This window comes from Silene latifolia, chromosome Y (genome assembly GCF_048544455.1).
Source record: "Silene latifolia isolate original U9 population chromosome Y, ASM4854445v1, whole genome shotgun sequence".
Classification (NCBI taxonomy): domain Eukaryota; kingdom Viridiplantae; phylum Streptophyta; class Magnoliopsida; order Caryophyllales; family Caryophyllaceae; genus Silene; species Silene latifolia.
In genome coordinates this window covers 411,572,829-411,644,917 of record NC_133538.1, presented here as the reverse complement: position 1 = coordinate 411,644,917, position 72,089 = coordinate 411,572,829, and the positions used below count along the sequence as shown (strand labels likewise).

At 38.7% G+C, this 72,089-nt stretch overlaps 1 protein-coding gene across 1 annotated transcript; it reads left to right on the top strand.

Moving 5' to 3' along the window:
* Positions 1-40,978: 40,978 nt before the first annotated feature.
* LOC141632326 (uncharacterized) lies at positions 40,979-42,983 on the top strand. Its single transcript, XM_074444882.1, has 5 exons — positions 40,979-41,372; positions 41,425-41,697; positions 41,755-41,847; positions 42,181-42,627; positions 42,769-42,983. Exons 1-5 carry the CDS (start codon positions 40,979-40,981, stop codon positions 42,981-42,983), a joined length of 1,422 nt encoding a protein of 473 aa, XP_074300983.1.
* The last annotated feature ends 29,106 nt before the right edge of the window (positions 42,984-72,089 follow it).

The window sequence follows — 72,089 nt, the reverse complement described above, 5'->3', positions numbered from 1 at the left end:
ATTTAAATACTAGTTAGTATAATTCACAACATCTTGTAATTATAACTAACTTATAATTCTCATCTCGCGTGTTTCGTAAACACCGATTAATTTTAGTAATATAACTTCTTAAATTACTAAATAAAATCTTATTTAATCACATTATAATAAGATGTCATTTTCTCTCTTATGATAATAATTTGTTCAATTTTAAGGAATTAATTAATCAGACGACATACAATTAATTAACCTTTTTCAATTAAGGGAATCGTCCTTTAGGTGTGACCTCAAGGGATCAACTGATCACCACCGTCGCACGACAGTAATGTCAAACTCTAGCCAGCCAATCATTACCGATATATGTGGACCAGTTGACTATATATGTAATGTATCACCCCTTTCGTATTCTTGTTATGAGATTTAAATATTTGATCAATATGATCGACAATTGTTATCGCATTATTGTCGGAGGACACTTATTCCAACAATCTCCCACTTGTCCTCGAAAAGTGTGCGTCACCAATTCTCTTGTCCTTTTACTATCTCCCACTCAATGCAAGGTGTCTTTCGGGTCGTACTTGCAAGTGATCATATCGAGAGTGGTTTCCTCGATCTGGAGAATAACTAATTGACCAAAATTTTCTACCATAGAAACCTTCCGAGCGTGGCCACGCATTTCCAGTTCATTACTCCTCGAGTGGCCCTGAGATATTGTTTTAACCCTGACAAGGGGGTGGACAATTCCTATCGTACTATTCCCTTCGACTAGCCACAGCCATCATAACCCAAAATATGCCCATTTGACCCCATTTACGAAGGTCGTAGTACCATAAATCAAAGCTAATCTGAAACTGTGCCATCTTCGGCGGATAGTCTTTAGTCAAAATAATCGACTCATTAGAATATTATAGTAGCTCTCGCCACGACCAGGCTATATAAATTTGCCAGAACTCTATAAGCGGTCACTGCCCAACAAAGTGTTCCTAACTGTCTGCCTATGTGATCGACTAGTCATCTCACATAACTGTATGGCAGTGAACTTGCCATCAATCGCATCACACTCTAGTCACTTCGAGACGTCACCTCATACAAGTGACTATGGGCGAATAATATGTTAATTCGGGTTCACTTTAACGGGGTTCAATATCGTGATACAACCCATTTGGATGTAACGAAGTATAATAAAAGAGTTTTAAAGTAAAACTCAAACGACAAATGCGATGATCACATATGAATAGTAAATGCCTGATTACTACTTCATATTCTATAATCCAGTTTGATCTTGAATGTAGTTGTTCATCTCAATTTAATTGAAATGACATGACTCATCATGTTAAGCCTATGAGATGGTTTGGTTAGTAGGTTTTATCAACTTCTTATACCTTACTCAACCTTACTACATACTCGTTTTCCTTTGTAATGTATACACTTGCATTACAAAACTTTCCGAGTACGTGTCGAGATCCAATCAAGACATAGGCCTTCTAGCCTTAGAATAGCTCCCACTGTTTTCACAGTGTGCGGGACTCATCCTTCTTGCACATCTCATGATTGCAAGTGTACTCAATTTCCGTTGTAAATATTTCTCATTGTTCTTTATTGCCTAGAACGATTCTAGAAAATCTATTTCTTAAATAACATAGCCACAATGGTATCTTAACCATCCTAATGTGTTTTGATTATGGTTTTGTCGGAAACCATGCGCAATCTCAATTGTCAATTGTCATTTGTGTAACATCCTTACACAAAATTGTATCAAAAACACCTTGCTTTACATCCTTAATGCTTCTGCAAGCACTTAAGGGTAATTTTTATGGCTTACTAGGTAAATATTACTTAAATTCGATTTGAAACAATTCAACATACTCAAAGTATATGAAGTGTTATACATCATTTCCTATTTAATTGATTCGGCAGCGGAAGCAAATGGAATCAATCAAATATGTTCAACTTGATTGAACTAGTCATGAATCTTATCAACATAAGATTTGACGCTAATATCATGTGGATTTATCTCTATATATCTGGATAGTAAAGATGTATTATATATATATCTCCAAGTCTTAAATCATTCTCAATGATCAATATGTCATCCACATATTAGACTAATTAAAATTACCGTAACTCCCACTAAACTCTATGTATAAACACAACTTCTCGACCTATCGAGAAAAGTTTTATAACATGATCAAAACATTGATTCCAACTCATTGATGTCCTACTTAAGACAATCTCTTAAGTTGTACATTATCTTAGGATTGTAAGAATCTATAAAACTCATGACATGTATTGAATACATTCCTTCTAATTGAAGAAGTGGGTTTTAGATTCACTCGCTATATGTATATCATCATAATGAAACACAATCCCTAAGAAGATCCAAATAGACTTAAGCATTTCAACTAGTGCAAAACCCTTTGCCACCAATCAAACTTTGATATCTAACAATTCACTTGGAATTCATTTCGGATTTTCATGGCTCTAAGCCTTGTATTGAGTTGTGACTTAAACACTCTCATGTAAGTCATATGTTCATTACTTTCCACAAGTAATTAACTTGAATCAAACAATTTGTTTGTAAGTTGCAAGCTCTTTACTTTCTAAAAGTAACACTAATTCATCATCTTCAACAAGTGATGACTTTAACCTCCTAGGTTTTGAAGAAACAATGTCTTACACAAAACGTCTCATGTAGCCAAGAAAGACCAGTTTCTTGCGACATAACATTCTTTGTGGCTCTTGAAAAATTTATCCCACTCTATCTTCTAGAAATAAACTTGTATTTTAGAAAGACAGCTTCACGAGCCACAAACCCGTTGTACTCGTGATTATAATAAGGAAAAATGAGCATTTGTTTCTTTTGAAAACTTACAAACATGGTACCTTACCATTTCATATCTTATATGATTCGTTTTAGATTTAGTGTAAAAATAATTTAGACAAAATGATAAAATCCCCAAAAGGATCAAGTAACTCAAAGTAACTTGATTAAAGTACAAACCATATCGAATAGCGTTTGATTTCTTATCCAACCACACATTATCCCATAATGCGTGCTAAGAGAGATTAATTTGTGATACTATATCACATTTCCTTTGGCTTATATCAAAGTCTTCACTTTGATAATCCCATTACGACTAAATCGTGATTCCTGCAACTCTTTGAACTTCTTCAAAGATTTCTATATTTACCTTATTAAGTGAACACATTAGTGTCAACCTAAATCGTTGGTAAAAGAAAATGATCAACCTATTTTGGGTCAATGATTTACAACCTCGATCTCCTTTTCAACCAAAAAGCACGAGACATCTTGCTTTGAATACAAGATACGCATATACCATAAGATTAACAACCTAATGGTTTCAAGAGTACTCGATAACTCTTTGCGTTCATCATTCCAGAATTTAAGGTTTAATCTTGGGATACCAATTTGAGTCTTGCATCTTCTACATGATGTATCATTCTAGTTTGGTTTAGAATATATTCACCTTGATAATGGGCTAGCCATACATCAAATCGTGGTGTATAGGGTCACAAAAGTGAAACCTCTTTTGTATCTTAACAAGTTTATATTCTTATTTAGAGTTTATGCACTTAATAGTCACAATTAAGTACAACTCTAAACCCAAAAACTAGATTGAGTACACAATGACTCTATCTCTCAACACCGTTGTTGCTAGTCATCATATTCTAATCATCTTATTTATCGAATACAATGATGAAAACCTCCACTGGTTTCTAATATTGACGAAGTAGTACTAGCAAAATTTATGTTAATCAAATAAACATTTAAAGAAGAAGGTCCCATTAGATGTCCCACAACTAAGTTGTTGATTCTTCAATAATTTTGGGTAGTTTCCTTTCTAGCGTCCAACAATTAAGACAATGGAAACTTTATCGGTCGGGATTGATATGTTGACTATCGTTATTCTCAATAACTTTACTTTTAACATTACCTTGTATCAATTCCATTCTAATTTTACTTCTTTAAAACCTTATCCTTTTCTTAACGGTTTAAGAGAGTGCTCCCAGTCATTTCAACGAGTCTTTGCTAAGAGAAGCAAAATTGAAATTCATGAAGACTACTCTTCATTCGTTTGTTTAGTCTTAAAACTTTCATTGAAGTGGTTGCGGTATTTTGGTCAATTTTGATTTCCAACAAATCTAGTAACCAAAATGATATAACGTTTCACAGTACTTAACTCAATTAAGCATATGAGAAATAATTCATTGTAAGTAGATATCTTAGTCAAGAATCAAAAACCCTTTTGATCACGAATAACTTTTATCTATACTCTTCACAAGAGATCCTTAGCAATGGTTCATATGAGGTTTTAGAAGAAAATACATATTTGTCTTTAGTTATGATGTTTTAATGGAGATTTGAATCAAAAATCGAAATGATATCGTATATGAATTGTGGTAAAGAAATAGAACAATATGATAACGGAATAATGAAAACAAAACATTCATCGTTATAATAATACTTGTAAATAACAAGTAAAACATTTACATAGTGACCTCTACCCAACTATGATAAATGATTCCAAGATCCAAATTCATATTAACTTGGGGCACGGTGTGCCGAAATACCCTTTATTAATATAACTCGGTGGATTAACTCTTTAATCGATTCTACTTTTAGAACTCTTGAATTGGTCGATAAAATTACATTAATATTTATCTCTAGCCCGAAACACATCCGGAAATCGTCGTGAATACTTTTATTGAGTTCAACCCAAATTTCGAATAAATGTGTCCATGATCCAAATTCATATTAACTTAGGGCACGGTGTGCCGAAATACCCTTTATTAACATAAATTCGGTGGATAGACATTTATCACCCACTTCCCCTAAGTAATAAGGTTTGTACCCCGGTGTGGCCGAGTGCACTCCCTCACGAAATAGGTTTTCATGGTTTCTACTTTTTGGTAAGGCTAAGTCTCAATTATTTATTTTAGCGACATGTCATGTCAATTTATTATCTATCACGTTTTAAGTGAACTAAAGCGGTGAACTACGATAATTGTAATTGACACGGTCGATATACACGATTTAATGATAATGCATATTTTAGTTATGGCGATTTAGCGATGCATGCAACATATAAATAAAATGCAAAGCATAAATAAAATCCTAGTATGGCCTTCCTAGAATAGTAAATCTAATAAACTATTACAAATTCGGAAACCAACTCCTTTGGTCCCTTAAACTTCGGTCTTGGAACGTATTTCAAGGCAACACTTTCTTTAATGGATCGCCTTCTCGAGTGGCACCGTCTTCAAGGAACTCCGGAATAATTAAATTACAAAATGAATTACATAATTTCCTATTATACATTTGTAATTAAAATAAAAATAAATCTATTAAACTACAAAACGGTGATACGAGATCACAATAATTACAACCGAATCGATATTCCCATACATTTCGGGTAATACCAATTAAAACTAAGACCATACTAAGTAAAATTACATAATTTAAAAATTACATAAAAAATAAAATATGACAATCATAAATAAAATGCAGCATTATAATATGTATAAACATGCCCAATTTTATGCTAAATCGCCTTTTAGGAGCCAATATCGTATATTAATCGGTTTTTACGGATTTGCGTGATTTAACCTTTTAAAATCACAATAATTACATAAATTCATATTTATGTACAAGTTAATTACCCTAACCATCTTAGGACTCAAAATTAGTCTCCACTAACATTTGACAATAATTAACTTATATTTCTTAATATTGTTCATAAATGGACTCAAAATACAAAATTTTGCCATAAACATCAAATTAAATCATAAAAATTTCAAATAATTTCAAAACTTGAAATTTAAACTCATGAACATTCTGAAAAAATATCATGACACTCATAATATTCAAAACATAGGTAAAAAATTTCAAAAATTTATCGAGAAAAACAATGTTGCGGTTTATCGGATTTATCAATTATTACCATAAAAATATGAGAAAAATTATTTTTATAAACTTTGCACTTTTAGATCTGAAACATATGATAAAATTCAACATTTGACGTTTTTCCTTAGTCATGAAGTATGTTTTAGCATTTTTTTTACTAATTAAAGTCACTATTTATGTGATTTTTCATCAAAACTTCATAAATCATGCATAACGACTCATTATATCCAAATATTTTACACACATCTTGTACATTCGCATGTAACAACATACTAAATTTCCATGACCAGATTCGAAATATAACTCATATTAACCTATTTACCCATTTAAATACGATTTTAACTTGAAAAATCCATATTTCGAGCAAAACAACCCATTTTATCATGAACATTTACAGGCCATCAGTAGATAATATATGTGAAAACATATCCAAAAACCACTGAAAAAATCAAAGTTTAGCTAATTTTCGTCCAAAAATGACATTTTTATCATAAAAATCACATTTTAATGTCAATATTATATAAAATGAACAATAAAATCCATAAATAAACCAAAATATCCTAAAAATAAATTAGGATCAGAAACTTTAAACATGCAAATTTATTTTAAGGTTTATCTTCATAAAACCAATTTAATTAGTTTTGTATGTTAATCATATATCTCGGAAAAACTATAAACCGATTTGCATGCAAACAACCTAAGGCTCTTGATACCGCTTGTTCGTATTCATTAATATCATTAATTTACATATTCATATATGAATTAATTTATTTAGTCATAAAATAAATTGTTGATCTTATGCATGCAAACAAAATAAGAAGAGATAAGAAAATCGTTTTCTCACCATCAAAAATTCGGCCAAATGGGCACAAATAAAGGTCTCCTACCTTTATTTGTTCTTGAGCTAGAAAATACATTAGGATGATCATCCATGACTTCAAAGTAGAAGCCCTCAAATAAGTATCACCCAAGACTATCCCAAAATCCCACAAAATAATGTTTACTAGATATTTGTAATGTGGTTTACCTTAAAATCGATTACTAATACTCATATACTACTACTAGTATTATTAGTGATTGATTTTTACAAATTAGATTCATAAAAATCATTTTTATGAAGAACAAGAGAGAGAGAGTGTGTGTGTTGTTTTTCATAAAACATGAGAGAATAATGAAAATTGAGAAAAAACTCTCAATTATTATGGTCAAAAACCGGTGGGTAGGGTGGTATTAGGACCCTAATTCTTTTTCCTTTTTGTCTTCATAAGACAAATTAGTGTAAGGCTTTGTCATGGTCAAGTCACTATCAAGTGTCATAGACAAATGAATAAGACCAAACTTCTAAAATTTGCCCACCAATTTCGGTTATCATATGTAATATGGAGTCCATTTTATTTTTCTCAATTGTACAATTGTATGTCATGTGACATGTGACATGTCTTATGTCATGTTTTAATTTAAAATGCATATTTAATAAATTAAATATCATTTACAAATTAAATAAATCACATTTAACAAATTGACTAGTAATTCAAAATTACTTTCACATAAAATGGTCTTTTGAATACTAGTTAGTATAATTCACAACATCTTGTAATTATAACTAACTTATCATTCTCATCTCGCGTGTTTCGTAAACACCAATTAATTTTAGTAATATAACTTCTTAAATTACTAAATAAAATCTTATTTAATCACATTATAATAAGATGTCATTTTCTCTCTTATGATAATAATTTGTTCAATTTTAAGGAATTAATTAATCTGTATCGACATACAATTAATTAACCTTTTTCAATTAAGGGAATCGTCCTTTAGGTGTGACCTCAAGGGATCAACTGATCACCACCGTCGCATGACAGTAATGTCAAACTCTAGCCAGCCAATCATTACCGATATGTGTGGTCCAGTTGACTATATATGTAATGTATCATCCCTTTGGTATTCTTGTTATGAGATTTAAATATGTGATCAATATGATCAACAATTGTGATCGCATTATTGTCAGAGGACACATATTCAAACATGGGGATGTCTTGACATCGTGGGTGAGGGATTAATTTTGGACAAAATAGACTTGATCTTGACATTGGTAAGCTACATATATGGTAAGGTAGAGCCTCCAAAAAGGCCGGTGCATCTTTACCCGGTCTCATTTAGGTGTGTGTAGTTTCTCCTCTTGGTGTGCCTTACATCAAAACGCACAAGTATGGCATTTGTTCCTTATTCTTAGACATGCTACGATTGTTTGCACATGAAGCCTTGTTGATATAATTTCTCACATGCATCACCTATTATTGGGCCTTTTCTCATTATATGGTACGAATATTTGTTTCTAGCTACATACCAAAATGCCTACCTTGTTGAGCTAGTAACCATCTTGGTGAGTTTAAGGTGCTTTTATGAGGTTGATAATGTTGACGGGATCACTAATTCCCGTTTTGTTGTGAAAGAAAAGTGAGAAAGGAAGAAGAAAAAAAAAAAGCCGAATTGGAAAAAATTGAAACAAAGAAAGAAAGATGAAAAGAAATGAAATGAAAAAAAAGGGGTTTGATAATAAAAGAGAAAGAGATGAGATTGATCTTCCATAGTTTATGAAGAAATTAAGTTAGGAAGTTCATTTTGTGTTTTAAAAGTTTTAATTTGGGCCAAATACTGCTTTGGTTCAATGGGTTATTGCTGTAAGATCGGTCTTGGGTTATTTAAGCACTCTTTGCTCGTTTGGATAGTTGGTTAGCTTGACCTTTAACTCCATATATCCAAACTCGTTTGTCCACTTTTTACCCATTACCCCTAGCCTCTTTTATCCCTTCTCTTGGCTTCTACTTGTGCATTCTTGTTAGCATTGTCTTGTTGATTTAGAATATTTACCATACTAGATTGCGGGCACATTCTCTTGAATCGTAGATATGAGAGTTTCATTTATATATATATATATATATATACATATATATATATATATATATTGCCATGTCCATGTGAAGTCCTTTATGCCACGCCGTCATGTAAATCTCATCCATGTTGCATTTTCCCTAAGCCCATGTTATTTCGGGATTTGATTCATTATGTTTTAAAGTTACTTGACGGGAAATGCATTTGGAAAGGATGATTGTTGCTTGTACCCTTGTCCTTATCGTACATTATTTTATGTGCTTGCTTGAAGACATGCAAGGGTTTAGCTTGAGGGAGTTTGATAGGTCCATTTTATATACATTTTAACCCCCTATTTTAGCTCTATTTTACATGTCATTTGTACTAATGTTAGTGATTTAATGAGCTAATTCCGTGTTCTAGTTGTGTTTGCTTGTTTTCATTGTGTTTTGTAGGAAATTAAGCTTTTAGTAGCTTTTCCCATCAAAGTATTAAGCACATGAGTTCACGAGGCTAAAAAGACTAAGCATGACCTCGGAAGGGTATTTTTGTAATTTCCAAGTTCGAGTAAGAAGTGTGAAGCTTGGGTTGACATGAAAAATGATCATACAAAATAAAGCCCAAAAGAGCAAGTCTTGATCATGCAAAAGTGTTTCGGGAAGCATGGGGGCGTTTTGGGATGAATTGAAAAATCCCGAGCACGAAAATAACTTGGGTTGATACACAAGTAAAGAAATGAAATATAAGCCCAAGTAAAGTCCAAATGATCAAGTGTCCATGAAAGCTTAGGATTCCATTTGAAGCATTCAATCGGAGGAATTATGAAGCATTAACACACAACATTGGATTCCCTTTGCAATTTAAGACAGAATTAAGAGAAACGGCCTAAAATGCCATGACCCCAATCGGGGTGCCCCTATTCTACCCCTATTTACGCTACTCCCTTTGTTCCTATATAAAGGGTGTTGTATCCACACAATTCCATACACTTTTTTCCATGCGCTTTAGTCTTAGTTTTCTTAATAAAATGTAGTTTAGATTAGATTTCCTTTAAGCATTATTTTAGTTGTTACAAACATTTCTTTAAGCATTTTAATTTATATTACAAGTTCATTTACAAGTCATTTCCATTTGTTCGATCTTGTTCTTCATTTCCAAGTTCATTTCCTTTGTTGAGGTAATTCTATTTCTTGTATTGTTTTGTTATTTCCTTTGTCATTTCCATTATTAGTTAGTTATCATGTTTACTTTATCATTTGTCATTAGTTTAGTTTACATTATGCAAGAGTAGTTTACTTGGTCTAGGGAATAAGGGAAGCCATGCACAAATAGTTTTTGCATATGATAAATTAGGATGTTATAGTAATCGATTAAAAATTTCTATTACATGTTTGCTTTGTTTTGTTAATCTTTGATAAATGATCGCTATCTTAAATTAAATTTGTTAATTCACGTTTATAAGTCGAGAGGCACAAAATTAAATTAAACTAATCACGTTTTAGTAGACGACCTAGTGATAATGAGAGTTCGCTAGGACCCGATCTATGGTTGACAATAAGGCCGAGAGGTGGTTGTCTTTAAGCCTAAACAATTAACGATTTTATCAACTCCTATGTTTAACTTGAGCACTTACATAATTTGCATGTGTGAACCGACCTCCCTAGATTCTTCCTTTATTGTTATTGTTTACAACCCCAATCATATAATCAATCGAGAACCGACCTAGATAGAATTCACCCCATAACAACTTATATAGAAACTCCCATCTCCTTGTGTTCGACCCCTATTACTACATTCATTTATGTTTAGGGTATTTATATTTGATTAGGTACACGACAATCCTATCAGTACGTTAGTTACTCGATAGAGTAAATCGCGTTTTTCGGTTTTTCGGTCGGGTTTGTAGTAAAACGAGAGGAGGTATTTAAAGTTCTATCGACAGTTCCTTTCACTTTTACTTTTACTTTCTAAACCTTTTACAAAAGAAAAACAAAGCGACTCTTTGCTTTCAAATCAAGGCTAGGATTGTCGGATTTCTGAGATCGTCATACCTTTGTGATTGTCATCGTTTTGGCAACATTTCTATATTGTTTTTATGTCAAATATTTAATAATGGTTAAACCCTAATTAGGTGATCTCGGGGTTTTGAGAGTAATTATGTGGTAGATTTGTAATTATATGATTATTGTTTATAGGAGGTGATTTCATAGAGGAAGCTTTTTGATCCGCTGCATTGATTGATTGTTGGTTATTCCGTCTCAGGTTGGGTTTCCCTACTCAGTTGACTGCGTAAATAATTATACGATGGCATGATTGTTTTGTTGGCACGATTACTGTTATCGTTAATTGAAATTGGCATGTTTATATTGGTATTGTGGTTCTGGTTGTAATTGTCTGTGGTTCGCGAGGTGCGCCCTCGGCTGAGTGGAGTGACTTGCGGGAGTGGCTTCACGCCCTTGATTCGCCCCTTGGGTTTCCCTTCACATGGGGTATGTGCACAGTAATGGATATGGGTTATTTGCTCTATGGTGTTGAGCGGGGCTTAAGTGGTACGACAGCGGTCCCCACTGGCGGCGAGGAATATCTGTTGCGATGGGTATTCTGGCAGGGCTTCACACTTTAGTGTGTAGTCAAGTGATTGGTGATGAGATGGAGTTGGGAAAATGTGTTTGCATAATTGGATGTTGTTGTTTACTTATCTTCTTTATTTAGTAACTGACCTCGTTTAAATGTTTTGAAAACTGTGGTGATCCATTCGGGGGTGGTGAGGAGTTGATTAGCAGGTATTTCTTTGGAGTACGCACGGGATCTAGCTAGGGATGGAGTCATCACTTATCAGAGTCTTTAGTCTTCCGCTGTGTTGTCATGACAGTTTTTATTTCAGTTGGATTTTAGTTTGAGACAGTTGTATTTTATATTTCAGTTTTGGCTTATGATGTAGGCACATTAAACTTTATAGTTTGAGACAGTTGTTTTTTATATCTCTATGTGCTAGGGGGGTCTTGGTAAGGAACCTTGGTGTATGGGGGTGTTACAATTTTGTTGCTAGATTTAGTTTGTCCATTGGATTGAGGGTTTCTGGGTGCTGATTTTTTCAGCGTAATGTTCTATCTAACACAGAATCGTTCAAAGTTGTCTGATACGAACTGTGATCCGTTGTGACATATAATTTTTGATGGGATTCCAAACTTGCAGAGTATGTTACGTTTGATAAAGGAAATCACTTGCTTATCTTTTACCTCAGTGAATGCCTCAGCCTCTATCCGCTTGTAAAAGTAGTATGTCATTACCTGCATGTACAGCTTGTTTCCCGACACCCTGGGTAATGGACTAACAATATCCATTCCCTATGTCATGAATGGCCATGGTGAGATTATTGGATGTAGAGGTTTTGCTGGCTGATGCATCATCGGTGCTGATCTTTGACAATCATCATATTTTTTCACGTATTCCATTTCATCGGCACGCATCATGGACCAGAAGTACCCTTGTCTTAGAGCTTTGTTTGACAGACTCCCGCCCCCTACATGGTTTCCACATTAGCCACTATGGATGGCATGCAATACAGTCTGCGCCTCTGTCATATCCAGGCACCTCAAGTATGGTCCAGCTAGCGATTTCCTGAAAAGCACATTATCCACCAACACAAATCTAGAGGCTTTCATTTTGAAACCTCTTACCTCTCTCTTATCCATTGGCAGCTTCCCTACCATTAGCCACTCTAGGTAAGGTTTGCGCCAATCAGGGTCAGCCTCCTACTCATCTGTGTTTACCAGTATTCCTACCCCATTTACCTGCTTTGTATCTTGTTGCTCTTCCAGCTCCCCTATGTCTTCCTCTGCGAATTTTTGTATGGCCGGTTGTAACACATGCACGATTGGCATGTTGGACAGTTCTGTTGGTTTGAACGTTTCCCCCAGGGTTGTTAGTGCATCAACCTCCACGTTCTAAACCCTGGGAACTTGAACAATTTTGAAGTCTTTGAACTTCTGCTTCAAACCCTTGGCTATCATGAGACAGGCTATCATCTTAGCGTCCCTAGCTGTATAAGAGTCATTTACATGGTTTACTTTGAGCAGAGAGTCGATGTATACTTCTAGGCGCCTGACTTTTAAATCCCAAGCCAGCTGTACCTCTAGTATGAGGGTTTCGTATTCTGCCTCTTTGTTTGTTGCTTTGAATTCGCATCGGACTGCCTACACTATCAGGTCCCCTTTTGGGGATCGTAGCACCAGGCCTACTCCCGCCCCTCTTTGGTTTGAGGCTCCATCTGTGTGGAGTGCCCAGGCTTCGTTCTCCTTGTTTTCTTCTAAGTTTAATACCTTTTGCTCAGCCAAACTCTTGATAGCTGGGCTGAAGTCTGACAGGAAGTCAACCAATGCCTGTGATTTTATCACAGTTTGTGGCTCGTACTGGATGTCATATCCACTGAGGCGTACAACCCACTTTGACATACGTCCTGATAATTAAGGCTTCCTCATTAATGATTTCAGGAGATAGTTAGTCATAACGTGTATAATATGGGACTCAAAATAAGGCCGCAGTTTATAAGATGCAGTTACAAGTGCTAGCACTAGCTTTTCAAGTGATGTGTACCTGGTCTTTGTAGGTAGCAGAGACTTGCTTACGTAGTAAATGGGCTGTTGCACCTTGTCCTGCTCCCTGACTAGAACCGCGCTGACTTCTACCTTTGCGATGGATAGGTTTAGGAATAGAGGCTCTCCCTGTTCTGGTTTTGATAACAACGGCGGAGAACTTAAGTAGTTTTTCAGATCCCTGAATGCTTTCTCGTGCTCTTCAGTTCATTCAAATTTCTGGCTCTTTATTAGGATATCATAGAACAGTCGACACCTATCTGAAGATCTGGAAATGAATCTACTTAAAGCTGTTACCTTCCCTGCCAACCGGTGGACGTCTTTGGGTATCTCTAGTGATTTCAGCTGGAGTACTACTTTTATCTAATCTATGCTGGCTTCTATTCCTCTTTGGGTCACTATATAGCCTAAGAACTTTCCTGATGATACTCCTGGGCAGATTTTAGTTCACCTTTGATTGTTGTTATTCCCCATTCTGTTGGAATTTAGACACACTTGTGGTAGGTTGAGGGAATGGCTCTGACGTTATGGATCCAAGGTCTGCGCAGGATAGCATTGTAGGATGTGAGGCAACCTACGACTACAAATCTTTCATATGATGAGACTCCTTCAACGTAGGTTGGTAGGTAGATTTCTCCTAGAGTAATCTTGGTTTCACAACTGAATCCTACCAGGACATTTGACTTTTTTATGATATGATCCTCGTCAATCTTCATGGCTTTCAGGACATCAAGCACGATCGGATTAACTGAGCTGCCACCATCTACTATAATCCTCATGACACGAGCAGTACCAATTTGCATAGTGATAACCAGGCCATCATGTTGTAAGTCTGAAAGTCCCTGCATGTCAGTATCGTCAAAAGTAATTTGAGGTAAATTTCTAGGTTTAAATGGAGATTTCATTTTGGACTCCCTGGTTATTTTCTTTGCAGTTGAGCTAGTTAGGCCACAAATTTCTGAATCTCCATTGATGAATTTGACTTCTTAGATTGGTTATGCTGGAGTCTGATCACGTTTTGGTCATTCCTGATCCTTTCTTGATCCACTGTCGTCCCTGATCTTTGATGGCATTAAATCTTTCAAGTATCCTTTCTTTAGGAGGTAAGCCACTTATCTACGTAGGCCCAGACATTCCTCTGGTGTGTGTCCTATGTCCATGTGGAATTCACACCATCTGGTTGTATCTTTTCTGGAGTTGAGGTTGTCCGTCTGTTTAGGTGATGACCTAGTTGTTGTTCACTCAATCAAACACATTTATATTTTCAGCAAACAACTAGTAAGTGGTTATGTCGAGGTCGATCCACGGGATGGTGTGCTTTGGGTTCTAAGTCTATCTATCTCAATTTATGCTAGTGTCACAATTTATTTGGGTTGAAATTGTGTTCTAAGGTACAACAAGGAAATGTAAAATAGACAAGTAAATAGAAACAGGGGTGTAAACAAATGATAAACAATACTAGGGAATCATGGGTTTATAGGGGAATCATGGTGGAGATCATACAAATATGTTTACATATTTGCAAGCAAATTATTGTTGTAGTGGAATCGAGTTTGTTTATGTCTTACAATTCCTAGGAAGATTTGGGTCCCGGAGCCGAGTCGGTCAAGACTGTACAACACCTACAAGTAGATTTAGTTTCTTCCTATTCAACTATATGCATGGTCTAACAAGCCTTGAGTTAGTTTATATCTTACAAGTCTTGTTGAATGGATAAGAGATTCATGCAAGGTTGTCAATCAAGCAATTTATCAAGCATAACATGTGCATAAGTTGAAACTACAACAAGAAAGCAATCTTCTGAAAGCATATTAGATTAATTATGGATCTACCCCCATGTTTTAACTCCCCTAATCCCCCACTTATCCCTAGTTTGGAAACTATTTACTCATGATCATGGAAAATGTTTGGGCTAAAAATAGCACAATAAAGGAAGCCCACTTGGTAAAATAAAGATTATAAAGAAGGGGTGAGGAGGAAGGGAGCCCGCGGTCAGGAGAAGGGGGAACGGGCTTGAGAAGGATCAAGAGCCCGTCATGAAAGGTGCCCGCGTTAAGGAAAAGAGTGTCAGGGAGAAGTTAGGGAGATCGGGGAGAATTGGTAAGGGAATTCGGATTTGGAAAGAAGTCCTTATGGAAATAATATTCCCTTTCCATATTCGAGGTAGGACATATCTAGGGTTCTTACCCTATAAATAGCCAAGGAAGGAAATCAAGAAAGGGATTCACTCATCCATACATTCATTCAAGATTATATTCAAGACAACCACATCACGGCATATCACTCACAAATATACACCGTCCGGGATCTTGCAGGCCTGACTCCTAACGTCAGAAAGATTAGCATAAACGTTATCATTGTAATCATCCTCCTATTCATATAGTGCAATACTTGGCAGGGTACCGTCCCTCCCGCGGTTGTTCCCACATTTGGTTTTTCGCGTCACCAAAATCTTACGTGTCAATTTACATTACGCACTTTATTTCCCGTTTACTTATTGACATACAAATCATCATACAATCGACCAACGAATATAGACTAAATTGACCCTAAATCGACTTAGGTAAAAAAGACCAAAATAGTTTGGCGCCCACCGTGGGGCATTGTGGTCGTCAATCGTTGATATTCTGAATATACAATGGAAAAGCAAGCATCTGAAGCCATGTCAGGGAGCAGGCAGCCATCGCCACCACCATCGTCTACCCAAAGTCCAACATCGACAGTGGCCACGCAGGCTCCCGGACATACCCCAAGAATCATACCGACAACAAAAGCCTCTCTACCTCCCAGGACCCCTGTTGTCTCAGCCTAGACCAGATCAAACAAAGGAACATCAAGCTCAGGCGTCACTCCGCCGCCCAGTCCCACGCAAATCCTGCTCACCGGCGTGGAAAATCTTCAGAAAGCCATGGAAAACATGAGAGAAGACCAATGGAGAGCAGATGCCGAGGTAAGAAGGAGAGACAGAGAGCTCTGGGCACAAATTGATCTCCTGAAGCAGCAGTCCAACACTCCAGTGAACAAGACAGGTGAAGGAAGATTTCCTTTGGTAGATCTGACACAAGGCAAGAGCAGTGACAGATACCAAAGTGAAATAATTACAAGATTGGATTTGGCTACGACACCGTCAGATGGAAGGATAACTCCACGAGGGTTAGGATACCTCACACCAGATAGCTGGCAGCCAGCCAGTTGCGTAGGGATTCAAACAGGTGGCCTCCCCATTAGCAGTCCTGCAGCAATCGATCAGACACCTGTAGCAGGATCCGAGTCAAACCAGCAAGTGAACTGGCATCAGGGGTCAATCGTTGCCACAACCCCCCTAGCAGCCGGAATTTATCAAAATCTTCAAGAGCCTGGATCAGGAGGAACTATGCAGACAGCTGACAGGCGGACCCCAGATTTAGCCAATATAACTAATCAGCAGTACTTGGAACTAAAGGAGATGCTGAGCAGGGTTCCAGGGTTACCACCCCCACTCGAGAAAGCAGCTCTAGACAGTTATGCCGACTCGCCATTCGTGGACACCATATCCGTCACAGCCATGCCAAAGGTATTCACAAACCCAAATATGCCTCTCTTCGATGGCACAGCAGACCCCTTTGATCATATCAGCTAGTATAAACAGAAAATGATGACGGTAACAGCCATATGACAAGTTAAGGAAGCCTGCATGTGCAAAGGATTCGGGTCCACCCTAACAGGACCAGCACTTCGATGGTTTGTAAGCCTGCCAAACAGGTCGATATCTACATTTGCTGAATTGGTAAACGCATTTACTCAACAGTTCGCAAGCAGCAGAAAGCCACAGAAGCATGCAAGAGACCTGTACACAATCGTCCAGGGGGCAGGAGAGAGCATTGGAGAATACAATACCAGATTTAACAATGAGAAGGTAGCAGTACGAGAATGTGATATCTCAACAGCAGTAGAAGCCTTCAGAAGAGGCCTCCACCACGACTCTGACCTATATAAGCAGTTAACCATCCATCCATGCCATAGTTTCGAAGCAGTACAGGAGAAGGCAGCTGCCGCAATCAGGTTGGAAGAGGATATCCTAGCCAGAGCCAGCATACAGAGCACGCCAAGTATTTCTAGTACTTCAGCCATGGAGAAATCAGGATGAAAGCAAACCACCAACAAGAAGGACGAGAGATACAGACCATATGGGAGGGGAGTCAACAGAATCGAGGAAAACCAGCTACTCCCCACCTTGGCAGAATATGGATTCACTACAGGTATCGGAGGAATCTTGAAGGCACTTAGAGAGATGGGAGATGGAGTCAGGTGGCCTAACCCACCAGTAGGAGAGCAAGCTTGGAGAAAGGATAGCAAGAAGAAGTGCGAATTTCACCGTGATATTGGGCACAATACTGAGGACTGCTATACATTGAGAAGAGAGATCAAGCGCCTGTACGAACAAGGAAAGCTGAGCCACCTGTTACCACGTGGGGGCAAGCAGCAGGATAAGGTAGATTCCGCCAAGCCGGCAGATCCACCCACATGCACTAAAATTATAAGCTGTTGGGAAATGTGTCCTCAACAATAGTGCGATCACATGATTTAAATATCATTATTAAATCTCATGCCAAGAATACGAAAGGGATGATACATTACATATATATAGTCAACTGGTCCACACATATCGGTAATGATTGGCTGGCTAGAGTTTGACATTACTGTCGTGCGACGGTGGTGATCAGTTGATCCCTTGAGGTCACACCTAAAGGACGATTCCCTTAATTGAAAAGGTTAATTAGTTGTATACCGTCTGAGACTAATTAATTCCTTAAAATTGAACAATTCGATTTGTGAGAGAGAATATTGATATCTTATTGTAATGGGATTAAATAAGATTTATTTTAGTAATAAAATGCTTTGTTGCTAAAATTATTTATTGTTTGAGAAACAATAAAGATAAGAATGAATGGTTAATTATAATTACAAGAAGTTGTGAATTATAACTATATGACCCATTTTATTTATGTGATCAAGTATCACTAGTCAATTTGTTGTATGAAATTTAATTAATTCATGAAATGATATTTATGTGATAAATATGCATCAAATTAATTAATAACATGTAACATTCTACATGTGACATGTTGTGTGACAAATGACAAATTGACAAAATAAAATGTTAGTCCATTTTAAGTATATGGACCGAAAATGGAGGGTGTGTTAGTGGGTTTTGGTTGTTTTATTTTATTTGATAAAATAAACTTAATGATGCCTACCTACTACTAGTCTTACACATCTTACACACCTACTATTTTTGAGAAGAGTAAAAGAAAAAGAAATGATGCCATTTTAGGCTCCTAAAACCGTGACACTCCCTCAACAAGGAGGAGAGTTGGTTCTTTTCTTTTTCTTACACTACCATTCAATTAACATGCAAAATGTTCATGAATATTCTCTCTTCTCTCTCCTTAATATTCATTAAAAAGATGAGTATTTGATTCAAATTGTTCATATAAATTACTAAGATTACTAGAAGTAGTATATGAGTATTAGTAATAGATTTTAAGGTAAACTACAATACAAACATCTAGTACATGTTTATTTGTGGGATTAAGGGATTGTCTTGGGTGCTACTAATTGGAGAATCTCTACTTTGGGATTTTTGTATGTTCATCCATTATTGGAAAGCTCAAGAACTAACAAGAAGGAGATCTTGTTGGTGCCCAATATGACCGAATTTCATATGGTGAGAAAATGTTTTCTTATCTTCTTTTGTTTTAGTTTGCATGCATAAAATCCAACTTTAATTTTATGACAAATTAAATTAAAACATATATGAATATGTTAGTATATAGATCTACATTTCCTTCAATCGGTATCAAGAGCCACGGTTGTTTGCATGCAAATCGGTTAAAAGTTTTTCCGAGTTATAAGAATAACAAATAAAACTTGTAAAATTTGTGTTATTATGATATATCACGAAATTACTCCATGCATGTTAATATTTATGGTCCTAAAATGTTTTAGGATATTTTGGTTAATTTTTCGGATTTTTATTGTTCGTATTATACAATAATGGCATTTAAATATGATTTTATGAGTAAAAATGTCATTTTTGGTCTAAAATTAGGTATACTTCGAATCTGGTCATAGAAAATTAATATGTTGTCACATGCAATTTTACAAGATGTGTGTAAAATAATTGGCTATAAAGAAGTCTTTTTGCATGATTTATGGATTTTTGAAGAAAAATAGCATAAATAGTGACATTATTAGTGGAAAATTAATAAAACATAATCTATGACTTAGGAAAAACATTTAATGTTGCATTTTATTATCTTTTTCAGATCTAAAATTGAAAAGTTAATGAAAATAATTTTTCCATGTTTTTATGATTATTTTATTAAAAAACGATAAACCGCAACATTGTTTTTCCGGAAAAATTTCGAAATTTTTAACCTAAGATTTTGAACATTATGAGTGTCATGGTATTTTTCCAGAATGTTCATGAGTTTAAATTTCAAATTTCAAATTTATTTGAAATTTTGTGATTTATTTGAAATTTATAGCTTATTTTTGTAATTTTTGGTCCATTTATGAACAATTCAATAAAATATAGGTTAATTATGGTCAAATTATTAGTGAAGAATAAATTTTGAGTCCTAAGAGGTTAGGGTAATTAACTTATGCATAAATATGAGTTTATGTATTTTTGTGATTATAAAATGTTGAAATCACGCAAATCCGTAAAAACCGAGTAATATACGATATTGGCTATTTAAAGGCGATTTAGCATAAAATTGAGCATGTTCATACATATTATAATGCTGCATTTTCTTTGTGATTGTCATAATTTTAATTTATGTAATTTTGAATTATGTAATTTACTTAGTATGGCTTTAGATTTTAATTGGTATTTCCCGAAATGTATGGGAATATCGATTCGGTTGTAATTTTATTGTGATCTCGTATCACCGTTTTGTAATTTAATAGATTTTTTTTTTTAGTTACAAATGTATAATAGGAAATTATGTAATTTATTATGTAATTTTATTCATTCCGGAGTTCCCGAAGACGGATTTCTTCAAGAATGGCGATACATAAAGACGGTGTTACCTCGAGATGCGTGCCTCAACCGAAGATCAAGGGACCAATGGAGTTGGTTTCCGAATATGTAATAGTTAAATAGTTTTTCTATTTTAGGAAAGGCCATACTAGGATTTATTTATCTTTATGCTTGCATTTTATTTTATGTCACATGCATCGCTAAATCGCCATAACTAAAACATGCATCCTTATTTTACCGAGTTTATCGACCGTGTCAATTAAAATTATCGTAGTTCACCGCTTTAGTTCACTTAAACGTGATAGATAATAAATTGACATGACCTCTCGCTAAAAAAATTAATTGAGACATAGCCTTACCAAATAGTAGAAACCATGAAAACCTATTTCGCGAGGGAGTGCGCTCAGCCCCACCGGGGTACAAACCTTGTTACGTAGGGGAAGTGGGTGATGAATGTTAATCCACCGAATTCATGTTGATAAGGGATGTATCGGCCACACCGTGCCCAAGTTAATGTGGGTTTGGATCATGGACACATTTATTCGAAATTTGGATTGAACTCAACAAAAGTTTTTGATAAGGGATGTATCGGCCCCACCGTGCCCTTGTCGGATGTGTTTTGGGCTAAAGATAATTGTTAATGTAATATTATCGACCAAGAGTTCTAAAAGTAGAATCGATTAAACGTTAATCCACCGAGTTATATTGATAAAGGATGTATCGGCCCCACCGTGCCTAAGTCGATATGAATTTGGGTCTTGGAATCATTTATCATAGTTGGGTAGAGGCCACTATGTAAATGCTTTACTTGTTGTTTACGAAGTATTAATAAAACGATAAATGTTAAGTTTTTTCCACTATTCCGTTGTTATATTGTTCTATTTCTTTACCACAATTCATATACGATATCATTTCGTTTTTGATTCAAAACTCCATTAAAACATCGTAACTAAAGACAAATATGAATTTGCTTCTAAAACCTCATATGAACCATTGCTAAGGATCTCTTGTAAAGAGTATAGATTAAAGTTATTCATTATCAAACAAGTTTTTGATTCTTGACTAACACATCTACTTACAATGGATTATTTTTTTCATGTACTTAAATGAATTAAGTACATTGAAGCGATAAATTGTTTTGGTAATTAGTTTTGTCAAGAATTCGTAATTGACCAAAATAACGCAACCACTTCAATGAAAGTTTTAAGACTAAAACGAACAAATGAAGAGTGAATCTTCATGAATTCAATTTTGCTTCTCAAAGCAAAGACTCATTGAATTAAGTGGGAGCATTCTCTTAAACCGTTAAGATGAGGACGAGGTTCAAGAAGTAAGGATTATAATGGAATTGATACAAGGTAATGTTAAAGGTAAAGTTGTTGAGAATGACGATACTAAACCTATCAATCCCGACCGATAAAGTTTCCATTGTCCTAAATGTTGGACACAAGAAAGGAAACTACCCCAAATTATTGAAGAATCAACAAGTTAGTTGTGGGACATCTAATGGGACCTTCTTCGTTAAATGTTTATTTGATTAAACATAATTTTGCTAGTATTACTTCGTTAATATTAGAAACCGGTGGTGGTTTTCATCATTATGTTTGATACATAGGATGATTAGAATATGACGACTAGCAACAATGAAGTCAAGAGATAGAGTCATTGTGTACTAAATCTAGTTTTCGGGTTTGGAGTTGTTCTTAATTGTGACTATTAAGTACATAAACTCTAAATAAGAATACAATTTGTTAAAGATACAAAAGAGGTTTCACTTTTGTGACCCTATACACCATGATTTGATGTATGGCTAGCCCATCATCAAGGTGATTATATTCTAAACCAAACTAGAATAATATATCATGAAGATGATGCAAGACTCAAAATTGGTAACCCAAGATTAAACCTTAAAATTTTGGAATGATGAATGCAAAGAGTTATCGAGTACTCTTGAAACCACTAGATTGTTAATGGTATATGCGTATCTTGTATTCAAAGCAAGATGTCTCGTGCCTTTTGGTTGAAAAGGAGATCGAGGTTATAAATCATTGATCCATAATAGGTTGATCATTCTCTTTTACCAACGATTTAAGTTGACGCTAATGTGTTAACTTAATAAGGTAAATAGAAAATCTTTAAAGAAGTTTAAAGAGTTAAAGAAATCACGATTTAGTCGTGATGGGATTATCAAAGTGAAGACTTTGATATAAGCCAATGGAAATGTGATCTAATATCACAAGTTAATCTCTCTTAGCACGCATTATGAAATAATGTGTGATTGGATAACAAATCAAACGCTATTCGATATGGTTTGGACTTCAATCAAGTTACTTTGAGTTACTTGATCCTTTTGGGGATTTTATCATTTTTGTCTAAATTTTTTTTCCACTAAATCGAATCATATGAGATATGAAATGGTAAGGGTACCATGTTTGTAAGTTTTCACAAGAAACAAATGCTCATTTTCCCTTTTCAATTATCACGAGTACACTGGGTTTGTGGCTCGTGAAGCTGTCTTTCTAAAAATGCAAGTTTATTTCTAGAAGACAGAGTGGGAGAAAATTATTCAAGAACCACAAAGAATGTTATGTCGCAAGAAACTGGTATTTCTTGGCTACATGAGACGTTTTGTGTAAAATATTGTTTCTTTAAAATAATATTGATTAAATTCGTCACTTGTTAAAAATAATGAATTCATGCTACTTTTAAGAAAGAAAAGAGCTTATAACTTACAAAAGAAATTGTTTGATTCAAGTTGATTACTTCTAGAAAGTAATGAACATATGACTTACATAAGAGTGTTTAAGTCACAACTTAATACAAGGCTTAGAGTCATAAAAATCCGAATCAAAAGGGCTTGATTAGTGACAAAGGGTTTTGCACTAATAAAGAGATATTTCAAAGCAAAATTGGTTGCAAAGGGTTTTGCACTAATTGAAATGATTAAGTCTATTTGGATCTTCTTAGGGATTGTGTTTCATTATGAGGTTATGAAATACATAGCGAGTGAATCTAAAACCCACTTCTTCAATAGAAGGAATGTATTCAATACATGTCTTGAGTTTAGTAGATTCTTGCAACCCTAAGATAATGTGAAACTTGAGAGAGGGTCTTAAGTAGGACATCAATGAGTTAGAATCAACATTTTGATCATGTGATAAAACATTTCTCGATAAGTCGAGAAGTTGTGTTTATACATGGAGATTAGTGGGAGTTACGGAAATTTTAATTAGTCCGATATGTGGATGACATATTGATCATTGCGAATGATTTAAGACTTTTGGAGTATTATAATACATCTTGAATATCCGGATTTATGAAGATAAATCCACATGATATTAGCGTCAGTAAGAAGTCTTATGTTGATAAGATTCATGACTAGTTCAATTAAATTGAACATATTTGATTGATTTCATTTGCTTCCGCTGCCGAATCAATTAAAAAGAAATGATGTATAACACTTCATATGCTTTGAGTATGATGAATTGTTTTCAAAAATCGAATTTAAGTAATCTTTACCAAGTAAGCTATAAAGATTACCCTTAAGTGCTGCGAAGCATTAAGGAAGTAAAGCAAAGTGTTTATGATGCAATATTGTGTAAGGGTGTTACACAAGTGACAATTGACAATTGAGATTGCGCATGGTTTCCGACAAAACCATAATCAAAACACACTAGGATGGTTAAGATACCATTGTGGCAATGTTAATTAAGAAGTAGATTTTCTAGAATCGTTCTAGGCAATAAAGAACAATGAGAGATATTTATAATGGAAATTGAGTACACTTGTGATCATGAGATGTGCAAGAAAGATGAGTCCCACACACTGTGAAAACAGTGGGAGCTATTCTTAGGCTAGAGGGCCTATGTCTTGATTGGATCTCGACACGTACTCAGAAAGTTTAGTAATGCAAATGTATACATTACAAAGGAAAACGAGTATGTAGTGAGGTTGAGTAAGGTACAAGAAATTGATAAAACCTACTAACCAAAGCCTTCTCAAAGGCTAAACATGATGTGTCATGTCATTTCAATTGAATTGAAATGAACAACTATGTACAAGATCAAATTAGATTATAGAACATGAAATAGTAATCAGGCATTGACTATTCATATGTGATAATCGCATTTGTCGTTCGAGTTTTACTTTAAAACTCTTTTATTATACTTTGTTACATCCAAACGGGTTGTAGAGACAATTGAACCCCGTTAAAGTGAACACGGATTAGCATTGTATTCGCTCATAGTCACTTATATGAGGTGACGTCTCGAAGTGACTAGAGTGTGATGCGATTGATGGCAAGTTCAAGTGTCATAGAGTCATGTGAGATGACTAGTCGAGCACATAGGCAGACTGTTAGGAACACTTTGTTGGGCAGTGACCGCTTATAGAGTTCTGGCAAATTTATAAAGCCTGGTCGTGGCGAGAGCTACTATAGTATTCTAATGAGTCAATTCTTTTGACTAAAGACTGTTCGCCTAAGATGGCACAGTTTCAGATTAACTTTGATTTGTGTTACTACGACCTTCGTAAATGGGGTCAAATGGGCATATTTTGGGTTATGATGGCTGTGGCTAGTCGAAGGGAATAAGTGCGATAGGAATTGTCCACCCCCTTGTCAGGGTTAAAACAATATCTCAGGGCCACTCGAGGAGTAATTAACTGGAAATGCGTGGCCACGCTCGGAAGGTATCCATGGTGGATAAATTCTGGTCAATCAGTTATTCTCCAGATCGAGGAAACCACTCTCGATATGATCACTTGCAAGTACGACCCGAAAGACACCTTGCATTGAGTGGGAGATAGTAATAGGACAAGAGAATTGGTGACGCACACTTGTCGAGGACAAGTGGGAGATTGTTGGGAAATGTGTCCTCAATAATAGTGCGATCACATGATTTAAATATCATTATTAAATCTCATGCCAAGAATACGAAAGGGATGATACATTACATATATATAGTCAACTGGTCCACACATATCGGTAATGATTGGTTGGCTAGAGTTTGACATTACTGTCGTGCGACGGTGGTGATCAGTTGATCCCTTGAGGTCACACCTAAAGGACGATTCCCTTAGTTGAAAAGGTTAATTAGTTGTATACCGATACAGACTAATTAATTCCTTAAAATTGAACAATTCGATTTGTGAGAGAGAATATTGATATCTTATTGTAATGGGATTAAATAAGATTTATTTTAGTAATAAAATGCTTTGTTGCTAAAATTATTTATTGTTTGAGAAACAATAAAGATAAGAATGAATGGTTAATTATAATTACAAGAAGTTGTGAATTATAACTATATGACCCATTTTATTTATGTGATCAAGTATCACTAGTCAATTTGTTGTATGAAATTTAATTAATTCATGAAATGATATTTATGTGATAAATATGCATCAAATTAATTAATAACATCTAACATTCTACATGTGACATATTGTGTGATAAATGACAAATTGACAAACTAAAATGGTAGTCCATTTTAAGTATATGGACCGAAAATGGAGGGTGTGTTAGTGGGTTTTGGTTGTTTTATTTTATTTGATAAAATAAACTTAATGATGCCTACCTACTACTAGTCTTACACATCTTACACACCTACTATTTTTGAGAAGAGTAAAAGAAAAAGAAATGATGCCATTTTAGGCTCCTAAAACTGTGACACTCCCTCAACAAGGAGGAGAGTTGGTTCTTTTCTTTTTCTTACACTACCATTCAATTAACATGCAAAATGTTCATGAATATTCTCTCTTCTCTCTCCTTAATATTCATTAAAAAGATGAGTATTTGATTCAAATTGTTCATATAAATTACTAAGATTACTAGAAGTAGTATATGAGTATTAGTAATAGATTTTAAGGTAAACTACAATACAAACATCTAGTACATGTTTATTTGTGGGATTAAGGGATTGTCTTGGGTGCTACTAATTGGATAATCTCTACTTTGGGATTTTTGTATGTTCATCAATTATTGGAAAGCTCAAGAACTAACAAGAAGGAGATCTTGTTGGTGCCCAATATGACCGAACTTCATATGGTGAGAAAATGTTTTTTATCTTCTTTTGTTTTAGTTTGCATGCATAAAATCCAACTTTAATTTTATGACAAATTAAATTAAAACATATATGAATATGTTAGTATATAGATCTACATTTCCTTCATAAACGTGATAACAGGCGGCTCAGACTTAAGCGGCTTGACATACTCAGCAGCCAAGAGACATGCCACCGAGACCAAAGGAGACAGACCAGCCAATTCTTGCAGAATATCTCACAGTGATCTGCCAGCAGTCAGCTTTGATGAAGGGGATACATACGATGAACGAGAACACCATGATGCACTTATTATCACCTTGTCAATGGCCAATTGCACAGTAAGAAAGGTCTTGGTAGATACAGGAAGCTCGATCAACTTAACCATGCTGAAAACCATAGAGAACATGGAATTCAGCGAGAAGGATTTATAGAAGAAGACTATTCCGCTAGTAGGCTTCAGCGGAGAAACAGCCAGCTCGCTAGGTGAGATAGTCATCCCAACCTATGTGGGAGGAGTCAACAAGCAAGTTAGGTACCTGGTTATAGATGGCCCCTCTACTTACAACGTCATCCTAGGAAGACCATGGCTGCACCAGATGAAAGCAGTCCCATCAACATATCACCAGTGCATAAAATTCCCCACCCCATGGGGAGTAGAAACGATAAGAGGAGATCAGGAGGAAGCTAGAGGCTGCTACAAGAAGGCACTCAAGTGGACTGCCAGCCCTCCCGCATAGCAATTCTGTACGACCTATCCAAGACGAATACATCGAGCCCCCAGCAGAAGAGCTGGATCAGATTAACCTGGATAAGCTGCACCCAGAGAGAACCGCGCTCATTGGAGCAGGATGTATAGGAAGCTTACGACCGCAGCTAGTCAAGTTCTTACAAGATAACATGGATTGCTTTGCATGGTCACACGACGATATGATAGGCATAGATCCATCCATCATAACACACAAACTTAGCGTGGACCAAAAAGTGTAAACCCATCCAGCAGAGAAGGAGAAAGTTTGCAGCAGAGAGAAATAAGGTAATCAACCGGAGAAGTAGATGACTTCTTTGTGAAGAAAGAAGATAAGAGAAGTGAAATACCCGAATGGTTGTCTAACGTAGTGGTGGTGCCTAAAAAGAATGGGAAGTGGAGAGTATGTGTGGACTTCACCGATCTCAACAAAGCATGTCCTAAAGATCCATTCCTTTGCCTCATATTGATGCAATGGTAGATGCAACTTGACACGAGATGCTAACATTTTCGGATGCATGGATTGGATACAATCGGATCAAAATGGATCCCGCAGATCAAGAGAAGAAGACATTTATGTCCGAGAGAGGAATATATTGCTACAACGTCATACCATTCGGCCTAAAGAACGCAGGCTCCACATATCAAAGGCTGGTTAACCGCATGTTCAAAGAGCAAATAGGAAGAACCATGGAGGTGTACATTGATGACATGATGGTGAAGTCAGAAAAAACCAAAGATAATATGCGGCATCTCTAGAAACATTCAAAGACCCTCGGGGAATACAAGATGAAACTAAACCCATCTAAATGCACCTTCGGGGTATCTTCTGGCAAGTTCTTGGGCTATATTGTGACTCAAAGAGGAATAGAAGCCAGCATCGAGCCGATCAAAGCTGTCTTACAGATAGAATCACCCGAGAAGCCTAAAGCTATTCAGAGATTAGCTGGAAAGGTAGCAGCCCCGAACAGGTTCATTTCAAGATCGTCAGACAAATGCAGGATATTTTACGACGTGCTAAGGAAAAGCCAGAAGTTTGAGTGGACGCGAACACGAGCAAGCCTTCGAGAGACTGAAGCACTATCTCAAAGACCCACCACGCTTTGTCAAAACCAAAGCCAGGTGAACCATTATTCCTATACCATTTGGTCACGAAAAGTAGCAGAGTGAGTGTTGTCCTGGTCAAAGAGCAAGAAAAGGAGCGAAGCCGCAGTATACTACGTAAGCAAGTCTCTCGCCGCACGGCAGAGACCAGGTACACATCCCTTGAAAAATTAGTACTAGCATTAGTAGTAGCATCTCGCAAACTGCGTCCCTATTTTGAGTCACACATCATACATGTTGTGACAAACTACCCGCTAAAAGCTATCACGAGGAAGCCCGAATCGTCGGGAAGAATGTCTAAATGGTCTCGTACACCTCGGTGGATACAACATCCAATACGACCCTAGAACAAAGAATCAAATCACGAGTGCATGGCCGACTTCGTGTCGACTTCGGTCCAGCCATCCGTAATCCGGCGAGACCGAGATCCTCACTTTAGAAGGAAGTAAGGCGTAAGTCCGCGGATGCATATCGACCGAGCCTCCAACCAAAGGGGGCAGGTGTAGGATTAATTCTGCGATCACCACGGGGGGATCGATAGCACAAGTCGTAAGATGTGAATTCAAGGCAACCAACAATGAAACGGAATACGAAGCCTTGATATTGGGAATGAAGCTAGCTCGGAGTTAGGGTCGACACTGCTCATATCCAAAGTGACTCTTTGTTAATAGTCAACCACGTGAATGATGAGTTTATAGCCAGATATTCGAAGATGATAGCATACCTAAAAGTAGCAAAGGAATTAAAAAAAATTCGAAACTTGCAAGCTTAAACAGGTCCCCAGAGATCAGAATGTGGAAGCAGACGCCCTAGTAACCTTAGGGGCAACATTCAAGCCAACAGAGCTATCCAGCATTCCAATAGCACATATGCTGGAACCTTCTATCCAGAAGGTAGACGAAATAGATAGAGGTGAACTGGAAGATCCGCAAAGCGAAAAGGAAGTCCAAGCAGTTACAGAGGAAGGTGAGAGCTCTCGGTCAAAAGGGGGACGACGACGACGACCGATCCGATCCAGTGACGACCGGGCGCACACCTTACCTAGACTGGTTGTCCCATAACAAGCTACCAGATGATAAGAAGGAAGTGAGAGCTTTTAGAATAAAGTCTTCCAGAGTCATACTCATTGATGATACACAATTCATAAAATCGCTAGCAGGTCTCTACCTACGGTGTCTGGACAAGGAAGAAGCACAGACTGTGTTACATGCTCTCCACAGTGGCGAATGTGGAAACCATGAAGGGGCAGAAGTCTGGAAAATAAAGCCCTCAGATTGGGATACTATTGACCAACAATGAAGGCAGATGCAACAGAGTATGCACGAAAATGTGACGCCTGCCAGCGCTTAGCAGCAATGATTCACCAGCCAGCAGAGCCCCTACACCCTATTATTTCTCCCTGGCCATTCATGGCATGGGCCATGGACATAGTAGGCCCTCTACCACGGGCCACAGGAAACAGAATCTGGATGCTAGCAATGACAGATTACTTCTCCAAGTGGATAGAGGCAGAAGCATTCACGGAAGTAAAGGACAAACATGTCATCTCATTCATAAAACGAAACATCATCTGCAGATTTGGTATCCCATCAGAAATCATATGTGACAATGGCTCACAATTCATCTCAAACGATACTGAAGGATCTTTGTGCCGGGTGGAACATCACCTTAAAAAGTCGGACCAGGACTCCAAAGTCCAATGGATAAGTGAATCCAAACAATAAAATCATTATGGACAATCCGAGAAGGAGGTTACAGGAGTTAGGAGGAAAGTGGGCAGATGAATTGCCACTAGTGTTGTGGTCGACGTAACGACGCCAAAGATAGCAACAGTCAAACAAATGACCTTCACTGGTGTTTGGCACGGAAGCGATCATTCAATCGAAGTTTTAGTTCCCACCCACAGGTATGAAAATATGACTAGGAAGCGAATAAAGGCGAAGATGACCAGAAGCCTGGACATAATTGACGAGCTGCGAGCAAGCGCAAAAATCCGTCTGGCTGCCTACAAACAGTTAGTGGCCAGGAGTTATAACAAGAACGTAAAAATCAGGCTCCTGGAGGTAGGAGACCTGGTTCTCCGAGAGGTGTTCCAGAACACCAAGAATGGAAAAGCAGGCAAATTTGCCTACAAATGGGAAGGACCATACCAGGTAGAAGGAGTTGTTGGCCATGGTGCATACAGACTGAGGACTATGGACAGTCAAACCATTCAACGCCCATGGAACATACTTCACCTGAAGAGATATTACTTTTAATAATAAGTAGACTCTAGTTTTCAGAATAATGTACTATGAGAAGCCAAATCATTTTTTAAAAGATAAAATAAAAAATTCGGTAGTAGGAATACTGCCAGTTTCACTCTTATTTCTGGTGTCTTTAGTTGTTTTTAAACTTTAAACTACTATTGGATGGTGTGGTCTGGCAGCGTCCTGGGACCAAAATTGCTCTGGTACCCCATGAGATGGCGACAAGTACTTCACACCATTCTGATAGATTTTTCTATTTTCAGGCTTCTCTAAGTACATCACTTTGAATGCTGGTATCTATGGTACTTTAAAAGGATGTCTAGCAGGACTGTCAACTGCCAACGCGGGGTGACAAGGCACATGGCACTCCAACATGCCTAACCTATTTTCTCCACAAGAAGCACCCTCACCAGGCGGACTGTGGAACATACGAAAGGGAGCCTAGCTGACAGCAGAATACGCTTATCCAGCTACCCCTGATACCACCCCTGGACGTAGCTCGCACTAATCGCACTTAATCAGGGCCCCAGCATGCATGCAAAAACGAACATGGAACGTAGGGATATCTGCGCTACCAGAATCCTGCAGCGTCTCCATCTGGTCCTAGAATGACGATAAACTTGCCTCAATGACGCCCTTGCTGGCATAAAATGAGACGAACACACCTTGCGCCATGAACAAGGTTAAGTAGTCCACAAACTGCGGCATACGCCTAAATCAGCCAGCTGGCTGACACGGCAGCTAGCTTGGTCTGGATCGTCTTTTCAGTGACCAGGCTGGTCTAAATCGGCCCCACAGGTTGACACGGCCACTCCTCCTTACATTGCGGCATACGCCTAAATCACAAAGTACCGACACACTAAGCTTAGCTTGTCCGGATCGGTCTTTTCAGTGACCCAGTGGTCTAAATCGCCCCCGGATTGACACGGCCACTCCTCCTTACATTGCAAAGATACGCCTAAATCGGCCCATCGGTGACACGGACAATGAGTCATAACGTTATCCTTTTCAGGGTGACAGGACTCGCCTAAATTAGTCAAACAGACTGACACGACATAAACTTCCTAAAAACAGAGAGAATAAACAAACAAACACACGACATATAAGCTAAAACCTTGCCAAACTATGACAAGGGGCATTTTAAAATATGGCCAAAATACGCCCCAAGTTTAACCGCCACCCTGGCGGAGCAAACACAAAAACAAGTTTAAAAAACTTGCAAAGTCTGCCACCTCTGGGCCAGACTGCCAAAAATTCATCAAAATATAAATACTTAATTATCGGTCACATTAATGACCTCCACCTCTGGCATCTCCTCTACCTGCTGACCTCTCATTTCAGGTACTGCTTCAGCCTGAGCATCCTCAGCCGCCATAGCTCCCTGAGCTCCGTCGCAAACATCCCGGGACATTTCAAAGATCACCCCCAAAGAACTTTGCTCACCAACGTAGGAGAATTCACCTCACCAACTTCAGGCATCAGCACGCTCAAATCAGGTTGGGTAGGGTAGAGCATCTCCAGCTGCTTCTCCTCTTCCTCAATGGCCTGCTGGGTGGGAGCCTCCGCGAGTGCAGCACGCATCCCACTGATCTTTCCCCGCCAGGTGGCATATGCAACGACATTGGTGGCCAGGGAGATCAGCTCACTGATCTTCTCCTCAGACTGCTTCAGAGAGTCAGAAAAGGTGCTGCACACCGCCTAGGTTCGAGCCAGCTGATCAGCCCCCTCCTTCAACTTCTTCTTGGTGACAGCAAGCTCAGTCTTCAGCTCCACCACACGCTCCTTCAGATCAACCCGCTAGCGTGTGCGATCCGCAACAATCTCCTTCAGCTCCTGGTTCTTGGTGCTGGTAGCACGGCTGGTGGTCTGCACTATGTTGATCATCTTCCTGTTGTAGAGTGCAGACTGAAGAGTTTGGGGCATAAATAATCAGAAGTCAGAAAAAGAGTTGGGAGGCATAATTTAAGCAAGAAGCAGATGGACAGGCAGGTAGAAGACGAAGATTATTTACCATGAAGGCATTGTGCACATCGTTCTCAGCCATCTCCTCTGGAGTGAACTCCGAAAACGTTTCCTCAACAGGAGGAAAGAGCAGCTGATCGATCTCCGGCCAGTACGGCACCTTGTCCACATTCCCAAAGCCTTCTGGGAAATGAGCAATGATGCCCCCACTAGATGAAGAACGAGGACTGTCAGGAGGAGTAGGCGGATGGCGAGATAACGGATTAACCTCCAGGAGCACGCGAGCAGCAGAACTAAAAACTGCAGGAGGAGTCTGAAAAGAGGCAGCAGGAGCACTCCTCTTGGAGTCAGAGGCCACATCGGGGCTGGCAGAAGGTCTCTTTCTTTTAGCACTTTGGAGGATGAGTTCCAGTTGATCAACTTTTGAACTTGCAAGCATATACAGTCTCAGACGGCAGAATGCATAAAACATCAGTAGGAACAGCATGAAAACGAGAGTGGCTACTAAAACCTTACCAGAAGACATACTGTGGGCTGATTGAGGAGGATTGGAGGAAGAAGCAGGTGAAAAACCAGGAAGCAGGTCTGGAAACTATCTCTCAAATTCAGAGATGCAGAACAGCTTGCTGCAGGCAGGGATCTTGGCACCAATACGGGTAAGGTCACAAAGGCCTGCACGAAGAAGATGAAGTAAGCTAGTAAGCAGCGAGATAAAATAATTCAGGCGACAGAAAAGCTACTTACTCGAAGTCAGAGCCCATTTCCCGAAAATACAATCAGCAGGAGGCCGGATGGAGTCCTTCCTCACGTAGAAGAAGTCCTCAAACCATTTCTCGTCACGGGATTTGGACACATGTTTGAAGGGAGCCTCTCCATGACCCCGGAATGAGAAGTGACCCCTACCCAGGGATCTGATGCTGTACATGTGGGCCAGATCGCCCAGAGTGACAGATTTGCCAGTACTCTGACCAGCGGCCAGAGAATAGAGAAGAACTCTCCATATGGCAGCAAAAATTTGTGCCATGGCGAAATTGTTGGTAAAAATGAAATCTTGGACGAGTTTAGGGAAAGGAAAGCGAAGGCCGTATTTAAATGGGTACAGATAGAAACAAACCCACCCCGAACGGAGGGCGTCAGCTTTCTCTCCCGGTTCAGGGATAGCGATATCCACCCTGTCACCAAGACCAAGCAGACTCTTGATCCTAGGAATGTCGGCCGGAGTAAAGGCGGAATCGCAATCATGTGGATGTCTAAAAAGTCCCCGAGAAGGGAAAGTGGGGTCGAGATTACGGTCGGAGGGTATTGAGGTTGACGAAGACAGCCGAGTTTTGCCCATGGTGGAAGAGAAAATGAAGATTAAAAAGGGAAGGGAAGATGGATTACCTGATGATGAAGATGGAGAAGGGGAACAGTGAAGCCGGCGAGGAGTGAAAAAGAAGGAAGATTGAGGGTTTAAGAGAGAAGAGCTTTTGAAATGATTTGAAGTGATTAAATGAAAATGGAAGAGAGACGTTGGGGTTATAAAGAGGAGAGAGGGAGTTAGGTGCGGAGAAAGAGGAATAGGGCGGCTGGAATTGATGGGTTGCATGGGAAGAAGTAAAAGACGGCGTAGGGTTTTTAAGATTTGGTTACGTAAATTCCTTGTTCGATACTTGAAAGCGTACTTCACAAGAAATTTGGGGCAAACTGTTTGGGCTAAAAATAGCACAATAAAGGAAGCCCACTTGGTAAAATAAAGATTATAAAGAAGAGGTGAGGAGGAAGGGAGCCAGCGGTCAGGAGAAGGGGGAACGGGCTGGAGAAGGATCAAGAGCCCGTCATGAAAGGTGCCCGCGTTAAGGAAAAGAGTGTCAGGGAGAAGTTAGGGAGAAGTTAGGGAGAAGTTAGGGAGATCGGGGAGAATTGGTAAGGGAATTCGGATTTGGAAAGAAGTCTTTATGGAAATAATATTCCCTTTCCATATTCGAGGTAGGACATATCTAGGGTTCTTACCCTATAAATAGCCAAGGAAGGAAATCAAGAAAGGGATTCACTCATCCATACATTCATTCAAGATTATATTCAAGACAACCACATCACGGCATATCACTCACAAATATACACCGTCCGGGATCTTGCAGGCCTGACTCCTAACGCCAGAAAGATTAGCATAAACGTTATCATTGTAATCATCCTCCTATTCATATAGTGCAATACTTGGCAGGGTACCGTCCCTCCCGCGGTTGTTCCCACATTGGGTTTTCCGCGTCACCAAAATCTTACATGTCAATTTACATTACGCACTTTATTTCCCGTTTACTTATTGACATACAAATCATCATACAATCGACCAACGAATATAGACTACAATGACCCTAAATCGACTTAGGTAAAAAAGACCTAAACAGAAAACATGCTAACAAGGGTGTCAATCATATTAACAAGTCTAAGCATGATGATGGAGTAAAACAATAAACAAGGATTAAATAAAGAGTAGAGAAATTGTACCAACTTAGGATGATCAAATAGAAAGCAAAGAATAATAGAAGAAAACTTGATTGATTGATGAAGAGTTGTCAATTCTCCAATAATAACCCAATAGCCTTCAATTACCCAATATGAAATCTTGAACCATAATTAAGGAAAGATTAATGTATAGTTTGTGGAAAGATTAAATTCTAATCTATTCTAATCTACTCCTAATGAGAGCTTAATCTAAACTAAGGAAGCTTAATCCCTTGATTATTACAAATGGAGTATATATAGTTGTACAACATTAGTTTAAGCAAGGGTAGATTAGGAAATAATATGCTTAGGTATTTAATAGAGCCTTGCAAGTCCTAGGAGGAGCCCCACGACTTCATGATTGAGAAAATCTCCCTGCATGAGAATCTGGGCGTCTTGGACTGGGGTTGGGCGGCATGGGTCTTAGGTCGGGCGAATTGAGGTGAGGTCGAGTGATTTCTTAGGCAGGGAATCGGCTAAAGTTCTGAGGTCGGGCGACCTAGGCTCAACTCGGGCGTCCTAGGTCTCAGGTCGGGCGACTTCTGCTCAGCTCGGGCGTCATAACGGTCAGCTTGTCTATTTGAGCTCGGGTCGTAAAACGGACGTCATTTCCTCATCCGGACTCCTATTGGAGTGATTCAAAAGCCTATACCACTTGATTTATCGACGCCGTTTCACCTAGTATATTTTCAGAGCCAAAAAAGCAAGTCTGGGTTTGGTTCCAAGCAATTTCCTCTTGTAATGGCTCCCTTCTCGTCATCCTTGCTCAACAACTTGTGGGGATTGATTCTTGGGTCATGGGGGTTGTCCTTAATTACCCTAAAACTTGATTTATAGAACTACGACCTCTAGTATTGGTCTCCTCTTCGATGCTTGGTCGTTGAATGTTATCAATTTAGCTCCGTTTCACTCCGTCTAGGCAAGGTTAGTGCTCCCCTTCTACAAAGGACACCAAACCTCATAGAATATGCATAATAGGAAGCTAAAGACAAGAAGCAACCCTAATACACACTAAAAAGCATAGGAACTAGGGTAGTTAGGCGACTAAATGTGCGTGAATAGGAGTCACATCAAATAACCCCAAACTGAACCTTTTCTCGTCCCGAGTAAAGAGGTGACTAAGACTATGACCTTTATTTAAACTAATACTACTAACATAGCCGTTGCGAGACAATTAGCGGGTCTTACGCCGCCCCTTCAACTCACAACAAGACATCTATGAGGTAAGATGCCTTTTTGCAAGGCAAGGTGGGGCTTGCCAAAATGGCGATACATCCAAGCATTAAGCACACAAAACAAGTAATGGATGCATCTACAAAAGAATAGCCACTTTCCTCATCTAAGTGGCGGAAATCACCTATAAGGGAAGCAATTCAAGGGTACACACTCCATCATAGATATTGGTTCTCCTAGTTACTAAGTCTAAGAGGATACAAACAAGTCACCTCCAAGTTGTGTTAAACTAGGTTACCTTTGTCCACAATTGCTAAATGCTTTTGTCAAGAGCTAAGTCCCTATGGTGTTAGAAAACACTGTAGGATCGCGGAATTCCCACTCTTACCTAGACAAGAAGAAGGGTCGTCCCCTCTCCACCATGCAACAAAGAAAGGATCATCAATGGATAAAATGGTTTTAAAGTGTATGAGATTCATGATAGTTGTTTGGTTTTGGGTTTACTCCCCCCCCCCCTCCCTAATTTTTGTAGCATTTGACGATTAAGAACATTCCATGCCATTTTTTATGTTTGGCATCTTGATACTTGTACCATTTTTTATGTTTGTAGCATTTGACGATTAAGAACATTCCTTGCCATTTTTGATGTTTGGCATCAAAAACAAGCCACATTGTCATTAACATATAAGAGGAAAAAGGTGAATTGGAAAGATCATACCATGCGGTCTTCATATCCCTCATGCCTCGAATGTGGCGTAGTCGACCCAATGTGATAAGAGTGACAAACAAACAAATATATACGATTCTACACTACAAAGGAAAGAACATGTTTTTGGTTTTTTTAAATTTTTAAATTTTTATGGATTTTGTTTTTATGAAATTAAAGAACATGTTTTTGAGTTTTTTAAAATTTTTCAATTTTTATGTATTTTGGAGTATAAATTTGATGTTTGGCATCTTGATACTTGACAATTTCAATTTTGCATTTTTTGAACATTTTTCAAAGTAACCCCATTTGTAGCAAGGGTACTTCTATTAAAGCGTAGGAGTCTATTTTTACTCCTCTTTCCATTTGATGCAATTTGCAAACATTTGATTTTGATTTAGTACTTGAACTCAATTTGATGTTTTTGTGCCCATTCCCTTTTTGTTGACAAAATATGATGATAGAAGTGTAAGGACGGTTGCATGGCATCAAGGGTCACCTTGGAATAAATGGTAGCCAAGGAGTTATCACACCACAAGGTACTCCTGACTAGGCCTTAGTCCATGGGTCAAAGGATACTAGTATGACATATCCTAGGGTGTCTTGAGAGTATTCTAGCAAACAAAGTCTCAAGGAGAAAAATTATCTAAAAGGGCCTTATATACACTTGTCAAGCTTCCCAAATAGGCATTTTTACAAAATTGTCTAACCATGCAACTACATGCCATGATGCAACTATCATATATACAACCTAATGCATATGCTTCTATCAACTATTATGCCACATAAATTAAATGCAGTCCTAATATCACATAGGTACAAACCGCATCAATAAAAAAGAAGCCACATTGTCAATAACATATAAGAGGAAAAAGTAGAATTGAAAAGATCATAACATGCGGGCTTCATATCCCTCATGCCTCGAATGTGGCGTAGTCGACCCAATGTGATAAGAGTGACAAACAAACAAATATATACAATTCTACAGTACAAAGGAAAGAACATGTTTTTGGTTTTTTTAAATTTTTATGGATTTTGTTTTTATGAAAATAAAGAACATATTTTTGAGTTTTTTTTAAATTTTTAAATTTTTATGTATTTTGGAGTATAAATTCCCTTCCCCCACTTTATTTTGGACATTATCCTCAATGTACATGTAGGAGTGGGAATGAAAAAGAAAAAAAAACATGTTTTTGGATTTTCAAAGTTTTTTTGGAAGTTGAAGTACAAATGCAATGATATGATATAAATGAATGCATGCTCTAACTAAATGCAATTCTATATGACATATATAACAAATTAATGCAATCTAAACTACACTAGATGATGCATGCTCTAAGTAAATGCTTAGGTCACCTATGATCAAACCTCCCCAAACCGATTTAAGCATTATTTCTAGTGTAGAAAGGAATAGGTATGGTCATTAGTGGCTATGCATGAATGCAACTAACTACATGCAACATGTGAGATATATTACAATGCAAACTATACTATATGAACTAACTAATATAAATGCAATATAAAATATTTAAAAATTCAAGGTAAATGTATATGTATATAACTAAATGCAAGTGTAAATGTAATGCAAAGTCAAAGGATAGGAAATCTTACAAATGGTGGTTTGAGGGAGCACTCCGCCAAACTCATTCCTTGTTGCCATGGTTATTGATGTTGTCCATGTTGCTCAATGATCTCAATAACCGGTCAAAGGCTTGAGCACAAACTTCAAACAAGAATGAATATGGTTTGTTCCAATCCAATATGAAGCATGGCCAAGGGAGCTTGCCACTTACTCTCTCATTCACCTTGCCCTTAGCACTTGAGCCTTTGCAATGCTTCAAACCAACAAGCCCATGATTCTTGTCAGCACAGGGTATGAAGTATGGCCTATATTCGTCCGGAGGCTTCCACTCTCCACCTTCTTTTTTAAATTCTATGATGATAGAGCATTGATTAATCAATCCTTCTACAGTAGAAGGAGAGTTCACATTCCTTTGATGAGGGGATAATTGAAGGATGAGATGTGGAGGAGTCAACTTCTCACCATTGAGGTCATTCGTTCTTTCATTTTCTTCACTTTCTACTTGGACCTCCTTAGAACTTGAACCACTACCGAAGAAGAGAGCTTCTATTTCTTCCAAACTATGATCAAAGGTACCAATATCATAGTTTTCCTCTTAGCCTCTCAATTCTCCAAAGATGGCAAGTTCAAATTCATCAACCTCCTCTTTCCAAGTTTTACCTTCACTCCCATAAGTGTCAAGGGAACACACTTCCTCTACATGGGTCATAGAAGGAAATTGTGGTGGGAGGTCTTCCTCATCATCATCACAGGTATCCCAAATTGGATAAGTAAGGCTAGTGTGTGAGCTAGATACATGAGACAATGTAGACAAAGTGCTTGTCTCATAATTGGCCTACAACTCACATTCATCATTGCTCTCCACCCTAACTTCATCATATTCCAATTCATCATCAATTCTTGGTCCATAATCAATCAAGCACTCCCCATCTTCAAAAGTTACACCTTTATATTCACATCCATAATGTAGGTTTGTAAAGTGGGGCACAATTTGGAGTATGGGGTGGTCATTGCTTATCGATTTGGGAGGTGGTGTGGGATTCACAAGAGTAGCTTCATAATGCCATCCAAATTCTTCTTCACCCTCATTATCTTCCCCTTCTTATTCATTGAGCATTTGGGTGGCTTTCATTTGGGCAGTTTGATTTGCCAACTCCTAACCATTAGTAACAATGTTTTTGAGAACATTGTCCCTAGCTTGGTTCTCTTCTAGCATTTGCATGAAGAAATTTTGTTGGTCTCTTAGCATTTGGAGAACCACATCTTTTACGTGAAAGTCATGCTCATTTTCTTGTTGTGGGTGGGTGAGAGGATGGTTATGTTGTAGTTGTTGATTATAGAATGGCATTAGGAATTGGTTATAAAGTGGGTTTTGGGAGGGTAGTTGTTGTGGATATTGGATGTGGGGGCTTTGGTGTGGGAAGTTTGTGGGATAATTTGGGTTTCTATTAAGCCTGATATTCCCAAAATGAATACAGGGTATAATTGTACCCTGGCCGGGTAATCAGGACGAAAGACTAAGGATTATTCAGGCTAGGCACCAAGCAGGAGAGGACAACGGTCAAGCACGAAGACATCAATTGACCAACTCAACGAGAAATATATTGAATAATTATCATATAATTATGGTAATTATATTCGCATTAAAGGAGAATAATTAATCATATTCATGTAGCATTTATCCGGCAATTCATACGCATTCAAGACAGCAATCAAGGGGTCATTTATGGAAAATATTCTCTCATTAAGGAGAAGATCTTGCGGTTACATGAAGATTGCTATATAAGAGAAGCTCAAGACCATTTTGAAGACACATTGCAATACGCACTATCATACAAGATAAGATTACAAGCATTACTATTACAACACTTAGAACAGAAATATAATTATTTAAGCTCAACGTATAATTATTCTCCAAATAGTATAGTGAAACATGTCCTGGCTTGGTGCCCGTGGTTTTTTCCCATTTAAGGGTTTTCCACGTACAAAAATTGTTGTCTTATTTGTTCTCTTTATTTTCTTTCATTTTGCAATTTATTAAGCCTGCCTTGCAGCTTCATCCAAGATAAATGAGCTAGGTAACCCTGCTAACTCTCTACCCCGACCTGATTCAGCCTTGCGCAGAATCTAGATAAAATAATTGGCGCCCACCGTGGGGCATCTAGCTCATTAAAATCTTTTTCCCCTTTCCCACAAACAAAATCCAAAAAGAAAACCAAAAATGACCACTCCAACCATAGAAGAGCAATTGGCTGCTGCATTACAGAAAGTGGCCGAATCCGAGGTTGAAATCCAACAACTAAAAGATTCTGAATCAGCCTTGAAACAGAAATTGGAGAAATCCAAAGGATCAAATTCCAAAATCCAGCCAGGAACCCCATTCTCATAGATTATCAAGCACTTCGATTTCTTAAACTTTGGGCGTCCTAGTGGTGCTAAGAAAGCAACAGGAGCAGCCGTCATGATGGCAATAGTCCAGGAGATCAAGAAACTCAATCAAAAATTCGAAAAAAATACATGAAGTCCCTGCCAGCATGAAAGAAGCCGCCCCGGAAAGTTATGCTGACTCACCCTTCATAGATGAGATAACTAGGGTAGATCTTCCCAAGAAATTCGTGATTCCATCTATAAGAACCTATGATGGAACCTCAGATCCACAGAATCATGTAGCCTTCTACAAACAAAAAATGTTGGTTGCGTCTATCCCCAGTGAGTTTAGGCAAGTATGCATGTGCAAGGGATTCGGAACTACCCTGACTGGTCCTGCACTACAATGGTTCATTAACCTGCCAAATGGAAGCATCAAGTCTTTCGCTGACTTGGTCAATACATTCAATCAACAGTTCGCTAGCAAAAGGGAATTGGAGAAACATTCTAGTGATCTATACAGGGTTACCCAGATCAAAGATGAGCCTCATGAGCTTCCTTGTTAGGTTCAACAAGGAAAAGGTATTAATACCTAAATGTTACATCGGTACAGCAGTGGAAGTATTCAGGCAGGGATTGCTACCCAACAACGATCTGTATGTAGAATTAACCAAGTATCCATGTCACTCCTTCGAAGATTTCCAGGCAAAGACGCTTGCCTATATCAGGCTAGTAGAAGACAAAAGTTACAAGTTTGGAGGGTCTTGCAATCCAAAAGACTATGACAAGCCAAACAGAAAAAGTGGCGGCAGAAGCAACAACTACAGGAGTGGTCCATATACCAGGCTTAATCAATCCGAAGTCAACCTCATGCAAGAACAGCAAGGTAAGACTGAAATTCATCCACCTATATCTGAACATAACTTCTGTGTTGATATTACAGGATTGATCAAACGACTGGACAATATGGGACCAGTAGTCAGATGGCCTAGGAAGTCAGACAACCCGAATCCAAGGAAGGACCATACCAAATGGTGTGAGTTTCACATGGATATATGGGACACACAACAGAAGATTACTTTACCCTCAGGAATGAAGTAGCCTATCTGTTGAAGGCTGGATACCTCAAAGACCTGATCAAATATAGGGGCAGGATTGAAGAAACCAGCAAACACAACCAAGAGCATAAGCAGGAATGCAATCTCCCTGCACCACCTCCACTTTATGAAGTGAAATTTATAAATTGAGGATCCGATATTTGTGGCCTGACCAGTTCAGCAGCAAAGAAAACAGCCAGGACACCTCAAACTAAGTCACCTTGCAAGCCTGAAAATATCACCTATCACATTCAGCGATTGTGACTTGGTAGGTATCCCTGACGTCCATTATGATGGCCTGGTAATTTCTATGCAAATTGAAACTACCAATGTAAGGATGATCTTAGTAGATGGAGGCAGCTCAGTGGACCTGATCATGCTAGACGTGCTCAAAGCCATGAAGATCAAAGAAGATCAGATTACCAAGAATTCTAGTGTCTTGGTAGGGTTCAGTGGCGAGACAAAGAGAACCTTGGGAGAAATATACCTCCCTACTTATGTGGAAGGCCTCGCATCCTACGAAAGATTTGGAGTCCTGGACTTCCTGTCCTCTTACAACGTCATCCTAGGTAGACCCTGGATTCACAATATCAAGGTTGTCCCCTCAACCTACCACCAGTGCATCAAGATACCAACATATTGGGGAGTGGCAACTATTAAAGGTGAGCATAAGTTAGCCCAAGAATGCAACACTGAGGTCCTAAAACATTCCAAGGCAGGTAAGTCTCTCACATAGCAATTACCGTACCCTGTCAGGAGCACTTATGTGGCGCCGCCAAAGATGGAAATAGACCAGGTAATCCTCAAACCTGAGTACCCTGACAGGTATGTTCTAGTTGGCTCTGATGCCCCTAATTCAGTCAGACCAGAATTAGTAAGTTTTCTTAAAAATAAATCTTCTTGTTTTGCTTGGCCTCACTTTGATTTGACCGGAATTAGTGCTGATGTTATCACTCATAAACTAAATATTGACACATCTTACAAGCCCGTGCAACAGAAAAGACGAAAGTTTGCATCGAAAAGAAACACCATTATCAATGAAGAAGTAGATAAACTCTCCTTGATATGGGCATGATCAAAGAAGTAATGTACCCTGAATGGTTAGCAAACGTAGTGGTCCTGCAGAAAAAGAAGGGCAAGTGGAGAGTCTTTGTAGACTACACCAACTTAAACAAAGCTTGTCCAGAGGATCCATTCCCTCTTCCACACATCGATGCTATGGTAGATGCGATGGCAGGACATGAGATGCTGACATTCATGGATGCTACAAGTGGATTCAATCAGATAAAGATGTACCCTTCTGACCAGGAGAGTACTGCATTCATTACTGAATGGGGCATATACTGCTACACTGCCATGCCATTCAGTCTGAAGAATACAAGGGCAACGTACCAGCGCCTGGTTAACATGATGTTCAAGGAGCAGATAGGGGACACCATGGAAGTTTACATTGACGACATGGTAGTAAAATCCTAGAATGCACAAGACCATGTGAAGCACCTGGAACAAGCATTTCAAATCTTGGAAAAATACAACATGAAACTCAACCCTGCGAAATGCCACTTTGGAGTTTCTGCAAGGAAGTTCCTAGGTTATATGGTGACCAAACGAGGCATAGAAGCTAGCCCTGAACAGATCAAGGCTATTATAGAATTACAGCCACCCAAATCTGTCAAGGATATTCAAAAATTAACAGAAAGAGTAGCAGCCCTCAACAGGTTCATATCCAGATCATCTGAAAGGTGAAGAACTTTTTACAACCTACTCAGAAAGAATGAACAATTCTAATGGACCCCTGAACATGAAGAAGCCTTTCAAGATTCAAAACTATATCTCTCATCTCCACCTTTACTGGCCAAGCCAGAAAAAGGGGAGCCCCAGTCAGTATACCATTCCGCCACTGAAACCGCGGTAAGTGTAGTCTTGGTAAAGGAATTGAAAGGCCAGCAACACCCTGTCTGCTACGTAAGTAAAAGCCTACTAGATGCAGAAATGAGGTATGGTTTACTTGAAAAGTATGTTTTAACTTTAATCATGTCATGTGCCAAGTTGCGTCCTTATTTTGAGTCTCACCCCATAATAGTTAAGACCAACCTACCCATAAAAGCTATCCTGCGTAAGCCCGAACTATCAAGCAGGATGGCTAAATGGTCAGTCCAGTTTAGCACCTATGATATGACCTTTGAACCCAGAACAGCAATCAAATCACAAGCCTTAGCAGATTTTGTGGCTGATTACAGCCATAACCTAGAATCAGACTTGGCCAAAGAAGTCAACCAACTAGAAAATAAAACCCCTGACCAACAGTGGACCCTGTTCACTGATGGCGCATCCAATATAAAAGGTACATGGTTAGGATTAGTGCTAAAATCGCCACAAGGGGACACTATAGCCAAGGCTGTGAGTTGTGAATTCAAAGCTACTAACAATGAGGCTGAATATGAAGCCCTCATAGCAGGACTCAATGTATGTCTACACCTCTATGTTCAAAACATAAAGGTAAAAACTGATTCACTTTTAATTGCAAATCAAATAAAGGGAATTTATACAGTAAAGGATGAAAAAATGATTTTATATTTGGAATATGCTAAAAAACTTTGCGATAAATTCGTTTCATTTGACATTGAGCAAATACCAAGAGACCTGAATACCTAGGTTGATGCTTTGGCCAGCCTTGGCTTTACCCCTGCTATTTTTGATAAAATACCTATTGTTCATATACTTGAACCTGCTATCAATAAACCTGAACGAGTTAGTCCTGTCAATGAAGATAGTGACTCCTGGACTAAACCCGACTATGACTGGTTCCTGCAAGGTATATTACCTCAGGGCAGGCATGAAGCCAGAGAATTTAAAATTAAGGCCTCTTCTTATTCCATCATTAGTAACACTCTGTTTAGAAGATGACAGGCTGGACCCTATCTAAGATGCCTCTAACCACATGAAGCCAAACAAGTACTTCAAGAAATTCATGAAGGATATTGTGGCAACCATAAAGGAGGAAGAAGCATGGAAAGCAAGGTACTCAGGACTGGCTATTACTGGCCTACCCTGAGGGCTGACTGTCTAGACTATTGTGCAAAGTGCGAAGCTTGCCAAATACACGCCCCTATCATTCATCAGCCATTAGAACTACTACATTCAATTTCTGCACCCTGGCCATTTATGAAGTGGGGCATGAACATAGTAGGAAAACTCCCAGTAGCACCAGGCAAAAAGGTGTTCATGCTAGCCATGACTGACTACTTCTCCAAATGGATTGAAGTGGATTCTTTCAGGCAGGTTACTGAGAAGGAAGTAATATCCTTCATCAGGACAAATATCATATGCAGATATGGAGTCCCCTCAGAGATAGTCTGTGATAATGGCACCAAGTTCATTGGAAAAAGAACCAAAGCTTTCTGTGACGAATGAAATATCAACCTAGTTACCACAACTCCTGGCTACCTAAAAGCAAATGGTTAGGACGAATCAAGTAACAAGGTAGTCATCAACTTCTTAAAAAAGAAGCTGAAAAGTAAACGAGGCAGATGGGCTGAAGAACATCCACTAGTACTATGGGCAGACATGACAACCTCAAAGACATCAAGAGGCCATACACCCTATTCCCTGGTGTATGGTTGTGAAGCAGTCATCTTTGCAGAAGTGCATGAACCAACTTCAAGATACAGCCTAAACAACGTTGAGACAAATGACAACTTGATGCAAGACAAGTTAGCCCTTATAGAAGAACTAAGAGACTCCGCTAGAATTAGGATGGCATCATATCAACAAACAGTAGCTAGAAGTTACAACAAGAATGTCAGAATCAGAGTTTTCAAGGAAGGAGATCTTGTCCTACGAAAAGTATTTCCAAACAAAAAAGAAAAACCAGCAGGAAAATTAGCCCCTGCATGGGAAGGACCATATTTAATAGACTCCATCATCGGACACGGAGCATACAGGCTACAAACCTTAGAAGGAGAAATGATCCCAAGGTCTTGGAATGTAACTCACTTTAAACTATTTCATATTTAGCTCTTGAAATAAAAACAGCTATACCCTGTCCCGATAAGGTAAAATTCAAATATTAACTTATAAACTATGTGTTTCTTGCCTACTTTGCCTGATGAAATTGCTTGCTTTATATCATCAAATTCTATGTGCACCCTGTATGAAAATTTATATGTCCAACTTTGCTTAATATAATATCTGAATCCTGAAAATATTATACATGAATTATTGTTACATGAATAAAATCTCCAGGATTGAGGGCTACCCTATTATACCTGTACTTTTCTAAGTACCTCTCAAAAAATAAATTCCTGTACCCTGGCGTGCCCAAACGAAGGTTGGTAACCCACACCAGATACGGTAAATACATGCATGATTATTGCCCAACACAGGTATTTACTGCACACCTCTACAACGGTTGGACGCAGCACTGGACGTATAATAAGGTGAGAGACCCTGACGACCGTCCAAATGTCCTCCTGACAGGCCCGAGTACCAAGCCCTCCAGACAGGCAGGGGACATAAGCCCTCCAGTCAGGCCGGATCCCACCCACTTTAATCATAACAAAGAAACTGCATATGATTAAATATTTAATAAAACGAACAACAGGTTAACAGGCCAAAAACTATTTTTGCTTACAGGTTGAAGCAAAACTGAGAAAACAACAAAATGAAGACACCAGAAATAAAAAAGCAAGCCAGAAAGGCAAACTTGCTATAATTAGCAAGCCCTCACCCACTGGGGTAAAGGCAACAAAAAGTTTAAACTTATCAGGGATACCTTCCCTGATAAGAGCAACTAAAATACCAAATTGTTTATCCAGGGACATCCCTCCTAGATTGGCCAAACCAAAGATATTAAAATTTCTTGAAAATTACTGCTTCTCGTGAGAAGCAGCATCAGCAACATCACCTTCAGCCTTCTTGGTAACCTCGACATCTTGCTCTGCCGGAGAGTCCACTTCTTCCTCTTCACCAAGGTTGTGCAGGTCAGGATACCTCTTTGCAGCCAAAGCCATTTTAGCTTCAGGGTCCCATTTAGCTCTGGCCTCCACAGGCTCATTCATTGTAGCAACCTTTCTCCTGACAAAGAAGTAGAAAGCAGCATTATCAAACTTGTCTTCCAAATCATCTTTCTCCATGTTGAGCTCCTCATTCCTCTCCAAAGCCTCCTGGAACAACTTCTTGGCAGATCCATTCTCCATCTTAGCTACATCACGCTCAAGCTGCGCCCTCTTCAAATCAGCCGTGGCAGCAGCTAAGTCAGCCTGAGCAAAGGAAAACTCAGACTTCAACTTATCAAAATCAGAGCCAATTGAATTGACCCTGGCTACCAGTGAAGTGGACTGATAAGTATTGAGAAGGCATGACATCGCAGCGTGAATAGAGAAATAAAAACAAGCCATCAACAATATAACTCAAGAGACTATCAAGAGGAAAAATCAGGAAAGAAGAAAAGAAAAACCACCTCTCCTAGAGATGCAAGAGCATCTGTCACACGGTTGACAGCATGATCCACTATGGCAAATGCCTTGGTAGAAGACTCAACAAGATCGATTGACATGGTTGAAGGAGAGATAGAGGCAACATACTCCTGGATCTATTCCTTAGAAAAGTCCATATTATCTACCCTGGCTTTGACTTCCCTGATAGGAGGAGTAATACCAGCAGTATCCTGCTTTCTCTTCTGAGCTGCTGATGGTGTCTCAACAGAAGGTGCAACAGGAGTATCCGTAACAGCAGGTACATCAATCAAATTAATGGGTTTATCAGCTTTAGTACCAGGACCACCACTACCCTCGGAACCTTCCTCCTTAATCCGAGTAAGCCTGGCATTCAGATTAGCCGTGCCAAACCTACCATGCCTAGTAGACAACCTGGTAGCTACAACACGAGACACTATATCAGCAATAAAAATGAGGCCATTATAAACATATTTCCCTAAGAACGAAACCAAAAGAAAAAGAAAACTTACCACCAGAAGTAGAGACCTCAGCAGGCTTGGCAGACTTAAGACCTCTAGGAACATTTTCAGCCTTCAAGCAACGTGGAAAATGCACAGCTCCACTACAATATAGCCACGACCTATCAATAGAAGGGAGGGCCAAGAAAGCAGTTACCCTCTCAAAAGGATAATCTACATTGCACACCCAATCGATCATCCACTGAAAAGCAAGGTACACTCTGTTAAATATTTCCTGCATTCCTTCTTACTAACAAAACATGTGCAGGGAAAACAAAATAACAGGCAACATACCAGCAACACATGTGTCATAATTGAGATATGCAAGGTCAGGCCCAACAGAATTATCCTGATAAACATTTAACCAGCAGCCCAATTTTTGTCAGCACCGCTATCCAAGTTGCTGAAAAGAGGAGTAGTCGAGGGCCTAGCCTTGAAGTTAACCCTACCAGGGCTATGGGTCTTCAAAAAATAGCAACTTTTCAAGTCACCTAAAGTAAAGGACGGGCTATGCTTCTCACACAGGTAATCAATTGAACGAACCACCTTCCAGACTGAAGGCATTATCTGATATGGTGGAACACCAATCTCTTTGATCACTTCCACCATTAAAGAGGAGAGAGGTAACTTGTATCCAGCGCTAAAAGCCCAGTCATGAATACAAACCCAACCAGGACAAGCCCAGTCAGCCCTGATCGGTGAATCTTCAGGGATCCAAACCTCACAATCAGCAGGGATAACCCCCTTCTCCTTCAAAATACTCTCAAACTCAGGTTTGAGATGGTTAGGAAGGCTAAGATGCTCGCTGAGAGCTTTTGTGGGCTTGAACTCGAATTCACCATGGAAGATAGACACCATCTCCACAACAGCAGAAGCAGAAGGAATTTCAGAAGACTCGGGTTTATTTTCAGAGGTTTGTACAGGGTTTGGAACATCAGGAGAACCAGAACCAAGAGCCCCCTAGTAGATTTTCTTTTTACAATCATTATTTCGTTTTCTGGAAAAAAATTATGAGAAGAAGGATAGAGGTTGAAGATAAAGATTGAAGAAGAAAATTGGGAAAATATAAGAGGAATTATTTGAGTTTTTGGTGAAGAACAACGCAAGAGTAAAAGAATTATTTATAGTGCGGTGAAAATCTAGGGTTACTGCAAGTTGCACACGATTATTCAGAAAGTTGCAGTAAATAGACACTTCTCGCATTCATGTTAACTAGCCGTTTTTTGCAATAATCACACTCAACTGTCTAAAACCAAGTTGCTTAAGGATGTTTATCTTCTCATTACTGACTTGACTCAGCGACAATGAGAAGATAAAGGGGCAATTGATAAGCCTGATATTCCAACAATGAATACAGGGTATGATTGTACCCTAGCCTGGCAATCAGGATGGAAGACTAAAGATTATTCAGGCAAGGCACCAAGCAAGGGAGGACAACGGTCAAGCACGAAGACATCAATTGACCAAGTCAACGAGGAATATATTTGAATAATTACCATTTTGATGAGCAAGTCGTTTTTCACTCAATCAAACACATTTATATTCTCAACAAACAACTAGTAAGTTGTTAAGTCGAGGTCGATCCACGAGACGGTGTGCTTTGGGTTCTAATTCTATCTATCTCAATTTATGCTAGTGTCACAATTGATTTGGGTTGAAGTTGTGTTCTAAGCTACAAAAAGGAAATGTAAACAAGACAAGTAAATAGAAACAAGGGTGTAAAAAAATGAGAAACAATACAGGGGAATCATGGCTTTATAGGGGAATCATGGTGGAGATCATACAAACATATTTACATAGTTGCAAGCAAATTATTATTGTAATGGAATCGAGTTAGTTTATGTCTTACAATTTCTAGGAAGATATGGGTCCCGGAGCCGAGTCGGTCAAGACTGTACAACACCTACAAGTAGACTTAGTTTCTTCTATTCAACTATATGCATGGTGTTTTGTTGGATTTTGCGCAAGGCGAAATCAGGTCAGGGTAGGTCTAGGCAGGGTTAACTAGCTCGAATTAATTTGCGAATAAGTATGACAGGGTATAAAATTTGAAGAATACAGTACGGTAAATGAATAACAGTAAGACAAAGAATTTGTACGTGGAAAACCCTTAAATGGGAAAAAACCACGGGCACAAAGCCAAGAGAGAATTTCACTATAATATTGAATAAATCGCACAAATATCTGTAATTCAGCTTGTATTTCAGTATTGCTAGTATGTTGCTAGGATCTTGTCTTGTGTCGTGCAAATGATCTAAGTGCTCTTTATATAGTCAAATGTTGAACGGCTGCTAGATCTTTCTCCATCAATGCTGAATATCCTACCTTAATTAGCCGGAATAATGCTCATTATTGCTCCTTTAATTGCCGTCTTTAATTGCTAAATCATTCTAATTAATGCCCTAATTATTGCGCGTATATTCGTCTATAATATGATCTCTTGGTCGAATATCGTCCTGATATTTTAACCGTTGTCCTCTCCATGGCCTGGCGCCTGTCTTCTTGTGTCCTGGTAGCTTGACGTCCTGACACCTTGATAGTTAGGTCGAGGTAGAATATCGTTCAGGGACATCTGCAGATTTCCTGGCCTAACAATTGCCCCTTTTCTCCTTATCTTCGCTGGGTCAGGCCAGAAATAAGGAGATAACATCTAATTTATAAAAAACTGCTCAACGGTTGGATTATGGTTGATTGGCTTATGTAACGGCTAGTTGGCGGTTTAATGACGCGTGTTGCAATTGTGGGAAATAATCTGTATACTTCCCTTATTGTTAAGGATTATAACGAATTTTATGAAGATGATCACTAGTCATAAAATAAAATTACATAAACAAAAGTATGTAGGATTTAGAAATAACCTTCGGTCCTAGCAAAAACGGCCTAAGAACAATATCAAAGTTGATATTCGCCTATTAGTTGCACCCAAGACGATATGAGATATGCCCTTTGATTATGCTAGAATCGATCCAAATTTTTTGTAAAAATTTAGGTTGTTTTGTGTTTTATCTGATGAGAGGAGAGTTTAGGTTAAAAGAGGGTAGAGGAAAAATGATCTCCCTTTTGCCTCTAATTGAAACCGAAAAATGGGAGTGAATAAGGGAGATATTATCTTCCCTAATTCGGCCCATATCACCGAAATAAGGAGTGTGATCTCCTTATTTTCGGTTATTCCAAAAATTTATAAAATGTGTTAAATTGTCATCTAGTGAGGATCAAACCCATGACCTCTTGGTTTGTGTACCCTCACTATTACCACTATGACACATTCATCTTATTGATATTAAATATAACCGATTACATTTAATTACGAATTAACAGATTAATTCGTCCAAGCTAACATTACATACATTTAATTAAATATAACTTATTATATTCAATTTACGAATTGACAGTTAATTCGTCTTTGTAACACCCCCTCATACTAAGGTACCTTATCAAGGACTACCCTAGCATGAAAGGCTGTTACCATCTCGGTTTCCCGAGGTTAGTATATCAAAGTTACAATTTCCAAACAACATTTATTAAAGTATAAAGATTTAGCAAATACATTATCTCAAACCAACTCAAACTAAAAGTGTAAGAACTTCAATACAACAGAAATCATTGACGGCTAAACTTGTAACGGCGGAAACTAGACTCGAAGTGATGTCTCCCCATGTCTGTCCCATAACTAAACTTCTGCATTACCTGTCATATCTGCTCACCATCCCCGAATGGATCACCGCAGGTTTTACAAAACAACAACACGGGGTCAGTTACCGCATAATTCGAATAAGACAAACAATTATTGTAACCGGCTGATCATCCTCCATCCCCGGTCTCCCGATTTAACACATTAATCGACCACACACCGAAGTGTGTGGCCCTGCCAGATTACCCATCGCAACAGGTAATCCTCGCCGCCAGTGGGTGACCGCGGCCCATCCTCACCTAGTCCAGCTCATCAACGAGCGACTAACAATCCCTGTCCCTTAATGTGCACATCCCCTCCCGTGACGGGTTCCACGGAGGGCGAACTAGGGTGTGAAGCCACTCCCGCAAGTGACTCCACCACAATCACACATACCACAAAGATCACAAATTGCCACAACACCACTTCCGTTACAACACAACCACATCACCACCGTCACCACAACACCGACACTCCGATGATCAACAGACAGCAATCATACACAATACAACAAATATCTCAAATCAATTACATAAAAACTGAGTAGGGAAACCCTACCTTTTCGCAATCTGCTTACGTTGCAATCAACCATACAAATGCATAACAATTACCACATCGTCACCTACAACAACAATCATATAGTTCCAATCACTAACTGCAAAACCCTATTTCCCCCAATTCATGAATGAAGACAAACCCTATAATTAATCATCAACAACATAGGGATAAAGACTTACCGCCGAAAGAAACAAAGGATGAATGCACTTGCTATGATCACACACACACACACAAGGGGAGATTTGGAGAGGATTAGAGCGTCGTTTGAGTGATTAGGTTTTATGAAATGTAATAGGAAACTATTTTGCGTTTATAAATAACTCTAATCCTTTCTAAATCAATCGCGGAAAATATAACCCGTCAGACCGGATACTCGGTCGAGTAGAGGATACTCGGCCGAGTATTCACCATACTCGGACGAGTATTCCTCGGCAGAACCCAAACAAACTACACTCTTGGAACTACTAGGCCGAGTAGGCTCTACTCGGCCGAGTACTTAGCTTATAAAATCCGTAGTATTACAGTCTTCCCCCCTTAAAAAGAACTTCGTCCCCGAAGTTCCAACCCAACCTATAAAACATGGACACTTAACACTAACTCTACAAACCACTCTTCCTTCCACAACATGGCTCACGATATCGTCTCAACTATAGCATAGGCTCCCAATACTGACTCCATAACATTACCAAATAACCACAATATAATGTTGCCAACCTTGTCTCACTTCCATAACACTCAATAGCACTCAATCCACAAAAGAAGATACACCATCAAAACGGAATGTTACATTCTACCATCCTTAAAAGGAACTTCGTCCTCGAAGTTTACTCAAACACATAAACATCATCTTCCAACTGTCAAAACTATCGGACTCATAATCATCATCATTCAACTGTCAACACTATTGAAATATTCTCTCATTCCTAGACATCGAACTACTACAAGCATGGTCATGACCTTTAATAAAATCAAAACAAATATCCGTCCTTTATGCTACACTAACACTCTACTTCCAATTATACTACCATATGCACAACCATCAAAATCTCTTTTATCGCATCCTACTCCTCTTAAGATAAATGTTACGTCCTCGTAACTCACTAATACTAAATCCTAGCTATATTTTTTTTATTATTATTATCCCCATCACTACCGCATGTCAAAGATAACCTCTTATAATCTGAACAGTCGCCATGCATATATCTTAGGCTCTCTTACTTAAACAACTCTCATCCTTCAATTCACTCGTCACACCCCCTAACCTATACCTCAAAATCATTAACTTAACCCAAAACTTCAACTCTTCCACATTACCGCAACATGACACACCTCTCTATATAAAATATATAAAACTCATATCACCAAAAGCATAACTCACACTCCACACCTGTTACGTACACTCACACTAGATCCTCAAGTTCTTTTCTTTCATTACCGCAAAACTCATACATAACTTAACATGACACCAATTCTCAATATCCTGCACTCGCTATCTCAACAAAAGATTATGAACCACATGTCGCTTTCAGATCATTACAACACATATTTCACGAATCACTTGCCATGACTATGACTATCGATGCCTCATCTTAAAACATTCAAAATTATTGTAACAACTTCTCACAACTGTGTCCCATCAACATAATATCACTATATCATGACAACAATGAAAACATATACAACTCTCTTTCATATCATACTCTACCCTCATTCCCAAACTGAAACTGGTAAGAAACATCAACAAGCAAAACAACAGTCTACATGTTAAACCAAAACTCACAAGGAACAGCAGCAAACAAAACAAAAATCTATGTTTAACTGGTATGCACTTTCGAAAACCCGTATCATAATCAACTCACCTACACCACCACAACCGTTGACGGTATCACAACACCGCCACCAACAGCTGCACCGCAGTGTGAAAATACCCGCATCACAACACTAAGTACCGTGCCCGGATCACCACCGGAGGCACCACAACCACACCGATAGGCATCACAACATACACAATCCCATAAACACTGACTCAATATAACATCTCGGATAAGAAAAACTTACTCAAGGCTGCTTTACCAGATCACAACACCATATATCATACAGTATAAATAGACAAGAATCTCATGCATACCATCCATACTTTTCCATGGAATAAACATATATCATGAATACACATGCAAGTATAACCAGTCTTGTCAGACCACCCAAACTATGACTTTTGATCATCATTCCATCAAGTTACTGTATCCAACATATATTACAGAATATTCAGATAACAACATTATAACTATCACACCATACCGCTTCTTGTGAGGTCACAACCTCACACAAACATTTATATACATCTTAGACCCATAATCACATCTAACTAGTCAATCCTGATCACATAAGTTACCACTTGACAATAAATATCTCTTATCCGGACTTAACTCAAGTGCCCTTCCTAACATATCTTCTCTTACACACAATTATCACCCCTCCGGCAAATGTAGCCATAACATCAATACCCAACTTCCAGCGAACACCTCGTATATCCACATCTTATACTTCTTCACAACCAAACATACTAACCACCTCCACAAAATCAACCTCATTAGAACAACTAACTTCCCTAAAGTAACATCATCCTCAGCCACTAGTGACACTACTATGACACCAACATCCTTCATGTGACTACTCTCTTACTATCACTTCTTAATATAACAATCTGCTTCCTCTCTTTGGTTATCATTCCAAATAACGAACATCCAATCCATCAACAGAACATACCTCAACATTATTCCCAATTCTATCCTTTATCATATCGCTACCTAACTCTCCACCAAAATCTCAGATCTTGCAACACTCCACAAGCTTCTTATTCCCTTAATACCTCGAAACTCACGGCTAACACGTCGTCCTGCTCTCCTATATAACCATTAACTCACATCCTCTAGTGGGGATATCGTACATTTCATAATTTTCCTACCTGCATGCTCATTAGCTTCGGTCAACGTTCTCTCAACTTACTTCCATCCCTCTTTCTACCTTTTTACTCAATAATACCAGTTAATAATTCTTCTCCTTTCTCTTTCTACCTATCTCTGTAGTAATTTGTTTATTTTCCATAGCTCCACAACTCTAATTCCATTCATTCATATCAATATCTTATCATTATTCTTATCATTTATCATCTCTCATCTTGCTTCACACTCACCCTTGTCACCATCAAGTCCACGAACTAACAGTTACTCTTCAATTAGTCGTATCTCCCTTTCGTATCTCTAGAAACCAAAATTCACTTCATACCGTTAAATATCCAAAGAATTACACACTAGGCTCACCCCTTGTTATTCCAACTTCCCAAACTTAGCCACTATCTACAAATCCACATCGCGACATAACTTCCTTTAAGTTCACTATATACCTCTCTTTCCTATCTTCCTACAACAACCTTCCATTACATATATCCTTAAGCAACTCTATCCTAGTTGTCTTCCTCCATAAACCCTTACACATCCAAATATGCCACTATTCGTATACCTTATCTCAATCCTTCATTCTCATGCTTCTTTACACTTACATCACCCTTGCCCATATACACTTACTTTTATACTACTCAACACACGACTATATCACTCATCATATCTCACAAAACATGCTCTTTACCTCGATTAGCTAATCATTCTTCCCTTTTCTTTTTCCACTATCCTTCACAACCACATTAACACATGTCTTCCTTACCCAACACATGTCCCTCATAAGCCGTCATTCTCCATGTCATAACTTCCGGTAACTTACGTATCAAGACCGTCTCACATATAAAAGAATGCGTTAAGACTCAAAACATACATGTGTATATACCCTACGACTCAAAACAATGTAAAAACATAGCCACCGGCTCAAAGTGGCCATCAATGAGGTACTCGGTCGAGTACATAACATACTAGGTCGAGTACAAGGTACTCGGTCGAGTAACTATATTACTCGGTCGAGTTTTCGACTCCAGAAGCAAACTCAATTGTCGCAGAAGGATTACTCGGTCGAGTATTGGGAATACTCGGCCGAGTAGACGTTACTCGGTCGAGTATGAGACTACTCGGCCGAGTTCACGACTCCAGACGCTAAACAGTATTATCACAGAGAGATTACTCGACCGAATATGGAGTACTCGGTCGACTATAAAAGACACTCGGCCGAGTAGGGACTACTCGGTCGAGTATCGGAACAGTTCTCAGCACCGTCCAGTTTTTGTAAAACAGTCATATCTCACTCGTTACTTGGTCATTTTGGGCGTGTGACCTATCGTTAGAATCGTAAGAGGACAATATATCACCTCAACTTGGAATTACAGCAATATCATTTCTAGAACTCTACTTATGTCAGTTTTAAGACAACCCTTCCGTAATCGTTCTTTATACAAATCAAGTTTTCTAAGCCAAAACAACTTGAACATACATAAGGCAACAATAACAATTCAATACCTCTAAAAACCAGTACATAGTTGAACATTTATCATACTCACATTAAAATTAAACACGACATTTACATATATAGACGCATGACCTTAATCACATGCTTCTACCAACAATCAACCATTAAAATCATCATGTTCATATGCACATGTACCACTACCATACTTCATGCTCAACATTGTATTAAACAGATAACATGATCACATTCTTCATACTCAATATCAATCAGATACAAATTCACAATTCACCTTTCATATTTTACCATGTTCCAACACTTAACATGCCAACATATTCCTTCCCAAAGTTTAACATGAACAATCCTCGATGCATCTTTCAACAACTATCACATTCCACTTCTTTCATCATTTCATCCAACCATGCACAAGGTTCAAACTATAGATATAAAACTCACAGAACTCAAGCATACAACAGTTTTTCCCCCCATGTGACCGGCTTGAAATCGTAAGGGCCTTAATGCGACTTCGGGACGTCTCCCAAGTCTTTGCGGTAGCTCCAAACAACTCTCCCCAGGTTCATTTTATTTAGACTCCCTAAGTTCATTGGGTTCATTTGTTTTAGGTGCCGGAATCGTCGTCTCTGATACCACTTTGTAACACCCCCTCATACTAAGGTACCTTATCAAGGACTACCCTAGCATGAAAGGCTGTTACCATCTCGGTTTCCCGAGGTTAGTATATCAAAGTTACAATTTCCAAACAACATTTATTAAAGTATAAAGAGTTAGCAAATATATTATCTCAAACCAACTCAAACTAAAAGTGTAAGAACTTCAATACAACTGAAATCATTGACGGCTAAACTCGTAACGGCGGAAACTAGACTCGAAGTGATGTCTCCCCATGTCTGTCCCATAACTAAACATCTGCATTACCTGTCATATCTGCTCACCATCCCCGAATGGATCACCGCAGGTTTTACAAAACAACAACACGGGGTCAGTTACCGCATAATTCGAATAAGACAAACAATTAATGTAACCGGTTGATCATCCTCCATCCCCGGTCTCCCGATTTCACACATTAATCGACCACACACCAAAGTGTGTAGCCCTGCCAGATTACCCATCGCAACAGGTAATCCTCGCCGCCAGTGGGTGACCGCGGCCCATCCCCACCTAGTCCAGCTCATCAAGGAGCGACTAAAAATCCCTGTCCCTTAATGTGCACATCCCCTCCCGTGACGGGTTCCACGGAGGGCGAACTAGGGTGTGAAGCCACTCCCGCAAGTGACTCCACCACAATCACACATACCACAGCATCACAGCTGTCACAACACCACTTCTGTCACAACACAACCACATCACCACCGTCACCACAACACCGACACTCCGATGATCAGCAGACAACAATCATACACAATACAACAAATATCTCAAATCAATTACACAAAAACTGAGTAGGGAAACCCTACCTTTTCGCAATCTGCTTACGCTGCAATCAACCATACAAATGCATAACAATTACCACATCGTCACCTACAACAACAATCATATAGTTCCAATCACTAACTGCAAAACCCCATTTCCCCCAATTCATGAATAAAGACAAACCCTATAATTAATCATCAACAACATAGGGATAAAGACTTACCGGCGAAAGAAACAAAGGATGAATGCACTTGCTATGATCACACACACACACAAGGGGATATTTGGAGAGGATTAGAGCGTCGTTTGAGTGATTAGGATTTATGAAATGTAATAGGAAACTGTTTTGCGTTTATAAATAACTCTAATCCTTTCTAAATCAATCGCGGAAAATATAACCCATCAGACCGGATACTCGGTCGAGTAAAATGTATACTCGGCCGAGTATCCTCTACTCGGTCGAGTATTCACCATACTCGGCCGAGTATTCCTCGGCATAACCCAAACAAGCTACACTCCTGGAACTACTCGGCCGAGTAGGCTCTACTCGGCCGAGTACTTAGCTTATAAAATCCGTAGTATTACAGTCTCAACTAATATTATTTAATCTTCATTAAATAATTTTCTCATCAACACATTGACTAACTGTTTAGTCATATTAGGCATCAATGTGATTATATTTGTATAACCACTTCTCTCAAACACATCCTATAGGTGTGACCTTTAGGGACCAGTTGATCACCCCCATCGGTATGATAATAACGTCAAACATTCTAGCAAGCCAACTGTTATTAGGTAATCGTTAATCAACTGATTAAAATACGAAGTATACCCTTGTGAACCTGTAAGAGATTTACAAATGTTATCACACTAATTTGTGGAGGACACAAGCTCCAACAAACTCCCACTTGTCCTCACAAGTGTATGTGCGATAACCGATTCTCATATCCTAAAATTTCTCCCACTCAATGTAAAACAATTTGCAAATCCGTATTCACAAAGGTCGTATTTTACAAGCGATCAATATCAAGAGTGGTTTCCTCGACTAGAGAGTAACTTAACTGATAAACGAATCAACATTCGAGCATGGCCATGCATTTCAGTTACAACTCCTCGAGTGGCCTTGAGAAATAACTATACCTGATAAGGGTTGGATATTTTCCTCAACTCGAATCCTGCAAATGTAAGCACAGTATGAAATGACCCAGAAAAAATCTACTTAGCCTCCAGTTACGGCAGACCGTGAGAAAGAAACCAAAGTCACCCAAAAACTGCCTTAATCTCAAGAGACAGTCGATAGTCAAAAGAATCGACTCTAGGAACATAATGGATGTCCTATCCACGACCTGGTACCGAATGTTTTTAAACATTTAGGACTCCATTACGTTGTCACAAAAAGTTGTCCTACGAGGTATCATTATAATCTCGCATCTGTGATCGATCAGTCAACCGTTTGACTTATGGCTCGTTGAACCCACCATCAATCGACTGCACAATATAATAGCCAGAGTTATCAGCTCACATTGGCGATTACGGACCAAAACCAATATAATGTAATTCAGTTCACTTTGTGGCGTTCAATGTTGTAGGTACAATCCACATGAAAAACAAAATATTATAATAAAACGATGAAGTTATAAATAGTATATGAAAAAGATAATGTATCAAATCCATAATCAAGTACTACAACTCAGGAACACGTTTAATTCCCATGGAAATAACGTGCCCTACATGCTTATCATAATTCAACGGTTTAGTGAGAGGATATGCGATGTTATCATCCGTCGCAATCTTGTCTATCACTATCTCCTATTGCTCCACGTAATCACGGATCAGGTGAGCTTTCCGATATACATGTCTAGATTTATTGCTAGACTTTGGCTCCTTAGCCTGGAAGATGGCACCTCTATTGTCACAATAGATGGTGATCGGGTCATTCGAACTAGGAACTACCGAAACTCCTTGTAAGAATTGACGCATCCATATCGCTTCCTTTGCTGCCTCCGAAGCGGCATAGTACTTGGATTCAGTAGTAGAATCTGCTACAACACTCTGTTTGGATCTCTTCCAGCTGACCGCAGCACCATTAAGAGTGAAGACGAACCCGGACTGAGATTTTGAGTCATCTCGATCCGTTTGGAAGCTAGCATCTGCGTAACCGATTGCGCATAGCTTAGTATCGCCTCCATAAGTCAATACCCAATCCTTAGTCCTCCGTAGGTACTTGAGGATGTTTTTAACAGCTATCCAATGTGTTTCACCTAGAGTCTTTTGGTACCGACTCGTCATACTCAATGCATATGCCACGTCTGGACGTGTGCATATCATGGCATACATGATCGATCCTATTGCAGACGCATAAGGAACACGACTCATGCGCTCAATCCCTTCAGGCGTCGTGGGTGACTGAGACTTGCTCAACTGCATTCCAGTCGTCATTGGAAGGTTCCCCTTCTTGGAGTTGGTCATGCTGAACTTCTCAAGAATCTTATCCAAATAAGACTCCTGACTAAGTGATAACGTCCGTCGTGATCTATCTCGGTAGATGCGGATTCCCAAAGGCGCTGTGCCTCACCCAGATCTTTCATCTGGAAATGGTTCTTCAACCAATCTTTAACCAAAGATAGGAGAGGAATGTCATTCCCAATCAAGAGTATGTCATCGACATACAATATCAAGAATACAATCTTGCTCCCACTCGACTTGATATATAAGCATGGTTCTTAGACCGATCGAGTGAAACCATACTCTTTTATCACCTGGTCGAAATGATGATTCCAACTCCGAGAAGCTTGCTTAAGTCCATAAATAGAACGCTTAAGCTTGCATAATTTCTTAGGATGTTCAGGATCTATGAAACCTTCGGGTTGCACCATGTACAACTCTTCCTCCAAATAACCGTTTAAGAAGGCGGTTTTCATATCCATTTGCCAAATTTCATAATCATGAAATACGGCAATCGCTAAGATTATCCGAATGGAACGTAGCATGACTACAGGTGCAAAAATCTCATCATAATGCAATCCGTGCACTTGAGTGAAACCTTTTGCCACAAGTTGTGGCTTATAGGTATCTGGTTGCGCATCTACAGAACGCTTTGTTTTGTAAAGCCATTTGCACTGTAGAGGTTTTACCTTATTAGGTAAATCAACTAGATCCCATACGTCATTCTCATACATGGAGTGCATCTCGGATTGCATGGCTTCGAGCCATAGCTTTGAGTCGGAACAGGTCATGGCACCTTTATAGGTAGAGGGTTCATTACTCTCTAGGAGCAAAACGTCATTCTCCTCGACCATACCAATGTATCTGTCCGGAGGATGAGAGACTCTACCCGACCTCCTAGGTTCCTCAGGAATATTAACCGTATCATCAGTTGGAGGAACAGCTTCCTCCATACGTTCCTCGGTTGTTGGTTCTGGAATATTCGACAACTCGAAGGTTCTATTACTCGTCTTGTTCTCGAGAAATTCTTTCTCTAAGAACGTCGCACTAGCTGCAACAAAAACTCGATGTTCGGTAGGCGATTAGAAGTAATGACCAAATGTTCCTTTTGGATAACCTATAAAGTATGTCTTGACCGATCGCGGGCCGAGCTTATCCTCGTGTCTCCACTTGACATAAGCCTCGCAGCCCCAAACCCGAATAAAGGACAAGTTAGGGACTGTTCCCTTCCACATTTCATATGGAGTCTTGTCGACAGCTTTAGACGTACTTCGGTTAAGTATAAGAGAAGCTGACAAAAGAGCAAAACCCCATAATGAATCAGGCACTACCGTATGACTCATCATGGATCGAACCATATCAAGTAAGGTTCGATTTCTCCGTTCGGACACACCATTCAATTGAGGTGTTACAAGTGGAGTTAACTGTAGAACGATTCCACAGTCTTTAAGGTGTTGATCAAACTCATTTGAAAGATATTCGCCACCCCGATCTGAACGGAGTGCTTTAACCTTTCTACCCAGTTGGTTCTGTACCCTGTTCTGGTATTCCTAGAATTACTCAAAGGACTCACTTTTATGCTTTATTAAGTAGACATATCCGCATCTACTTAAATCGTCCGTGAAAGTGATAAAATATCTATAGCCATCTCTAGCGGTAATTGACATAGGTCCACAAACATCAGTATGTTTGAGTCCTAATAGGTCACTAGCACGCATTCCTACACCTTTGAAGGAAATTCGAGTCATCTTGTCAATGAGACATGATTCACACGTGCCATATGTAGAAAAATCGAATGCGGGAATAGTCCCATTATCGACGAGTTTCTTCACGCGTTTCTCATTAATGTGTCGTCCCATTCGACAATGCCAAAGATAGGTTTGATCTTTGTCACCAACCTTTATTTTCTTATTATTCATGTGTAATACTTCCGTGGTTTGGTCTAAGATGTAAATTCCATTCATGGAAACTGCTTTGCCATAAATCATTTTATTGAAAGAGAAAATACAGCTATTATCCTTTATTAAAAATGCAAAACCGTCTTTAGCAAGTACGAAAACAGAAATAATGTTCTTAGACAAACTGGGTACATAGTAATAGTTATATAAAAATAACTCAAAACCACTAGGGAGTTGGATTACATATGTTCCCTTCGAGGGCAAAGACACTCGTGCTCCATTCCCACTCGCAGTCCACATCACCTTTTTCGAGAGGTATGATGTTCTTTAGGCCCTGCAAATGATTACACAGATGAGAACCACAACCAGTATCAAGTACCCAAGTTCCGAAACTTGCATGGTTAATCTCAAACATATGAATATAAGATGACATACCAACAGGAATGACGCGACCTGCTTTGATGTCCTCACGGTAGACGGGACAGTTCCTCCTCCAATGTCCAGTCTTGTGACAATAGTGGAACTCTATGTCACCGCCCTTGCTCTTTGCCTTGCCCTGTGAGCCACTAGTCTCACCAGGCACACTCTTACCATTTCCTGGCTTTTTAAACTTTGGCTTACCTACAGCTAGGTCGCCATGAGCCTTGCCCTTACCTTTACCCTTGTTTGAAATCATGAGAACATCCTACTTCATGCTCCCACTCAATTTCATATCCTTCTCGGTCTGTACGAGTAGGGAGTGTAGCTCATGAGGACTCTTTTTCAAGTCATTCATGTAGTAGTTCGCCCTGAAAAGGGCAAAACCATCATGAAGAGAATGAAGCATTCGGTCAATGACAATGCTCTCACTTATTTTGCAATCAAGAGCCTCCAGCTTCTCGAAATGCTCAATCATGTGAAGAATGTGTGGGCTAACCGGTTGGCCCTTCTGGAGTTTCGCATCAAAGAAGCGACAGGTATGCTCATATGTAAGGATTCTCGGTGCTTTTGAGAACTCGTTAGTGAGCGTGGTGAAAATCTTGTTCGCATCTTGGGCAATGAAGCGTCTCTGCAAATTGGTTTCGATTGCAAATATGAGTACGTTCTTTATCGCACCCGCTTCCATAACGAAGTCACTATAAGCGAGTTACTCGTTGACTCCTGCATTGGGGCCTGGGTTGACCGGTATTGGCTCAATTAAGTACTTGAGCTTACCGTCAGCAATGGCAGCATTCCGTAATGCCGCCTCCCAGTCCTCAAAGTTGGACCCATCATTCTTCAGTCGCATGGACTGATTCATGTGGTCCATGAAAGCTTTCAGCCAGGACTCGCGTCCAAGGGTGGCACTAGGCATTGGGATTGCGTTATTTCCAGCCATTTCGTTGTAACAGTATTATGAAAATAAACGTGTTCTACACTGCGAGAAGAAGAAAAATAATAAGCATGTCCATCGTTTATATTTTTAAGTCTAATGAACTACAGTCATAACGCGAAAACTCAAAACATTTATACAATTGACCTCCCTCAAGAATTATATAAATGATCCCAAGAATCAATTCTCTGTAAATTGATAAGCTAACCTTTTAGCTAATTCTACCGTTAGAATTCTTGGTCGATAAATTTCTGTAAATTCTATCTTTAGTCCATCATAATCACGAGAAACTCTTCGGACTATGATGTTGAGGTAAACTAAGTCAACACAACTACTTACCCAACGTAGAAGGGGTCATATTATGCCTACCGACGAAGAAGGGATTCATAGTTGTTTGCCCTTATAAAGACTAATCTCAATTTCCGTTTTAGAGGAAGATCCCATCAACTTTATTTCAATTCATTTTAAGTGAACTAATATCTAGCATGCGAGAATGAATAAACTAAGGTGATGGCTTAATAAGTCTGTGACATCTGTATGTCCATGAAAACTAACATACAACCTATATGAGTCAATTTTCATGCATTTTAGTAGTAGGTGGTTTGGTTTTAGGCGGAATATGATGCATAAACTATCATGTGAATGAAAAGCAATAGGAATGAAAACGTAAAACAATAAAAGTCCTAGTGTGGCCTATCCTATCAAAATGAACATTAAATACAAGTTTGGAATCAAAAAAATCCTTGGACCCGAGAAGCTTGTCTTGATGTTCCTTCTTGATCCATGTAGCGGGAGTGAGCTCCAATCTCCATCTTTAGTCTTCTTCGAAAAATTACAATAAATAAAAATTTACATAATAAACCTATTTATTACATTCTAATTTCAAAACCCAAAAACTAAAGAAAAGTAAAGGAGATTCGAGATCTCATAATTACATAAAAAATCATGTTTCCTTCATTACGAAAACATAATTTGACTAAGGCCACACTAAGTATTACAAATTACAACCGATTGCAAAAAAATACGTAAATTAAATTCATTCAATCGATTCATTCAACAAAAATTAAAATGCATCAACTAAAAAAAATTAAACATACATGACACAATTCCTTAATTATGTTGATTAATTTATCCAAACCACCTATTTAAAAATTAAATTAAGTGACAATTCCTCAATTAATCACATTTCAATCTTAATTCATATTAAACTTGTAATATGAATTCAATCCGTCAAAATTTTAAACTACTTTAAAATAATTAGGTATCTTTAATTATGAACCGCTTCACAATAATCAATTGGCCAAAATCAAAACAAAATTAAAAACCCTCTTTTTTTTTCTTCTTGGGTCTCGGCAAAAAGAAAAAAAAACAGAATTTTTTTTATATTTTTTTTAAATTCCCAGCTGCTCACGGTTGGAATAAAAAAAACAGCCTAATTTGTTTGTTTTTCAATTCGGCAATTAGGCAAAAAACAAGGAAAAAAATCCTTTCCAATTTTCTTTCGACATTTCAGGAAAAAAAAACAACAAAAAACAGAAATTTTTTTTTTCTCTCACGGCAAACCCTAAAAAAAATAAGCCGTCAAATTTTTTTCTTTTGCGGCAAAAAGCCCTAATTCAAAGATTCGATGAAGAAAATGTTTACAGTTGCTATTATAACATGATTTAGCAAATGAATTAACAAACATGATTAATCGTATATGCTAAAACTATATAACAAAAACAAATTCTTATATCATTGACATGACGATTCTATTTGCATTTTAACTTAATCTCCATTAAATCAAAATCTACCAATTCTTCATATGATAATTTTAACTGATTAAAAACAATGATATGAAAAATGAAATTGTAAATAAATCATCAAACAAAAGAAAAAAAACGAAAAACAGTCCGAGAAAAAAAAAAACATCTCTCGACAAAAATTTTTCAGCCGAATTTTTTTTTTCGAAATTCCATAGTTTGTTTACATACAATTTTATGAAAATCATCAAAATAAAAAATCGTGGCCTTCGCTCTGATACCACTTGTGGGAAATAATCTGTATACTTCCCTTATTGTTAAGGATTATAACGAATTTTATGAAGATGATCACTAGTCATAAAATAAAATTACATAAACAAAAGTATATAGGATTTAGAAATAACCTTCGGTCCTAGCAAAAACGGCCTAAGAACAATATCAAAGTTGATATTCGCCTATTAGTTGCACCCAAGACGATATGAGATATACCCTTTGATTATGCTAGAATCGATCCAATTTTTTTGTAAAAATTTAGGTTGTTTTGTGTTTTATCTGATGAGAGGAGATTAGGTTAAAAGAGAATTAGGGTAGAGGAAAAATGATCTCCCTTTTGCCTCTTATTGAAACCGAAAAATGGGAGTGAATAAGGGAGATATTATCTTCCCTAATTCGGCCCATATCACCGAAATAAGGAGTGTGATCTCCTTATTTTCGGTTATTCCAAAAATGTATAAAATGTGTTAAATTGTCATCTAGTGAGGATCGAACCCATGACCTCTTGGTTTGTGTACCCTCACTATTACCACTATGACACATTCATCTTGTTGATATTAAGTATAACCGATTACATTTAATTACGAATTAACAGATTAATTCGTCCAAGCTAACATTACATACATTTAATTAAATATAACTTATTATATTCAATTTACGAATTGACAGTTAATTCGTCTCAACTAATATTATTTAATCTTCATTAAATAATGGTCTCATCAACACATTGACTAACTGTTTAGTCATATTAGGCATCAATGTGATTATATTTCTATAACCACATCTCTCAAACACATCCTATAGGTGTGACCTTTAGGGACCAGTTGATCACCGCCATCTGTATGATAATAACGTCAAACTTTCTAGCAAGCCAACCGTTAATCAACTGATTAAAATATGAAGTATACCCTTGTGAACTTGTTAGAGATTTACAAATGTTATCACACTAATTTGTGGAGGACACAAGCTCCAACAGCAATTACCGCAACTTCCTCAATAATTGTCTTTGCAAGTTCCGGTTAAAACCCTAATTTCACCGAGTATAAATATCCTTTTACTTCATTGAATTAATCTTCACCAAAATATATTCCCTTCTGATTTAATCTTCTTCTTCAAGCTTTCTTAATTCCTTGATAAATTTTCAACAACTTTTCAATAATGGCCGCGAAAAAGAAATCTTCCATGGGAGTGATGTCTCCTGGAACTCCATTCGTTCAGAACCCTGAAGAAACCACCTCTGAAAATCTCCCTTCATCTTCTGCTGCTCAACCTCTTGTGGCTGAAAAACCGATTGATTCTCCTCTCGAGATGATTTCAATTTTCCATGGTGAATTTGAATTCAAACCCACAAGAGCTCTGAAAGATGATCAGTCTCTTTAAATCATCTGAAACCTGAATTTGAAAAGGTGTTGAAGGATAAGGGAATTATTCCTGCCGATTCTGAAGTCTGCATACCTGAAAACTCCCCTGTCAGAGCTGACTGGGCATGTCCTGGTTGGTTCTGTATTCATGACCGAGCCTTCAAGGCTGGTTGCAAACTTCCTTTCTCTCCACTTATGGTGGACGTCATCAAAGAAATTGGTGTGCCTTCTTATCAACTGATGCCAATGGTGTGGAAAGTAGTCTGCTCTGTTGAATATCTCTGTAAAAAACATAATATCTCTTTTTCTCTTGAAGATTTGAAAGCCTGCTATGCTGTCAAGACCAATAGCCCTGGCTGCATAAGTTTCAAAGTCAGGCCTTATACTACTCCTCTTCTCAGCAATCTGGATAGTGGCCATGACAAGAACTGGGCTGCTGGGTACATGTTTATCAGGACCAATTCTGTGGGCCCTGATCTGGCGTATTTAAACTATGATGCTTGTGTTGGTGGTGAGTACCCTGGCTTTTCCTTTTATCTTGTGTGTTTATTCGTTAGTTTTAAAATAAATAAATTAAATTGAGTTATACCTCCTTTGTGCGCAGTTGATGATTGGGTTACTGAAATTGAGTACCCTACTGCAAATATTTCGGCTTTTCTTGTTATTCCTCAAATGAAAAGGACCTGGCCTCTTTGTTGTGGGGCTGAATATCTCCCTCGTTGCCTGAAGACTGAAGGCGTTGCTAGAATACCAAAGCCTTCAAAAGCTGCCAGTGCTTCTACTTCAGGAAGTAAGTCTATTTTGTTCTTTCTTTTCTTTTCATTTTGGCTTTTTCATGATAGCCTGTTTTTATTGCTAATATAGTGTCTCGTGTTATAGCTACTAGATCATCCACTCGCCTTGCCAGGTTTGGTATGGCTGACCTTTATGCCAAGCTGGCCAAGGTCAAGGAGGAGAGTTCCTAGGGAGGTGGTGATGTTGAACCTGTCATTGATTTAACTGAATTGCCTGTTACTCCCAAGGTTTCTGCTACTCCTGTTGCCCCTATTGAAATAAATTCAGCAGCCCAGAAGAGGAAAGTGGAGGAGGTCGATCTGTCTGCCCCAGTCAGGGAGGTGCGAGCTAGGGTAGATAATGTGGAGGCTGCTAAGGTGAAGATCAGAGATTATGCTGCTTCCAAATCAGATGTTATGCTCACCCTTGATCCTATTGAGTTTGCTACTCAGGCAGTTGCTTCAGTAGATCATTATGTTAGTCTTTTGGCAAGTGCTTTGGCTGTTGTGAGAGAGGTCTGTAGTTTTTGTAATTATTATATGTATTTTGTCATATGTGTATATATTTTTTACTTAGAGGTGTTTATTATTATGACATAATACTTATACTATTCTATTTTCTGTTTAGGGTGAAGCAGCCTGTCTCCATAACGCTTATCAGGCTACTTCTTTGGTGGCCAGGACTGATCTTATGAGATCTGATTATGCTAAGCTGAAGTCTGAACTGGATATTGCTCGGGTTGACCTGGCTGCAAGGGCTGCTGATTTGGCAAAGATGCAGGCTGAGAGGGATGCTGCCAAGGTTGAGGCAGGCTCAAGCAAACAACTTCTATAGGAGGCGTTGGACAAGAATGAGGAGCTTACCCTAGAAAGGGATGAATTGGAGTTCAAGCTTGATGATGACTCCTTGTACTTTTATATCAAGGGGAAAGTGGCTGCTATGTCGGAGCCTGTGGAGGCCAGGGCAAATTGGAACCCTGAAGCTGAGATGACCTTCGCTGCTTCTAAGTATCCTGACCTGCATATAATGGGCAATGAACAGGAAGTCGATTCTCTAGGGGACTAGGATGTTGATGCTGAGGCTGATCAGGCCAAAAGTGAAAGTGTTGATGCTGTCTCCAAAGGGGAGCAGTAATTTTAAATTTCTTTGATGGTATTGGCCCATCCAGGGGGGATGTCCCTGGATAAACAATCTTATTTTCTTGTTTCTTGGGTGGGTTAGGGAGGTTATCCATGGCCTTGACAAATATTTTGGTGCCTTTGCCCCAGGGGGTAAGGGCTTTATTATGGTAATGGCCTTTACTGGCTTATTTTGCTTATTTCCTGATGCTTTGTTTTTATTTTATTTTCTTTGAACCTGTGAGCCTTGTCCTTCCAATCCTGTCGACCTGATAAAATTTTGACTTTGTTAACCTGTCTTGTGATTGAAGCTTAACGTAAGTAATTCAACCCTGTATGGTTTTTGCCATAGTGGTTTAAGGGGTGGGAAAACCGGCCTGTCAGGAGGGCTTATGTCCCTTGCTTGGCTGGAGGCTTGGTATTCGGCCTATCAGGAGGGCATTTAGACTGATGGTTAGGATAAAACACCCTTGCACCGTCTTGCTGCGTCCAACCGGTTGTAGATGTGTGCAGTAAATTTAGTCAGGTCATGCAATGATTTCATGCTCGATTGGTCCTGAGGGCTTATGTCTCCTTCTAATATTTGGAGCCTGTATGCTCCTTGTTTGACGATTGAGTCAATTAAGTAAGGGCCTTCTCATGTAGGGGCAAGCTTGCCTGCTTATTTTTCTTTTTTTGTTTGGAAAAACTTTTCGTAGGACAAGGTCTCCTTCCCTGAAGACTCTAATTCTGATATTTTTATGGTATGTTTTGACTACTGCTTGTTGGTATGATGCCATCCTAATTTTGGCAGCGTCTCTCAGTTCTTCTGTCAGGACCAAGTTGTCTTGCATCAGGTCTCTATTTGCTTCAACGTTATTCAGGCTATATCTGGATGTTGGCACCCAAATTTCTGCAGGGATGACAACTTCATAGCCATACACCAAAGAATAGGGTGTTTGGCCTATCGTTGTCTTTGGAGTTGTCATGTCTGCCCATAGCACTAATGGAAGTTCTTCAGCCCATCTGCCTCGTCTTCGCTTCAGTTTCTTTTTTTAAGCAGCTTATGACTACCTTGTTACTAGATTCAGCCTGGCCATTGGCTTTAGGATATCCAGGGGTTGATGTTACCAGGTTAATATTCTACTCTTGGAAGAATGCTTTAGTCTTTTTCCCCACAAATTGGGTTCCGGTTTCACATACTATCTCTGATGGGACTCCTTATCTGCAAATAATATTCGTCCTGATGAAGGATATTACTTCTTTTTCGGTTACCTGCCTGAAAGAGTCAGCCTCGATCCATTTAGAGAAGTAATCAGTCATAGCCAACATGAATACTTTCTATCCTGGAGCTATAGGCAGCTTTCCTACAATATCCATGCCCCACTTCATGAATGGCCAGGGTGCAAAAATTGAGTGAAGAAGTTCAGATGGCTGATGTATTATTGGTGCATGAATTTGACAGGCTTCACATTTTGAACAGTATTCCATGCATTCAGCCCTCAGTGTTGGCCAATAGTAGCCTGTCCTGAGTACTTTTCTTGCCAGGCTTTTTCCTCCTTTTTGGTTGCCACAGTTTCCATCGTGTATTTCCTGAAGCACTTGTTTAGCTTCATCGGGCTCTAAGCATCTCAAATATGGTCCTGCCTACGATCTCTTGAATAAAGTGTTATTGATAATTGCATAGGTTGAAGCTCTAATCTTAAAAGCCCTTGCTTCATGCCTTCCCTGAGGCAATATTCCTTGGAGGAACCAATCATAAAAAGGTTTGGTCCAAGAATTATTATCTCGATTAACAGGGTTGACCTGTTCGGTTTTACTGATAGCTAGTTCTAATAAATGAACAATTGGTATTTTGTCGAAGACTTCAGGGGTAAAATTTGAGCCTAGACTGGCCAAAGCATCAGCCTGCGTGTTCACGTCTCTTGTGTTTGATCTATATCAAATAAAGCAAATTTAGCGGTAAGGTTTTTTGCATATTCTAAATACGAAATCATTTTTGCATCTTTGGCCATATAAATTCCCTTTATTTGATTAGCAATTAAAAGTGAGTCAGTTTTTACCTTTAGGTTTTGAACACCAAGGTCTAGACATACCTTTAAGCCTGCTATCAGAGCTTCCTATTCTGCTTCATTGTTGGTAGCTTTGAACTCACAGCTTATAGCCTGAGCTATCATGTCCTCCTGTGTCGATTTAAGCACTAATCCTAACCCTGTCCCCCTGGCATTAGATGCCCCATCTATGAATAAAGTCCATTCTTGGTCTGGGGTCTTATTTTCTAATTGATTAACCTCATTTTCAGGCCAGGTTCTAGGTTAGGGCTAAAATCAACCACAAAGTCTGCTAAGGCCTGCGATTTAATCGTTGTCCTGGGTTCAAAGGAAATATCGTATGTACTAAGCTGAACCGACCACTTGGCCATCCTACCTGACAATTCAGGCTTGCGTAGGACATATTTTACGGGTAAGTTTGTCCTGACTATAATGGGGTGACATTCAAAGTAAGGACGTAACTTAACCGATGTCACCCCATTATAGTCTTGAAATTGACAGGCCGGGTAAGTTGGTCCTGACTATAATCAGTTCAGGGCAGCTACCCGGCCTGTCAATTTCTGAATATCCTTGACAGACTTGGGTGACTGAAGTTCCAGGATAGCTTTTATCTGTTCCGGACTGGCTTCTATGCCTCTTTTTGTCACCATATAACCAAGAAACTTACCAGCAGAGACTCCAAAGTGGCATTTTGCAGTGTTGAGCTTCATGTTTTATTTTTCCAATATTTGGAATGCTACTTCCAAATGCTTCACATGATCTTCTGCGTTTTTGGACTTTACTACCATGTCGTCTATGTAAACTTCCATGATATCACCTATTTGATCCTTGAACATCATGGTGACCAGGCGCTGGTACGTTGCCCCTGCATTCTTCAGACCGAAAGGCATGGCTGTGTAACAGTATATGCCTCATTCTGTAATGAATGCAGTACTTTCCTTGTCAGCAAGGTGCATTTTTATTTGATTGAATCCACTGGAGGCATCCATGAATGTCAGCATCTCATGCCCTGTGGTGGCGTCTACTATGGCATCAATATGAGGCAAGGGAAATGGATCCTTAGGGCAGGCTTTGTTCAGGTCAGTGTAATTTACACAAATTATCCATTTTCCATTCTTTTTCTGCACAACAACCACGTTAGCCAGCCACTCAGGGTACATTACTTCC

Excerpts from the sequence above, each read along its gene's own strand:
- LOC141632326 (XM_074444882.1), top strand. The coding sequence starts at position 40,979 with ATGAAAGAAGCCGCCCCGGAAAGTTATGCTGACTCACCCTTCATAGAT. Across the intron at positions 41,848-42,180 it reads GAAGGACCATACCAAATGGT|GTATCCCTGACGTCCATTAT; the intron begins GTGAGTTTCACA and ends GTGACTTGGTAG. Across the intron at positions 42,628-42,768 it reads CCTAAAACATTCCAAGGCAG|TCAGACCAGAATTAGTAAGT; the intron begins GTAAGTCTCTCA and ends CCCCTAATTCAG.